Source organism: Mixophyes fleayi, chromosome 3 (assembly GCF_038048845.1).
Source record: "Mixophyes fleayi isolate aMixFle1 chromosome 3, aMixFle1.hap1, whole genome shotgun sequence".
Taxonomy (NCBI): Eukaryota; Metazoa; Chordata; class Amphibia; order Anura; family Limnodynastidae; genus Mixophyes; species Mixophyes fleayi.
In genome coordinates this window covers 328,389,226-328,456,647 of record NC_134404.1, presented here as the reverse complement: position 1 = coordinate 328,456,647, position 67,422 = coordinate 328,389,226, and the positions used below count along the sequence as shown (strand labels likewise).

The following is a 67,422-nucleotide window of genomic DNA, read 5'->3' as shown; positions in this document are numbered from 1 at the left end:
TGTAACAACTGAATGTAGGAAATCAATATGTAGTAGATTTAATGGCTCATACAACTTGTTTGTTCTAATATCCACTAATACGTTAACCAGAGTCTTGTAGAAGTGTAAGGCTAGGAACACACTAAAGAATTTTCCGAATGACATATTATCTCAAACGATTGTACCTACGACTGAAGGTCCGATCAGTCCGACGATTCATGTATACACACTGACACGATTTACCTTCAGATCTGTGCTCTTCATCTGGTCCTCCAATCATCAGAGAATGACAGCAAAACATTCATTCATTATTGTCATACTGATTAAAACCGCCTTATTATAGCTATCCACATGTCCTAACGAATTTCGTTAGCTTCTGTGACTCTAAAACAAAACATTCTGTCTCAGAATGAACAAAGGAATTATTCCTCCTACAGCACTCTCTACATTTATTCACTGGGACATTCATCTCTAGCATCGGCTGAAAAGAACACGACTGTAAACTCTATGGAGATCATGAGCATGAGTGCATACACACTACATGATCGGTCGGAAAATATTAAATAGTACAACCAACCAAATGAGCCGACAATCGACCATCGTGTCACTATACACACTAACCCGACTTCCCACCAGTCGCATGTCGGCTGATTTGTCCGATTATTGAACGAAAACGCACCGGTGTGTACCTAGCCCTAGGTATCAACTTTGAGTTGGTTGCTTGAGGGTGTAGTATCCAAGGAAATCCCACACATAAAAGCAATAATGAGTATGTAGACTGTGTAGGCACAGGCAGGGTAAGTGGGAGTCCACCCGACAATTGTCAAAGGGTCTAGAGAGTGTTATCCCATTATACACAGTCCCAATCAAGCCTATAAAGGGAGAGTTAAACTCCTGTGTGCCAGATGATTATAAGCTTCTTACCCAATGCACCTTGTGGTCTGTCGGGGAGCGGTGCTTAGTCCCTGCTTTTCAGCTCCAACATCATTAAAGATATGACAGCTCTCAGCGTCGACACAAGCTAATGTCGTGCAGATCCTCTGCTACTGGAGCCCCTGCTGAACCGTCGGAGCAGGGTTCACTTGAGATTGCAAGGAAGATGATGTTCTGGACACTGCAGACATGGGGAGATGCCGGGTATCATCATCATCATCATCACCATTTATTTATATAGCGCCACTAATTCCACAGCGGTGTATAAAGAACTCGCTCACATCAGTCCCTGCCCCATTGGGGCTTACAGTCTAAATTCCCTAACACACACACACAGACAGAGAGAGAGAGAGAGAGAGACTAGTGTCAATTTGTTAGCAGCCAATTAACCTATCAGTATGTTTTTGGAGTGTGGGAGGAAACCGGAGCACCCGGAGGAAACCCACGCAAACACATGAAGCACATACAAACTCCACGTTACGAGCCGCGGCGGTGTCCAGCCGCCACGACTCTCTTACCTGCGTCCCGGCCGTCGCTATGGCGACCGGGACATCACTTCCGCCCATGACCCGGCCGTTGCCGGGGCAACGGTTGGACGCTTCAGCGCTGCATCCCGGCAATGAGAAGCCGGGCGCATGCGCTCATCAAGGTTACTAGCCTGCGGGCTAATAAATTTAGGTGCAGGGGGCTGGGTACTATCAGAGCCAGGCTCTGATTGGCGGTGCTTGCTACTTAAGGCAATGAGGTCTGCTACCTCATTGCCGGTTATAGCTTCTGCCTCCCAGTCTGCTGACCTGCTTGTTCCTGCTCCTGTGTATTGAAATTCTGCTGATCTCTCATGTATGACCCTTGGCTTGGATTTGGACTTTGCTTGTGTATCCTGTGACCTTGATCTTTTGCCTGTTTACCGTTTCTCCTGTTTGCCTGTGACCCTTGACCCCAGCTTGTTAACTGGAATTGCAACCTGCTGCCGGTCCTTGACCTCTGCGTGGACCTCACTCTGCTTGCCTGGGTTCTCCCCAGCAGGTACACACTTCACGACCCTCTGTCAGTCTGCAGCCCCGTCTGTCCCCACCACCAGGGGCTCCAGTGAACACCTGATTGACAGAGTAGACTCCGGGTTGTGTTGTGCCAGCTGGAGGGGTTCCTAACACCACACAGATAAGGCCATGCTCCTCCACGCTCCCCCTCCCCTGCGTGCCAGCCTACAGGCTAATGTTGCCTTGCGCTGGCAGGTGAACAAGATTAAGTACCTTGGTGTCTATATCACCTCTTGTTATGACCGACTATATCGAGAAAATTATCCTTCCCTTCTAATTAAAATCAAAAATGACCTAGAAATATGGAGGAGCTATATCATATCGTGGCTGAGGATCATTGCTGTTAAGATGAACCTGATCCCTAAACTTCTCTACCTCTTCCAGACTTTCCCGATGAAGGTGCCGGATCTTGTGTTTCGGGACTTGCATTCCTCTTTCCTCAAATTTGTCTGGCGCGGTAAGCCCCCTAGAATCTCAGTAGCAGTACTTAAGCAGCCCAGGGCTTTGGGAGGAAGAGGCTTTCCGGATGTTAAACTCTATTACTTGGCGGCCCATCTGACCCGGGTTGTTACTTATGCCCCATACCGGACCGTAGCGTGGGTGGATTTGGAAACCCATTTTACGGAAGCCCCCTCCTTGGAATCCCTCTGGGGCCTCTCCAGACTAGACAGACCACCGGGGTCCTCCACACTCCAATCTCTCAAATTTTGTTTGTCCCGGCTCAAGCATAAACTCCCCTCTGGGGCAACCCACATTTCCCCCCTGGGGCTCAGTTACAGCAATTTAAAAACTGGATACGTGCGGAGATACGCGTGGTCTCGGACCTGGTGGTCAACGGAACTTGGGTTACTTTGTCAGATCTTCATCACAAGTTTGAACCTTTCCACCCGATTTTAAGTATTTCCAGGTCCGACACTATGTCCTTGCCTGCCCCTGACACTCTTCGGCCCCTCACTCTCTTTGAGCACGTGTTTGCATTCCCCACTTATCAAAGGGATGATTTTGAGGATTGATAATTGGCTAATAGAGATCACCTTTGACGTTCCAGGGCGGCATGAACGGGAATGGGAGAGAGATCTGGGACCCTCCCCCAGATGAGGAGGAGGTCAGAGAGGGGATTGCCAAGAGCTCAATATCCACACTTACTTAAAGAAACTGCACACAAACTGTACTATAGGAGGTACTATTCCCCAGATAGGTTGTCTAGAATGTTTCCCACCAGCTGTTGGCAGGAATGTGGCCAGAGAGGCACGATGCTACATATATGGTGGACCTGCCCCCATATAATCCCTTTTTGGAACATGGTCATTGCACTTATTAACTCTGTATCTGAACAACAGATTACTAAGGATCACTGGTCGCTCCTTCTCTCTCGCCCTATTCCTGATGAGAGCGCCCCTTCCAACAAGCTGACCTCTCACATACTGGCTGATGCCAAATCCCTAAAAGCTAAACATTGGAAAGACACTAATCCCCCCTCTATGCAGGCGCTACGGAACTACATCTGGCACATCACAAGCATGGAGAGTACTACATGCTACCTTCACAATAAATCTTACAACTTTGACAAGGTTTGGGCCCCGAGGTATCTACATGATAGCCATAGCTGTTTACCCTCTATGGCTTCCCCACCCTCTAACAGCACATAGATTCTTGGCCGCCTCCGGATCCTGCAGGCTGGGTGTCGTGCACCGTGGGTAAGAGACCCGTATGTGTGTACGTTTGTTTTTTAATTACATAGGTCATTAATCCTTGGACATGTTGCTTATATCTTCCATTAGTAATAGATATGGCGATATACGTGCCTTTCTCTCCCCCCTTCTACCCCTCCTCCACCCTTGATGTCTCCCCACCGCTAGTAAAATTAAAATAAGAGGAAACATCTTGTTGTCTTATAATCTCCTGTTTTATTTGCTGTTTGTATTTTTTCATGTTATTGCCTCTTGTAATAAATAAAGAGTTTAAAAACAAAACAAAAAAAACATTTTAGGAACGCTCAGTGGTTTAAAAGTTCAAGTACAATGGAATATATCCTGGTCATTTAAAAATATTATTGGAAATAAAATTTGCTAATTGGATCAGGAAGGGAAAGAAAACGAACAACTAACCTGAAATATCAGTAATTCGGTGGAGGAATCCAGGTTTCAAATTTTCAAGGGTCAGTAGAAATTACAATATTTAAACAGGTTCCAAATGTAAGGGGCACCACCACCAAAATTGGAACGGAACGGAACGGAACGGAACGGAACGGACGGACGGACGGACGGACGGACATGTTGTATCTTAAAAGAGAATTTTGAAGTTACTGAGATATTTCTGCACAGTTATATATCACAGCTGTGTTCTCGCACGCCTAGGATGTAAGAATGGTAACATTGGTTCCAGGTAGCGGATCAGGGAAAGAAATTGACCCAGGACTGTTGGTAAATATGAATACACATGCCAAACAGTTTGGTAAATGGACTTAATTTTAGATGTAAAACTGATTAACAACGTATGTTCCATGTGGACAGATATACATGTCAATATATAAGATCTGCAATGGAGTGTTCCATAAATAATTCCAAAACATTAGATTTATGTCTCCAATGTTATAAATGTTGCGTCCTGGTAAATCTGCTTCCAGATATAAAATTAGTCCACAATTACATAGGATCAGCCACCTTTGTTCCCGCCCCCTGTGACACACAGTCACGTGACTCAGTACTAGCAATTGTAAACACACCTATGGCTAATGGGGTCTCAGAATAGAACACAAGATTGGTATGATAACATTTATATATATATATATATATATATTACAAAATTACATCATAAGATGTACGATCACGTTTTGTGGCACCAAAAGAGAAAGTATTTATTTATGTAAAAAGTAACAAAACAGAACACTCAAAAACGACATAAAATATTTAAAGAAAAATACATAATGTGCACACATTTTTGAGTTTCAAAAATTTTAGACCTATTGACATGACTTAAAGATGTTCAGGCAAATTTAAATATATAATATGATCTGGAAACATTTATTTTCATTTTCTCTGCTGCCTTAGGCTGGGTACACGCCGGTGGTGCGTTAAATGGTCGGAGAGGGGTCAATGGAAGACATTCATCGCAAAGCAAATGCTCCCGACCGCTGGCGCAGATGCTAGTGGGAGTGGGGTCATTAGAACGAATGGGTTCTCTTCCCATAGCTGTTTACATGCTGATATCAGTGTTAAAAAAACGTTAGTGGGTAATGGGCATTATGTCTGAAAAAAACTATTTTAAAAATATCACTATATTCTCTGCAGCATTGTCAATGATAACACAGTGGTTAATGGAAGGGAAGAGAGAATAGAGCTGATTCTACCGTCTTATCAAACTGAATTTTTACGTGTCAGCTGCCATCTCCGGTTCACAAGTAGGTGGGTTAGAAACATCTTTATTATAAATTAAATCAAACCAGAAAAAAAATAACAATAATTTATTATAATAATGTTTACATGAATGTTTGAGAACCAGTTTGTCAGATAAATATTAAATTATAATTAGTCCTTCGTTGAAGAGAGGGCTATACATTCCCCCAAGCACTACTATATAACTGTATGCTGATGAAATGTCTCCCTCTTATTCAAATATATAATATATGTGTTCCTTAATCTTATAAACACATTATATTATGATTGATGTATTTGTTTCTGTGATTCGCCTTCTTATCAGATTATCACATCTCCTTTAATATTTTATGCAAAATAAAATAAAGGATTAAGATTCGGCAGGTTCTATAATGGTTTAAAGGCTGTTTTTGTGATCGTAATATAAAGATCATTTTAAATGATAATTTTTAAAACAGTTAAATGCTTTTTGATATTTCCATGTTTTATGTAGCAGATGACGGAATTGCAGAACCCCAATATTCCACTGACAATTTAATAACCACAGGCTACTTAAAATAATACTGCTGAAGCCACCATAGAGCCTATACATCTTTCATAAAGACAATGAACTAATGGTACAGTAATGAGAATATATGCGTTATCTCTAGTTGTACAATTAGCCCTTAGGAATAAGCAGAGTTTAGGTGAGTACTGCTGGCTCCATGATATGCTTGTTTAGCACAGTCAAATACTTTGTTCAAAATAAGACACTTTAGAAAAAGACAGGGACATTTATGAAAACTGGTGCAGATAAAAGCTGGTTTAACCAGAGTAACCAACTTGATATTTAATTCAATTCCACAGCATCTTAAAAAAAAAAAAAAAGGCAATTACAGAAAGTGGCTGTTATGGGATTACAATACCTTTTTCTTGTGCTCCAGACGTCAATAGGTGTATTAATTAAAGGTCAGAAGCAGAGCGTACTAAGCGGATACCACGTCGCTGGTGTTTTTATGTCAGGGTCATTCACAGTGAGATCTGTGCCTGCTATTCCTGGGGGGGATGTTGACTTATTTCAAGACTTCTCCAATGTATCTCAAAGCCAGTTATCAATATATAGCGCCTGTTTTCAAGCTATCCCTGTTTAGGTAAAGGTGCCGTAGACAAGAGGATCTGCTTTGCTCAGGCTGACAGCCCTGTGGACGGATCTATGTGACGTTGGACCATACAGTACATTTGGTTGAAACTGAAAAATCTAATTAAAGGGCTGAGTAAAATGAACAAGGTCCAATAATGATCACATATACAATGCTGGTCATCTGTGTCTGCAATCTTTTCGGGACCATACAGGTCGCAGTTCATGGCAAATTATGTCTAAAACAATCTTAATTGGCTGGAAGAATTGTATAGTTCATGGACACCTTACGAGTGACCCGCTAATCTCTCTTTGTATTGTTTAGTTATTTTTTTGTATGCAAAACTATCTCATTTTGGTTGTTTTAGATTGAAATTTTCTAGAATTTGGGCCCCCTTTAGTAGTTACAGTAAATGTTATCTAATCTCACACAGACATGCCAAGATTTATGGAACAATACCAACTTCTACACAAATTATAATTATTGAAATCTAATGTTTGTGGTTTAACCTACAAATAAAGAATCATCATACCCAAATTGTTCAACAAGCTCACACTTTACCGACATGGTGCAATACTGCTGTCATCCTTAGCAACCAATCAGATATCTGCTTTTATTGTCAGTTGTTAAATCGTACTGCTGATTGGTTGTAACTTGATAGCATATTAGTAAATGACCCCTACATATACCTGGTACTGGTTTTGTTCTGGGAAAGGTGATGGATGATTATTGGAGCCGGTCCCCAGGGGAGCAGCAGTTGTGTATTGAAATAAATATGTTGTTATAGGACCATCTTATTCAAATGAGGTTAGCGGCCTCTAAATGTTAAAATGTAAGTAGGAATAGAGTATTGACCGGCTCTCCCAGTAGATGCCGATTGCCCACTTCTTACACGATCAGCAGCGATGTCTGTCTTTAGCTCTCCGTAGTTGATTACAACAATCCCACCAATGTATAGAGAGCTTGAGAATGGTAGATGGACAGCTCATGTCTGGTATATCCACTGTTACAATGCAGAGGTGATGTTTTTCCAATCAAAAATGTTTTCATACTCTTACTGCTCAACAACTGAGCCAACAGTTCGTCCACTCTGAATAAGCCATGAACATTGCACTAATGGGACATGCAGGATTTGCATGGTTTGCTTTTTTGCTTTATATTGACAATAAACAATCAACCAAATGGTACAAGGGGACTGATACACTCCTATTATGTAGGTAAAAGTATCAAGAACTCTTCTGTAGAACAGGATAAACTTTTCTTATTCATAGGAAGACACAGTAATACTTGTGTTTAAAACCTCTTGGATTCACTGTAGTTTAAAGTGAATCTGGCACCCAAGCCAAGCGGAGGGAGCTTTATTGTGAGTAAAACCAATATTCAGCCTTTCAATACTAGTGGTGTCAGTAAAGCCAGAGGCTGAAAGTATCTCACGTCTATGTGATGTCAGTAATTATTTATTCATTATCGTTTATTTATGTAGCGCCAATCGTATTACGCAAGGGATAAGTAGTCATTCACATTAGTCCCTGCCCCACTGGAGTTTACAATCTAAATTCCCTACCACACACACAGATTAGGGTCCATTCTGTCGGAGGTCCAATTGTACTACTAGTATGTTTTTGGACTGTGTGGGAGGAAACTGAAACAATGACATGGAGAACGCACAAACCCCTCACAGATAGGGTCCTGGTCGTAACCGAATCCCTGATGCTGTGAGGCAGCAATGCTAACCATTGTGCCACCACGCTGTGCTAACTGCTAGTGAACGGCTATGCTGCATTCTCACATATATTGGTTCAGCCCACAAAATGACTGACAGGCCCTCTTTAACTTAGTCCAACATTCACTCTTCTGAAACCAGTAGAACATTCTCTAGCCCTGAACTCTCAGATCCAGCACCGGGCCACAAATCCCCAACTTCTCAGTCAAGCGGCCATTTTTGTTGCACATTTTTATATCCGCCACTAGCTGTAATCACTGCTGCCGGATGAGAGAGGTTCAAGTCGCACAGTATATATAGCAAATAGTCTGTGCGGGGTTGATGTTAAAAGGAAGATATTGTTTCTATCATTGCTGTAAAGACATATTTGAATATATTAATCATTGCTGACAGCCGCTGTAAAACATATAACTCATTTAATGTATTCTTTGTTCAGACAAGTCAATTTTCATCTTCAGGAGTCTGGTTCTCTAACAAGTTGTGCAGTCCCTCTTTTTTTTTTTTTTGCTTGGTTTAAAAATTGTGCCAGTAGCAGAACAGCCATCAGAGAACGACTGCGCTGAGTGGAGGACAGGCCAGACAAAAGGGCGGCCATTTTATACTAGATGTTGGTAAACAGATGACAGAGAAGTGCTCAAAATGGCCGCCCTGAATAGTATAAATTGAAAGATCTCTTCCTCCTGCTGGTTACATGGTTAATTTCTGTCATATTTCAATACAAAACGCTGCCTCCCTGTCGGAGGTACAGCCGTAACAACATTTTACCCAGCGATGCAAATTCTGGCTGGGAAAATGGCCGAAGCAGGAGGAAATACTTAGGGGGATGGGTTTCTGTGAAGACTAGTTATTATAAACTGCGTCGGGTAATATCCGGAGATCACCAGCAAGTAATGATGGTGCTCAGCGTGAATAGTATTATTGGGGAGTTTTCACAAAGCTGGCAAACGCGTTATTTAAAAAAAAAAAAAAAAAAAAAAGTGTAAAAATGCTACTCTCCTAATTGAAAGCATAAATAAAAACTTGATAATAAATAGTCACAAATCCTTAGAAAAAGAATCAGGTGAATGGGTAAAGTGCAAAAGGAAGCACCAGGGATTAGAGTTTTATCTCCGCTTGGGTTAAATCCGAATTTGGTATCCAACGTCATTCAGAGTGCTGAGATCAGCTGGTGTCTTGTCCATCCTTGCTGGCCTAAGAGGAAAAAACACAGCAGGAGATTACTCCGTGGTGCAGATTAGACAACCCTGTCTTTTCTCACAAAGTCCCTGGAACTCCTCAATTAAGATTTTTAGATGCCCTCCTACCAGTGACTGTACGAGAAGGTATTTTGTCTGTGAGTATGAGATTATCACAGACTAGCAGAAAAAAAACATCCTTTTTTTTTTCCCCTTTCTGGTTTCTGAATATTCCGGATAATCAAAAAAGATTCTGAACCGATTCAGTCTTTTCTAGTGCATTAATAAAATGCAATCTCATTGGGAGAATTCAATTACCTGCGAAGCGTCTTTGGAACGTCCGTGGTGCAGATTTGACAGAAATATCTGCTCAAAATGAGCGGATATTTCTACCGTAAATTACCTTCAATGTGCACAGGGCGAAGTCTGAGCGCCACGTCACCGGCGATTGAATTTTCCCCATGAATTTTGGCTGTGTAACCTACATACACATTTTAGGACCACATCCTTAGACTTAAACATAGCACTAGTAATTAAAAAAAACATTAGTGGTGTATTGAACCAACCTCACATTACACCACAAAATTGTTACACTGCCAACTTCATGAACTATCTTATGCCGACGTACTATAGTTTCGGCTTTTGCCGTTTTGTTTTATATAACCATGACAACTTTTTTTATATGTTTTTAAGTTGCATTTCACAAAGGTCAGAACATTTTTTTATTTTTTTTTAAATCTCCTGGTCATCTGTGTTTCTCTAGTTTAAAATTGAAGGGGGGTAGAACAACATCTAGCCAACCGGATCATCAGACTTTTCACAGCAGCACAGATTATTTCAGTGACCTGTCCGCTCCAGTAAATATGCAAGGACAGGGCTTCATGTGATTGTGCCAGCGCCAAAGTGTGGAAGGGAATAGGGTCAAGTGAAGAGCCATGGACTGAGAGTTATATAGTGGAAGGAGCAGGGTTCCCGACAGCACAACGTAGCATGTGAGGATCCTATCACACTGATGAGTTCATACATTAAACTTTTTTTTTTTTCAGGAAAACCTAATAAATAAAATATTCTGATTGATTTTGAGTAATTATATAGCTAAAAGTCTAATTTTCACTTTGCCTTGTTCGCATCAATTATATTTATTCAACAATGAGGTTTCCTGACAAAAATAATGCTGATAGTAATCATTTCATTCTGACTCTATCATGTGAATGACCCTGGTAAATTGTTAATGTCAGATAAATATCACACCTACCAGTTTACGCTCTCTTCACGTTACAAATTCCTGCAAGAGTGTGACGGCAAAGCGCGGGGCGCATATGTCAACATTAAGAGGCTGGCAGCTGAGGTGGACAGCTGGGCACGACGGCAATCTTCCCCCCCTGACCCTCTGTGAAAAGGTCAATGAGGCAGTGCCCACAAATAGACTCCTGTGTTATTACCAATGACTGCCCAGGCATGCTGCCAAATCCCCCACTCTAGATATTTCTGTACCCGGGTGAATGGGGGAAGACTGACACCGTGCCGTAAGTACTATAATTATCGGCACGCTCAATGGGACAGTGGTTATTCATGAATACATTACATGTGTCTGTACTATTAATTCATGGTTCAAATATAGCTCACTGTGTAATGCCACCGACCCCAAGAGCTTTGCTTACTGTAGAGTATATTTGGATACGTGATGCCTACTCTGTCTTTGGCTCTTGACTAATGCTTAACAACAGTAGTATTTACAGGAGAAAATAATTAGGCTGGTCTGAATGGAGCTGGGCGTACCTTGTCACATCACAGAGGGGGGAGTAGTGTTACATGAGGCAGCAGAATCTTTAATTATACGCTGACTCGTACATAAAGGTTACATTTAACCTAACACCCGTCTACGTCACTTATTAAGATTGCACCTGTTGTTTATATACCAGCGAGCTGCAATAAATTACGTGACGGTATCCTGACGCCAAGGTCAGAAGCGGATTTAACCCCTTTATGACCAGATTACATTCCAGTTTTCTGGTTGGTAGTTGGTTAAACTTAGAATATTTTCTGGGTTTTTTGGGAGGGTTGTTGGGACAGATAAGGACTTTTTTTTAAGTAACATTGTAAAATACATATTTTTGAAATGCATACAAAATTAGAAGAAACAAAAAAACTTTTCTAAGATATTTGCCCAGAGTTACTTTTACCCAATTTGTGTAGTCCTAAAAAGCCAACCCAAAAACGAACACTTTTAATTATATATTTTTCCATCTTAATTTTTTTTACATTTCATATAATTTTTTTTTATTGCAAGCATTGGTAGATTCCTCGACCTTACAGCAGCTGAGCTGTCAGTCTCTATTATTAGGTTACACCGTGTCTTTCAGTACTGACAGGCAGTGACCTCCCTGAGCTCCTGTTTGCTTTCACTATTGTGATGTCACAGGATTCCAAGTTCCGCTGCGGACATAAATGTACAGGTCCGCGGGCAGCAAGGGGTTAATGAAGAATGCTGAACTGAAAACATCCCTATTTAAAGTGTACTTATCACCTACACACGGTGGAGGCAGCCATTTTGTATAAATAGTGTATAAATTCTCTAGAGCGCAGAGCACTTTCGTGATCCAACCCACCAAATGTCTGCCTTCTCTGTGTATAGGTGGCGGTAGAGATTTTGTGGCACGGGAAAAAGGACAATTCTCTAATACAGGCGTGTTAACGTTTGGGCTGAATACAGGTTACACATACATGGTTGCGGCCCCATTGAACATGTTGAAAAACATTGGGGGCAGCAAAAACAGAGTGGTCACGGCTCACTTATATTACAGCTAAATGCTATATTCAATACTTATTACACTGCAAAAAATCATTTTTGGTAATTTTAGGTACAGTGTTGTTCACAATGGACGACAATGGAATGTGATGAGCTAAGCAAGGAAACTAGTGCTAATATACAACAGGCAAACTGTAAAAAGCAGTACAATATGCTAGAAAAACACAATATATTGAATTTATTTTTTTAATAGCGGCCTTCTGTGCTTTTTAGCCATGAATTTATATAACCAGAAAGTGTTGTTTATTTTTTTGCTGCTCTGAGAAAACTGCTCTCTGGATAATTGTATTCAATACAGAAACCACAGGGTTATGTCCTATCAAAAGCCAATAAAAATAACACAACTCTGCTTAATTGATGAAACCTGCTAAAAAAGAAAAAAAGAAGATATGTTGCCTATAGCAACCAATCAGATTCTAGCTATCATTTATCTAGTACATTCTAGAAAATTATAGCTAGAATTTGATTGGTTGCTATGGGCAACACCTCCAATTTCCCTTTTAAAAAGTTTGTGCAATACACCCCTTGGAACGAAAACATTAAGTACAAATGGGAGATCCAAAAAAATGATCAAACACTAGATAAACTGCCGCAGCTACTAGACCTTAGAAACGATATATCTGGTGCCAAGATGGCCATCAAACAGCTATTGGTTTTATTTTATGGGCTAAATCAACTTCATAAAAACTTACAGCACTTAATTAGCTACTTCTGGCTCTTAAGCACACATCAAGGCCAACAGACTGTCATATGGAGGAGCAGCTTCAAAGGCTTCAAATAGCCGAATGATCCAGCCAGATGAAATATATCACTGATCTGCAGCTTTGTGCGTTGATGGGATCTGACTCAGAGAAGAGCAATGTGGTGATCTGACCAGCGCCAGCTTGAGTAATGTGCCCGATGGGCGGCTAGCGTGTTGTTTTTACACATGGAACTGCTAGCGTGTTGTTTTTACACATGGAACTGCTAGCGTGTTGTTTTTACACATGGAACTGATCTTCTAATACTCACGATTTATCTCTCCGGCAGACACGTCTCTGGGGGCTGATACGGACCCTGGGAGGGGAGACAGACTTCCCTCTTCTTTCTTTCACAGGTGACTGAACACTTGAGGACTTCAGGATCTAGGAGCAGTACAGAGAGATGATTGGGGATAGATGTTCACCTGTAAGTGCTGGAATGGTGAATTTATCATATTGTGACTCCAATCATGTCACATACTGTATATATTATATATAGTGCATATTTACATTCTCCTTGGCCAGGTTCCTGTGACATGGCAGCCTTTCAGCCCAGGTTCCTGTGACATGGCAGCCTTTCAGCCCAGGTTCCTGTGACATGGCAGCCTTTCAGCCCAGGTTCCTGTGACATGGCAGCCTTTCATCCCGCCCACACTCCCCACTTATTTCTACCTACCATATTCTTAAGTCCGGCCTATAAGGCTATTGTCACTGGAGCTCTTTATGTTTGCACATAGCAGACAATGTAAACGCTGAGTTACTGTCACACGAGCACTGATAGGCTCCAATGCTGAGGGCAGTGTCAGTGCTTGTGTGACAGGAACATGCTGACATTAAGGAGGTTTCACAATACGATGAGATCACTGAGCAGCTCCCCGCAGCACCTGCCCAATTAACAGGGCCCAGGTTTCCTACATGGCTCAAAACTTTCAGGATGGGCACTGTGCACAGTATCCACAGCATCTGCATTGTCCCTTGCTGTAGGACAGCTGGGGGCGCTCAATATCTACACTGGGCGCTGCGGCTCTCTATTTGGCACAAGACCCTGGTGACCTACAGGACCGCTGCATATAAATCACGGATGGCATACGTAACTGATGGAAGACGTGCCATTACTGGTGCCCACCTCCCACCGCCCCCCTCGGGCCAATCCTACCATTAGGAATCTGACCAGTGCCAGCTTGAGCAACGTGCTTTAAGGGTGATTCCAAGCTCGAGAGATAGTTTGTCTAAATCTTACTCTATGGAAAACCCAAATACTACCATTTGTGCCTGAAACCAAATTGGGCTAAGGGTATCTTAATCAAAACGAGGAGGGCATTGGGGTAAACTATTGTTTGTAAATACAATACAATAATAAAACTGAAATATGCCTTCATACTGTAACACTGAAAACATTGTAACATAAACGACAACATAAATATTACAACAATACAAGACAATAGAATTTGGACGATTTGTCAGACTGGTTAGTTTAGTGCTAGACCTTGTAGGACACATTATGATCATAAGATTCAGCCGGAATGGGATACAAAATAGAAACAGACATCATTTTAAACTATTTTTAGATACACGTTATCTTTGGATCTATATCGATACATGAAACGTGAAAGTTATATTTTAGACATTATTTGATCATATTGTTTTCTCCCTTTTAAAAAAAAGTTAAATATAAGAAATAACTGTCTTAATGTAATCATTATTCAAACTTTTAACATTGATGACATTATAATAGGTTAAATAATTCTAATGACTCTAAGATAATTACATTAAAGTTCTCGATTATAAGCAGCTATGGCACTTAGAAACTAACATAAGAAAATCTGTTTCCATGGCAACAGATAAGGTTCGTTCTGATTTTTATATGCATCCAAAGCAGCAGAAATGTAGATTTACTAAAGATTCTAAAAAAGGGAAAGTGGAGCTGTTGTCAATAGCAACCAATCAGGTTCTAGCTGTCATGTTCTAGAATGTAGTAGAAAAATGAAAGCTAGAATCTGATTGGTTGCTATGGCCAACACCTCCACTTTTCCTTTTTAGAAAGTGTGATAAAGCCACCCCTAAGTTATAAAAGTGTAAAGACTTCTGGATTTCTGTTGCAGTTTAGTGTTTCCTATGCACTATAAATAAATGTATATAGTGTATAATCCATTGAAGATAACATTTCTATATGCCGTTTCCTACTACAATAAGGCTCTGCCTACCTTCATTCTCATGTCCCGGGCATGTTTCTCCAGCTCCTTCTTGATGTCGGCTCGAACCATCTTCCCCATGTTGATGACTAGATACCTCCACTCGATGGGCTGGAAAGTGTGGGGGTCGTGGGGGACGTACAATCCGATTTTGACTTTTTTCACCGTATGCGAATACTTTTTGTACGAGTCTTCAAAGTCAAAGATGAGCTCGCTTAGAGTCCGAAAGGTCATTGGTTTGTCCATGAGATCTGGTCTCCGACTCATGCCCAGGGTCCCGTAGCGCCCGTTACAGTGAATGCCCAGTACCACGTGGTGGAAGAAGTTCCCTGAGAACTGGGTTTTAAAGCTGATGGGGAACCGCTCCACGCTCACCTGTCCATTCGTCAGGTATCTTTAGTGCCGAGTTAAGAAAGTGTTTACTTGTTCTAGTGACTGAAGTGATTTTAATGGTGCAGATCAGATAATAGCAGACAGCGGTATCCTGACACACTCAGTATGATGCACGGTATAGAGGTATCCTGACACACTCAGTATGATGCACGGTATAGAGGTATCCTGACACACTCAGTATGATGCACGGTATAGAGGTATCCTGACACACTCAGTATGATGCACGGTATAGAGGTATCCTGACACACTCATTATAGTGCACGGTATAGAGGTATCCTGACACACTCATTATAGTGCACGGTATAGAGGTATCCTGACACACTTAGTATGATGAACGGTATAGAGGTATCTTAACACACTCAGTATAGTGCACGGTATAGAGGTATCCTGACACACTCAGTATGGTGCACGGTACAAAGGTATCCTGACACACTCAGTATGGTGCACATTATATAGGTATCCTGACACACTCAGTATGGTGCACATTATATAGGTATCCTGACACACTCAGTGTGGTGCACATTATAGAGGTATCCTGACACACTCAGTTGGTGCACGGTACAGAGGTATCCTGACACACTCAGTATGGTGCACGGTACAGAGGTATCCTGACACACTCAGTATGATGCACGGTATAGAGGTATCCTGACACACTCATTATGATGCACGGTATAGAGGTATCCTGACACACTCATTATAGTGCACGGTATAGAGGTATCCTGACACACTCATTATAGTGCACGGTATAGAGGTATCCTGACACACTCATTATAGTGCACGGTATAGAGGTATCCTGACACACTCATTATAGTGCACGGTATAGAGGTATCCTGACACACTTAGTATGATGAACGGTATAGAGGTATCTTGACACACTCAGTATAGTGCACGGTATAGAGGTATCCTGACACACTCAGTATGGTGCACGGTACAAAGGTATCCTGACACACTCAGTATGGTGCACATTATAGAGGTATCCTGACACACTCAGTGTGGTGCACATTATAGAGGTATCCTGACACACTCAGTTGGTGCACGGTACAGAGGTATCCTGACACACTCAGTATGGTGCACGGTACAGAGGTATCCTGACACACTCAGTATGGTATACGGTACAGAGGTATCCTGACACACTCAGTATGGTATACGGTACAGAGGTATCCTGACACACTCAGTATGGTATACGGTACAGAGGTATCCTGACACACTCAGTATGGTGCACAGTACAGAGGTATCCTGACACACTCAGTATGGTGCACGGTACAGAGGTATCCTGACACAATCAGTGTGGTGCACGGTACAGAGGTATCCTGACACACTCAGTATGGTGCACGGTACAGAGGTATCCTGACACACTCAGTATGGTGCACGGTACAGAGGTATCCTGACACACTCAGTATGGTGCACGGTACAGAGGTATCCTGACACACTCAGTATGGTGCACGGTACAGAGGTATCCTGACATACTCAGTATGATGCACGGTACAGAGGTATCCTGACACACTCAGTATAGTGCCACACTCAGTATGATGCACGGTATAGAGGTATCCTGACACACTCAGTGTGGTGCACGGTACAGAGGTATCCTGACACACTCAGTGTGGTGCACAGTACAGAGGTATCCTGACACACTCAGTGTGGTGCACGGTACAGAGGTATCCTGACACACTCAGTATGGTGCACAGTACAGAGGTATCCTGACACACTCAGTATGGTGCACAGTACAGAGGTATCCTGACACACTCAGTATGGTGCACAGTACAGAGGTATCCTGACACACTCAGTATAGTGCCACACTCAGTATGATGCACGGTACAGAGGTATCCTGACACACTCAGTATAGTGCCACACTCAGTATGATGCACGGTATAGAGGTATCCTGACACACTCAGTATGGTGCACGGTACAGAGGTATCCTGACACACTCAGTGTGGTGCACGGTACAGAGGTATCCTGACACACTCAGTATAGTGCCACACTCAGTATGATGCACGGTATAGAGGTATCCTGACATACTCAGTATGATGCACGGTATAGAGGTATCCTGACACACTCAGTATGGTGCACGGTACAGAGGTATCCTGACACACTCAGTGTGGTGCACGGTACAGAGGTATCCTGACACACTCAGTGTGGTGCACGGTACAGAGGTATCCTGACACACTCAGTGTGGTGCACGGTACAGAGGTATCCTGACACACTCAGTGTGGTGCACGGTACAGAGGTATCCTGACACACTCAGTGTGGTGCACGGTACAGAGGTATCCTGACACACTCAGTGTGGTGCACGGTACAGAGGTATCCTGACACACTCAGTGTGGTGCACGGTACAGAGGTATCCTGACACACTCAGTGTGGTGCACGGTACAGAGGTATCCTGACACAATCAGTATGGTGCACGGTACAGAGGTATCCTGACACAATCAGTGTGGTGCACGGTACAGAGGTATCCTGACACACTCAGTATGGTGCACGGTACAGAGGTATCCTGACACAATCAGTGTGGTGCACGGTACAGAGGTATCCTGACACAATCAGTATGGTGCACGGTACAGAGGTATCCTGACACAATCAGTGTGGTGCACAGTATAGAACCCCAGGAATATATCCTGAATCACTGCAATACACTACCAAAGCGAATTATTTTCCTGCCACTACCTCTAAAGATAAGAACATTAGTAACGGTACTGTATGCCCACAGGCTGAGCTTAACATTTGAAGAGAAGTAAGATGTCTCTTCCTGTTTCATACTCTACGACCTTCACCTTCTATTCTCATAAAATGTTCCACAGTAATGTAATGACACAGCTTAGTCCATAGCTTTTATATATTAGATCAACTTGTATTTTCTAGCAACAATTGTCATTAAGAAGAATGGTAGGGTATGGAAAATTATACTGCATATGTGCCTCTCTGCTGTAATACCTTACAGTAGAGGCAGCCTGTGACTCTCCATCTGATGTGGAACAACAAATCCCAGCATGCCCTATCATCCTATGCCACAGACTCCCTAGCTGTGCTATAGCATGTAAGCTATACTGAATACCATTTCCCAATAATGTATTTTTAGCATTTATATCAACTACTGTAGAACACGTCACCTTGTGTTACAAGATCTACTAAGAGAGAATAATTATCCAATGGAGTCATTTACAAATGTGGAAGTATATTTTATTACAAAGAATATGATTATATTATTTGATACATTACACAGACACTTTGAATGACATTTTGTGGTTGGAGCTGAAATGCAAACCAGGCTATTGACATTTAAACCTCACCCTCGTTTAACTCAAATGCTTCCCTTTATCTCCTAAATACCACTCATTTATGTATTATATTGTGTAAGTATTATATAACAGACAACTGTAAGGGGACACTGAGGTGTGGCTGTTATTTCCAAATGTTAAAACAATCATATGTTTAGTATTTTTACTTATATTGGTTTATCTGTACACAATAATAATCTTTCACAATAATCCCGATGCAGACGGATTCCTATCCATTTCTTTAGTTCATGCGCATCATTTCTCCACCCTTAATCATAGTGTAATAATAAATCCAAGAGCATATCTGCACCTAACCGTGGCCTAGTGGTTAGCACTTCTGCCTCACAGCACTGGGGTCATGTGTTCAATTTCTGACCATGGCCTTAGCTGTGTGGAGTTTGCATGTTCTCCCCGTGTTTGTGTGGGTTTCCTCTGGGTGCTCCGGTTTCCTCCCACAATCCAAAAACATACTAGTAGGTTAATTGGCTACTATCAAAAATTGATCTTAGTCTCTCTCGCTCTCTTCCTATCTGTGTGTGTATGTTAGGGAATTTAGACTGAGCTCCAATGGGGCAGGGACTGATGTGAAGGAGTTCTCTGTACAGCGCTGCGGAATCAGTGGCGCTATATAAATAAATGGTGATGATGATGAACGTGCTTTGCAAATGATACCCAATGTATTGGTAAAGGCTATAACTGTAATATTTTTTATTACCATTAGAGGGCACTAAAGCGTAAGGGAAAAATAGATCAACTCTATGGAGCTTAATGCAGCTTAACCAACCTACCAACCAAAATAGAAACCATTATCTGTTTGACTTTTATTGTTTGAGTTCAGCTAAAAGACAACCTTTAAAATTCCCAGAAGTTCACACCCAGGCTGAAACATTGCTTGCTGATAGCTGTTAGTCTTACTGAGCCTCTGAAGAAGTGATAGTGTGATATTGTATATAAAAAAGAATGGGGGGGGGGGGGTGTGATTCTCTTGTTGCCAACATTACTGCAATGTACTAATTCATCATCATCATCATCTATTTATACAGCACCACTAATTCTGTACTCTCTGTACAGCGCTGCAAAATTAGTGGCGCTATATAAATGGATGATGATGAATCATCATCGTCATCATAATGATCCTGATGTCCCTGCCCCATTGGAGCTTACAGTCTAAAGCCCCTAACATACACATACAGACAGAGAGACTAAGGGCAATTTTGTAGCAGCCAATTAACCTACCAGTATGTTTTTGGAGTGTGGGATGAAACCGGAGCACCCGGAGGAAACCCACGCAAACACGAGGAGAACATACAAACTCCACACAGATAAGACCATGGTCAGGAATCGAACTCATGATTCCAGTGCTGTGAGGCAGAAGTGCTAACCACTGAGCCGTCATGCTTAGTGGTGCTAATTGATTGAAGTCACTAACTTCTGACTTGGGGCGTGGGAGATAAGCTTTCACACAAATAGGACTGTACCCAGTTATGTTAATGCTTATTCTAAGACTAGTAAGGTAGTACATTTATCCCGTAAAATTATGTTCTTTGTTCACTACTAATAAATACTCATTTAGATAACACATTTTACAATCAAACACAGTAGTAAAACTGAACTGGGTATAAATAGTCGGAGGTGAGCTAGCGCCCTGCTTTCAGGCTTACAATCTGTTCTAGTTCAATTCTAAGTTAAACCCGTTTAATATATATAATATACTAAAATAATATACTCATGTTGCCTTGTGAGCTCACATTCTTTTCTGAGAAAATTACTTTCTAATGTGATCTAAAAAAACTATAAACTTTCAATCAAAATCAGATGATTATATATCACCCCAGAATGTTTTACTCTGCTCCACAGGGATAATGAAATGCAGAATATATATGTAATGAGGTAGAAGCAATGTGTTTAGATACAGGTGGGTTATAGCCAGAGTACACCAGGACTGGATGGTAGGGTGATCATCACCCAGAATGCAGTGCATATAAATCATCATCACCATTTATTTATATAGCGCCACTGATTCCGCAGCACTGTACAGAGAACTCACTCACATCAGTCCCTGCCCCATTGGAGCTCACAGTATAAATTCCCTAACATACATACACAGACAGACAGACTAGGGTCAATTTGATAGCAGCCAATTAATCTGCCAGTATGTTTTTGGAATGTGGGAAGAAATCGGAGCACCCGGAGGAGTCACACTCAACCATGGGGAGAACATACAAACGCCACACAGATAAGGCCATGGTCAGGAATTGAACTCATGACTCCAGTGCTGTAAGGCAGAAGTGCTAACCACTACACCACCATGCTGAGGCCCCGATTCTTCAAGGCCCATATCTGCTAATTGTGGGTGTATCATACGCAAAATCACTCTGCACGTGGCCAGAACCAGCCCATACGCAACTAAACACAGCAACATTCAATTCATCTTCGGACGCAAAAGGAAACTTATTACAGATTTCTGGGAGGGAAGGGGCTTTCGTCATGCCAAAAGCAGGCGGCAGCATCTGATTCAAGCTTTGGGCATCTCAAAGTCACTTGTTGTTCTGCCGTATCTCTTGCTCCAGCTACAGGTCTAGTCTAAGTCATGATCAGTGATGACAGTGTCATGTGAATACTATAACATGCGTTTTATTTGCAATCAGAAGCAACTGTATAAATGTATTTTATGTTCAGTAGGCATCGAGAACATCGTAATAAATGTGTTTCAAGGGGGAAGGGGATACAAGCCTTATCTGTGTGGAGTTTGTATGTTCTCTCCGTGTTTGCGTGGGTTTCCTCTGAGTGCTCCGGTTTCCTCTCACACTCCAAAAACATACTGGTAGGTTAATTGGCTGCTATTAAATTGCCCTTAGTCTCTCTCGGTCAGTATGTCTGTGTGTGTATGTTAAGGGATTTAGACTGTAAGCTCCAATGGGGCAGGGACTGATGTGAATGAGTTCTCTGTACAGCGCTGCGGAATTATTGGCGCTATATAAATAAATGGTGGTGATGATGATAAAACATGTTTATTTATCAGCTGTGTTGTCATTGTTGCCTATTGTGTTGTCATTATTGAGGTTTTGCACTGTAGGCATAACCTCAAGTGTCTGTACAAGAAAAGCTGAACGGATGGAGGACAGCAGTATTTTTATTTTTTTCAAAGAACCCCCTCATGCCAACTGCCAAATTCATGGGAGTCACATGATTGGGACCCCCGCAGGGATATACTATCACCAACACTGACCCTTTTACCAAGGTAACAGTCAGAACACTTTTGCAGGTAATCTCTCTGCTTTGTTAAGTCAGTTAATAAAGCTGATTGGACGAGCAGTGAGAACCATCCAATCATCTTCATCATCACCCTTGTACTGTGCCCGGTTACCTACTAGCAGCCAGTCTGGGAGAAGCAGCAGATCAGCCATCGCTGTGCCGGGGGGTGCACATATTCCTACTAATTCCCGCATGGGGGTTCAATGATAAATTAATTAATTGTATGACCCTGCTAAATGATCAATATTTCAAAACAGATGAAGATGCTTAGTAGAGGGCAGCAGATATCACACACCAACTCGCAGCTTGGAAATTCTGGCGTGTGGGAGGTGTGCCGTGAATGCACTCAGAGCTTTCTGTGCAAACAGCGACACCCACAATTTGACAGAGGCACCCAGCCGTGATGAGAAGTACTTGCCAACAATTATTGTGCCGTCTCCTTGTCCTGCCACAGTTCTCTGCGTGACAGACATTCAACAAGGATACAGGATCTCTACCCTGACACTGAAAACAAACTCTGAGACAAAAGACGCTTCACACCTGAACCTACAGGAGTACAAACACCTGACTCCCTTAAAGTGTACCTGTCACCTATACACAGTGGTCAGAGATCGATTACGGCGATCTGGAGCCCTGGACCGTACTTGTGCCACCGGCCCCCATACCACACGAGTCACAACTACCCGTTAAATGTAAATCATGTGACAAATCTCTCTACCAATGTCCATGCAGCGCCGGATAGCCATAGGCGAGGCCCCCTAGACACTAACCTTCCAATGCCCAGTGTGATAGGTAACTAAAATTATAAATTAGGGGAACGTTTAGTTTGTCTCCTCACTTCTTTTAAAAGGCCAGTAATACATTAGAATAGGATTTACTTATAATTATTATTTATATACAGCACAGGCACAATAAAACTGCATTGTGAGAATTGCATCCAGTATACAAAATAAGGGGAGTGGTACTGTGCAATTGGCAAGTTTATGGACAAAAATACAGGTATATGGTAACAAATCTTTGGGGGTAAATCTTTAAAACCCATCCATTGGCTCTCCAGGTGTTTGTGAAACTACAAGTCCCAGCATACCCTGCCAGCTAATGGCTAGCTATCATCTGGCAAAGCATGCTGGGACTTGTAGTTTAACAACACCTGGACAGCCCCCAAGTTGTCCAGGCCTGGACTGTGCTGTCACCTTCTGACCACATTAATGAACAAGCCGACCCACAGTCTGATCAATTTCCATTATTATCGGTTCATTTGGGCGCTGCCTGCGCTAAGATGTTGACCCAACCTCTACCAGTCTGATATTTCATCTCTCTAATGTACAAAGCAGCTTGATATTTTACCACATGTTTAGAGAAATATATTAATCATAGTTGCCTACTCTATCGGAACGGTGCTTATATACACAATGCGCTGTTACCCATAGCAACCAGATCCTGTCATTTTAATAACACAGTTTAAAATTTAAATCAAACATTTGATTGGTTCATCTGCATTGCAGCTTTCTTGCTTTTACACATACGGTGTTAAATACACCGTATAATCATCCTTGATAGAATCATGGTTTACTGTATATACTGAGAAGTACTGATTACATGTGAGGGCGAGTACAGTTTACACAATGTGCTTGTTCTCTCTGCAAGTGTTCCATAAACAGCATCGCCAGCAGCATATAATTTTCACTTCGGCTGAATACCCATCTGTACCACAAAAAGACACAGTCACCCCCTCCCACGTCTCCATGTCCTACGCTGCCACCAATGTTATCTTACGGGACTAGCAGGCAGCACAGACACAATGCACCAGGCAGATGGTAGAAGCACAGGCTTCTAGCGACACAATGTCACAGGGGTAGCACCGTATCTGCAGAAATGCTCAATTAGCTGCTATGTGATATTGGGGACGGCCGCACAGGAAACCAATTATGTCCCTTTTCATGTTTCAAATGTAATTCTGATTAAACTATGCTGGGTTTATGACTGCGATTCCCAACATGTTGTGGCTTTAACTACATGTATTTACCTCTTCGGAATGTTTCGTCTGTTATTTTCTTACACCATGGAAACATAATCTCTAAAGTGTTTCATTCATTAATTACAAATAAAAAACACTAATTGATTATGTAAAGTATTCAACCATTTTGTTAAGATAAACCTAAATAAACCTTGGTGCAATCAATTGTCTTCAGAGCTGACATAATGCATTGCTTAGAGTCCACATGTGTACAATTAAAGTGTTTTAATTAATTTCAATATGGACCAATCAAAGGAAGGGTATAAAAAGATTTGAAAGATTTTAATAACCCTTGGGGGTATATTTACTAAACTGTAGTTTGAAAAAGCAACCAATCAGAGTCTAGTTATCATTTATTTTAGTACATTCTACAAAATGACAGCTACAATCTTATTGGTTGCTATAGGCAACATCTCCATTTTTTTCACACCCGCAGTTTAGTGAATATACCACTTGGAGTCCATCATAAAGAATGGAGAGAATATGGCACTGGACTGTGAACAGATCCCCCTTTAAAATAGAATATAAGTCCAATAAAGGCACTCTCTAGGGAGGCCACCAAGAGCACTATGGCTAATCTAACACACTTAAGGGTGTATTTATCAGAACCTTCTACAAAGGAAAAGTGGAGGTGATGCCCATAGCAACCAATCAGATTTCAGCTATTATTTTATAGAATGTACTATATAAATGAGAGCTAGAATCTGATTGGTTGCTATGGGCAACACCTCCACTTTTCCTTTTCAGAAGGCTTGATAAATCCACCCCATAGTCGTCCAAGGGAGAGATGGGAGAATGGGATTCATGGGACTAAAATGTATAGCTGTAAAATGTGTTTCACTGGGTCGCAAGAGCCTATTTTATTTGCTTTTTATGTTCATGTGTAAACAATTCAGAAGCGGGTAGGACTAGAGCCAACTTATAGCCAGAATATCAGAATATAACAATAATATAAAATTTAAGGGATCCATTTAAAAACAGGGGTTTTTTTTATCTCTAGCTGGGGGATGTGAGGTAAACATTTGTTTTCAGGTTGAGTTGTCTCATCTGTCCAATAGGTATTGCAATTTTCTACTTAAAAAATGGGAGTCACAACGAAGATGGACTGTGACTTTCATTAGCCACCAGCTCCTATCTATGAAGCATACAGTATAAAAACAGCTATTAAAATGGTTTAGATAAAATAGAGCTGCTCAGTAAAATGTCAGTGTACCATCCAGTAAGTGACCTGATTAAAGCGACATCTCACTAATCCGCTCCTCTCACATATATAGTGAATACTTGTTTTCGTATCCTAGCAACAGATAAGCTGTGTACGCATGGGTACAGCCCGCGGTATCAGGGCAACATGGCACAGGGGAATGTACTGTTAATATTATAGTATTCCCAATTAATACTTAAATATTTTATTTTTATGCATATGGACCCCTGCCCTTGTAAAGTCTGCAATGGAATATAGGCGGAGTTGTTAAAAGGCAGAGGTCCGTGATGTGTAGGTCTCCAGAGTCCAGATGGATTACAGACCCACAACAGCTATACGTCTTGGCTTGCCTAAGCCTGTTATAAAGGCTGTTCATTTCTACCATATGGTTTAACTAATATGTCCCTTTAAGTGGACAAGGCTATATGATTTATACATAGCTTTTTCAATTTTTTTTACACTTATGGAAGCACCGGTCTTCCTGTATCAGTGTGACAGGAATCAGACATCACTACTACTCTGTGCTGTCAGGAGGACCCTGCTCCTTCCACTATATAACTCTCAGTCTGTGGCTTCCTGCTGCCTCCATGCCCCTCTTCACATCATGTTATTGCCCCTGTCACATATAGCCTTGTCCTCACTAACACATCACTCATCTCCCGATATACTCTGTGCTGCTGGGGGATGCTGCTCCTTTCACCATATAACTCTCAACCTGTGGCTTCCTGCTGCCTCCATGCCCCTCCTCACATCATGTTATTGCCCCTGTCACATACAGCCCTGTCCTCACTAAAACATCAGTCATCTCCTGATATACTCTGTGCTGCTGGAGGATCCTGCTCCTTCCATTATATAACTCTCAGTCTGTGGCTTCCTGCTGCCTCCATTCCCCTGCTCACATCATGTTATTGCCCCTGTCCTCACTAAGATAATCACCAGTGGACAGGTCACTGCCTCCCACATGATTATCACCCTGGTCTCCTGAGATACTTGGGACACACAGATGTGTAGGAGAAACAGACCGAGCACAAGAGATGCTCTGACCCCCGTCAGTTATACAGAACGACCACCATACTGAATGATTGTATTTCAGCACTTCCACCATGTACAAGATGAACTGTTATTTGAAGACTCAGTAGATATATACTCCAGCTGGGAATAGTTTGGGATACACAATACATGTCCTTGTGAGGAGGGCACGGGCTATTGACGTGATTGTCTTAGTCATGAGCGCTCTTAGGTGATAACATTCTGAACACTCTGCAAAATTACCTCCTGAAAGTGTAATTGAAGGTGAGCAAAACCGAAACATCAATAGCAGCTCGGACTCTAAAATAGAAACTGCACCCAATACATTAGGCTTAATTGCCTGTGTAATTTCTCCTGCCCCATTGTATTTTATGTGTGTAACTGAAATGTCACATTTAATAGCACAGTCACTGAAATGCCCTGCGGGGGGTGTACAAATCGTTCTCACAGTCGTTTCTCATGATTATTGTCGTACTTTCAAATAGAACAAAAAATCATAAATGGATGGGGAAAGCAAAGTAACACAAGCGGTGTAGAATAGAGGCTGAAAAAGAGAAGCTTCTGTAGATGTTGATAAGAGGTAGGTAACCAGTGACTGTTGTAGAACTACAAGTCCCAGCATTCTCTGCCTATGTCTGTTAGACAGGGCATGCCAAGACTTTTGCAATTCCACAACAGTTGGATGGTTTCCTAAAGTTGGTGTGGATTTGTGTAGGTTTACAATAGAACACACTGTAGACTTTTTAAAGGTTATTAAGTCTAGATTAAAGGAACACAAGCACCATGTGGCTAATGTAGTGCTCTTGTACGCCCGTCTGCGTAGCATAAACAACGTGATTCCGCTCTGCGCAGGCCCACAATAAGGCTACCTACGCCTATGCAGTGTTGCACACACGCACACTTGTGATGGGGGAGGGGCGTTCTAACTTAATCGCTAGCCGATGCGGACCAGAACGCAGATACACGTTTTACAGCCATTGGGCTGTTGCAGATACACGATGATCGTCAGCAAGCCCGTTTCCGATTGGCTGATTGTGATTTCACCTCTCAAACTGCCGGGGTTTTCTGCATTGATCATGTATAGATTATAGGATTCTGGGTGTGCGCATCTCCAGAAAACACTGTCATGAGTGAGCGAGGTGGGAGGTTATATCTGCTGTATTATATGAAACCTAATAACAAATGCGTATTTCCCGATGAAAACAAATGCTTATGGTCTGGTTCTGTGTATGTGGGTGGGAGTACGCCTGCCGCACACCTGAAGCATATGCTACAGATGGAGAGAGCCGGACGCAGCTTGATAATTTTTGTGCGCGCATTCTTTTTCAAAATTGCGCTCTACGCTCCCTCACGTTTCCAATGTAAATAGTAATTATTAAGTGATGAGATGAAAGTTTCTAAATTCCTAACTTCTATAAAGCGTGTTTAGCTCTGCCTACAGAACCCCAGTTTTTTTTTCTATGTAATAACCTCTTTATAAGACCCACCCGTTAGTCTCCCTCTCTATAACAGCTTGTGGTAGAAGTGAGTGGAGGTCCTGACATCATTGAAGGTCAAGAGGGACAGAAAATGACGGAGAAGACATAGTGGGGGGGTGATACATGTCTAGGACATGTATCACCCTATACCTGTGTTGGCTAACCTGTGACACTCCAGGTGTTGTGAAACTACAAGTCCCAGCATGCCTTTCCAGCAATAAGCTGCTATATATTGGCAAAGCATGCTGGGACTTGTAGTTTCACAAACACCTGGAGTGTCACAGGTTAGCCAACACTGGTCTATACAATAAAACAGGATTTAGTTACACTGCCTATAACTTCTAATACATCAGTGCTAAAGTGTGACTCAGACTGTACCTCCCCCCTCTGATATCTGCGAGCGCTCTTGGTGTGAGGTTAGACCAGCAAAACAAGCCAAAAGGAATTATCAACATAAAACAGTGCGGCTACCATCCGCCTAACGCACAGTGACACTGGCTCGTATACTGTGACGTCATCATATACTGAAATAACCGGGGTGGGAAAAGCAGAAGTCAGATATACACAGCACTTGGCTTGATGTCTATTAAGTCCTGTGATTCACTTATGATTCATACGAGTCAGACACAATTCAGTGTTGTTATACCCTCATGTCTGTATCACCACAAAGATCACACATGGTACAATGTGTGCATGAAACAACTCTGACTTCCTGAGAATAGCAAGTAATCATTCCAAAGTGTTATTTGGGTGTTTTTTTCCTTGCAATTATAGCAAAATTGGCAACATTTAAATATAGCACCATATTGCAAATTTGGAGTATATAATATTTTACATATGGTCAATGTGTAAAATATTAGACTCCGTTATGACAGGAGCACGAGAAAACATATTTCTAACTGTCACTGTTAGTTCCCAATTATCATATCATTATACTTGTTAAAAAAAAAAGAAGTACTAATTAGGTAGTATAAAAAAGTATGATATAATATATGGTAAAAGGGCAATCCCAAAATGGCGAAGGTGCAGCGCAAAATCCTCTCTGGTGGCGCTGAGCGCCTTCATTTGCCCCAAAGCCCTAGGTTGTCCTCGTCTTACAGAGAGGTGCGAAAAAAGGATCTCTCTGGAGTGAGATTAGTGAAAGGACTTAGAGGGATGCAGAGAGCGAATTTTAGGGACATTTCTTGCTGTAGGAAGGGGCACAAGGCTGCAAGAGAATGTGATTTTTTCCACAAACCTCCATACTGTACATAAATAGCGATTTGTGGGAAACCAAACCCTTTACTGTCTGCCAAACAATTTAGTTAACTGTCAAACCATTGTTAATATTCTTTATAACTCTGATGCTGATGGGAAGCAACTAAACAACCAGAGTTACCATGTGCACAAAGATCTTGGTACCCGGTGAATTGAAATATAGCAGAAATAAACCATAATAGTTCTTGGTGGCAGTCTAACCTTTACCGACACTGCTTTGAGGTTAGCACAGACAACGAACCATATTAGATGCTCCTAATACAACTCTTCACCCAGCGACTGGAGTATAGGGAGTTTAAACAATCCCCATAATTAGTGCCAACACAATGACACAATAGCATCTTGCAGAGTTAATAGGTGTACAGTACAGAGAATACACAATACACATCAAGCTGGATGTATGAACACTGTTTCGTACAGAGATGTGGTGATGCCACAATCTTCCTGCACCAATTTGCGGAAGCCTACTGCTCCTTTCACCAGCTGACTCATAGAATGTGGCTTACAGTTTGCTATTGACCTACTCAATCGCCCCCCTAGAATCTAATTCATCCTGGCAGCCGACCAACCTCCCCACGACTTGGGAACTGTATGGCTGTGTGGTCCCAATGCATTTCGCTCCGGTCCTGGAACTTCCTCAAGGAAATGTAGTGCAGAACACACGATAATGACCTTTAAATAGTCCATTACTCTGAAGTCCATGGGGAAAAATTGAATTCTGCCATCGGAACATCTTACGAAGAGAGAGATGTCCGGCCCGAAATCTCTGCTCAATTTTGCTCTCTCCTCATAGAATGCGGAGGAGAAATGAGTACAGATTCCTCTATCGTAGTAACTGTCCACAATACTGTGTGGAGAACTGAATTTCCCCAATGTGTTTACGCATGCACCACCGTAAGAGATTATGGCTTACAGCATCGTTTCTGTGCCGTTGCCTGTGCCCCAGTTTTCTTAATTGGCCCCCATGTTTTGAGAAACAAAACAAAGCCACAGTTTTATAACACTGTTATTTCTCTGCAGAGGAAGGAATTGCAGCTGTCCTTCACATTAATTATACATTTACATCAACGCATGCAGCAACTAAACGCTAATTAACATGCAGTACATGTCAAGCGATGTTTCTACATCGCCTACAAGACGTTAACAGTTTTATATTACACTCCATAACAGCATCAATCTCTGAACACGGACACCGTTACCAATTAAGGAATAGGAGAGAATTCCTATCCGGATCTGTGCTTCATCCCTGTATTCAGTCACACTGAGGCGTGGAGGGATCTTACATGAGTAAAGCAGGGGGAGCTTGATGTGTCCAGAATCATTTCATGCACCGTACACCTAGAGCGACAGTACGATAAGCTGCATTAAGAAGGACCGTCACGTACCCCTGCTGTCTAAATAAATTATACTGCAGAACTCGGGGTCTTACAGTAACTCATACACAGCATCTCCTAAGAGGTTATTACAAGCAATTAGGAATCTAAACCTCTACAATTGGTACTGTGAATAACCTTTATAATGGTATAATATATTTACAGATAGACAGTAAGAACTTATGCTTATCAGTAAGAACAAAATAGAGATCAGTAAATGTCATGACAAACTCTGACAGTAACAAATTCCAAATAACATCAACCACACAATTTTTAGGCTCTAAATAGACTGATAATCTCTCATGATTAGACCTTTCTCACTTAGATGATACTATATTCACTTATGATACATTTCAGAAATGCCGAAGTAATATCAGTAAAAACATTGGTCATCACCAATTTTTTTCGATAGAATTACAAATAAAAAGGATTTACGCTACTAAAAGGAAGCAACGTTCATGCACCCAACTTCCTGTTCTTTTAATGCCCGTCATTCCACAATACTGCTGACAACAGCTGACCCTGCAAAGGATCATGGGATGAGCTTTACTCATGCCAATGTCACCGGCTCGATGCGATGGTGAAAGGATACATGCCCAGGATGACCGCTTCTAGACACTTAATGGGTAAGGATTCCCTGGTCATCTCCCGCGCCGTCTCCATCAGTCTGGAAGAGAGATCCACAAGAAAGATAGATACTGAATACACACTTCCACTTTACCCTTAATCCTGGCAGAGATGTCTAGACAGATTACAGCAACACGTGTTGTCACAGGCTTCCAAGAACTATCTGCACATGGGAATTCCCACTATAAGGAACTCTTTGTATCTGTCTGTGACTCTGCCGTCATCTGTCTCCCTGGTTCACAGCACGCAGCCACCAGAACGATATCATATTGGAAATGACGTTTGATTTCCTTCATAGACTGATCATGAAGGAATCGAGCAATCATTGCTCTTTGCAAATATATAATCTTTAGATTTGGTGTGTGCTGGGGGCATCAGCTGCTAATCAATGATCTATTGAAAAATTGATAGAACATTGATATCTCATTAGCTCATTCTGGGTGAAAACTCAATATCCGTGGCACGGTTAGATATAGAACAGCACGAAACTGCGGCAACGCCAAATTCTTTACAGCAGGGGTCAGGGAACTTTTTTACCTTTTACCCCCAAATATATTTAGTTACGTCAACATTACCCCCTTGATTTGAAAGGAAGGAAATCATATATTATTAATTATTGGAATTCAAAATTTTATTGAATCTGTTCAAAATTTATTTGAAAGCTTCAACTTCAAAACTTCAGGTTTTGGAGAAATGATGTTGCTTCATTTTTGACACGAGAGCATCAATATTGGGGCATTTTGATGTCAGAGCAATTTGGATACAGTCTTCAGCGTCCAATCGATTTCTCTACTTTGGTTTTATGTTGGTTAGAGTGGAAAATCCTTGTTCGCAAAGGTAGGTTGTTGCAAAAGGCAGCAGCTTTTTGACTGCCTCCTCATGGGCAATTTTGATGCCTTTACAGCTGTTGACATCCAAAAAAATGACAGATCTGCTTTGTTTTCAAATGCAATACGTGCTTCATTATTGCATTGAAGCTCAAGAAGTGCCTCTGCCAACCCTTGAGGCTCTTCTGGTACAACAGCAATTTCACATTTAAAGGGGTCTACAATCCAACTGACAGCATGTGAATCGGCAGCATTACCCCCAGGAATTAAATTTTTACCCCACTTTGGGTAATTTACCCCTGTTCCCTAACCACTGCTTTACAGCAATAACTGCTAACTCACAATGCATGCTGGGAGTGCTCTGATATACATGGTATTTTGATGAAATAATAACAGTTCGTACCCACTTATCGGCCTGGTCTTTCTGATTTCAAAGAACTGTGTTCCAGTGTGGTTGTATCTGTATTTCTGACATTAAGGCAAAATAACCAGAATTCATTTATTAGCAGCAGAAACGTGTAAAGAATGTTTTTAAGAAATATTACCAGGAAAAAAAAAACCAGCACAAATTAATTAGATTGCAAAAGTATCTTTTTCCTATGAAACAATCTAGGCATCCTGTGGCTCACCAGCTGTTGTGCAACTACAAATCCCAGCATGCTTTGCCAAGTGCAGGCTGGCATGCCACTCTAGATCTGGGAGATCCAAGTCAGCTAGTGAGGCACTAGGACGCTGTTTATATCAATGCTTTGAATTAAGTTTCTTTAAAAAAAAAAAAAAAAGTTGGCAAGAGGAAATACAATCTCATCCCTATAGAGCAGACTGATAGGGCATGCTGGGACTTGCAGTTCTACAAATGTTGGTGCGACAGAGGTTGCCTGCCCCTGCTATACAGCTTTCTTACATCAGGGCTTTTCTCATTAATTAAAAACCACAGGAAAAGTGTCACAGACATGTTCGATAAATAAATATTAATAAAACACATAAAAAAATATAAATGTGGAGACAAAGCATAAGTATACATAAAGAAAAAACTGCATGTACAGTATATGTGCACAGCAAACACATTCCAAAGTAATGCATTTATAGAGAAAACACATGACACACACCGATATAATGAGCTGATTCATATGTGTGACAGACTCTTCCAGCATATGGGAACAGGATTACACAATAGAGACACAGAACAAGGAATCTGTTCTAGGCACAAACACAGAGAGCTGTGAGCCAAGAGATTGCAGATGTATAACAGCACAACTGCACGATAAAGTAATAAGGAGGGGGATGTCTTTATAACTGCATAGAATCACAAAAAAGGAAAAAAAAAAACTACACATTCTATACAATCTTGTGATATAATGGTTTTCACTATAAGTTTTGTCATATAATGCCAATAAACATAGGATTTCATTGTAGTGATAACAAGTCTATACACATGAGTCATTAAGGAGAGCAAAGCAAAAAAAAAAAAGAGTAAGTTTGCTTCTGGACAAACCATGTTACAATGCAAGGGGTGCAAATTAGTTTATTATTTTGCACATAAGTTAAATACTGGCTGCTTATTCTAGCACACAAATACTTGATAACTTTATTTTTACACTGAAATTTAAAGTTGATATAGGACATGCCCTACCCCAACTATAAATCGGTCCCCACATTTTAAATTTACCTCCCCCTCCAATGCAACATGGTTTTGCCCAGGTGCAAAGTTACTCATTTTTTATGCTTTGCTCTCCTTAATGACTCAGGCCCGTTGACATTACATTGAACATTACCGTTTTTAATAACTATATTAACATAACATAGATGTACAGCAGTAACACACAGCAACCAACCAGCAATTAGCTTTGACTGTTCTTGTGCAAGATGGACGAATGAAAGCTAATGTCTTATTGGAGGGTTACGGCATAGCTACCAACTTGTCCATCTAGGGGTAGTTACAGGTTTTAAAGATATGTCCCTGTTTTTCTGCATTGACCAAATGCAATAAAATAAATATTTCTCTGCATGCTATTGTTACCATCTGTTTTTAGGGTCTTACGGGTTAATATTTGTTGTAGAAGAGTAATTAAAATGTGAAATATTATCAAATTCTGTAAACATGACATGATGGTATTAGTGCAGCGTTCCTCAGTTTCAGCCCTCAATAACCCCCGATGTGATTCTAGGATTACATGAACAGGTGATTTCATTGTATGATTGGGTTAGTTATTATCCAACCTGCTCCCAGAAAGGGGAATTCTCAAATATGATCTGTTGGGAGTAGTTCAGGGCTTCACAATCGCGTCACATTGGCGATGGCTTTGGGGGTGCAAATTATTTTTTCTTATGGGTAGTGCCTCAAAACCCAAAGGCTAAATATAATATTAATGTCACTTTAATGGAAACTACTGAGGAGGAAAGGGATCTAGGAGTCATTATTTCAGGTGGCGTAAAGGCAGGTAAGCAATGTAACAAAGCAATGAGAAAGGCAAGTCAGATGCTTGGTGTAGCAGAAAGGAAGAGGTAATAATGTCACCATATAGGTCATTAGTCCGGCCTCATCTAGAATACTGTGTCCAGTTCTGGAGGCCATATCTCCAGAAGGATATAAATACATCACAGACTGTACAGAGAAGGGCAACTAAAATGGTGCATGGCCTACAGCACAAAACTTACCCGGAAAGATCTAAATATGTATAATTTGGAGCAGAGAAGAGAAAGGGGGAACAGGATAAGAACTTTCAAATATATCAAGGGTTATAACAAGGTACAGGAGGGAAACATTCTACAAAGGAAGAGAAGTATTAGAACACGAGGACATGTACTGACACTGGGGGGGAAGAGAAGTATTAGAACGAACAGGAGGACATGTACTGACACTGGGGGGAAGAGAAGTATTAGAACACGAGGACATGTACTGACACTGGGGGGAAGAGAAGTATTAGAACACGAGGACATGTACTGACACTGGGGGGAAGAGAAGTATTAGAACACGAGGACATGTACTGACACTGGGGGGAAGAGAAGTATTAGAACACGAGGACATGTACTGACACTGGGGGGAAGAGAAGTATTAGAACACGAGGACATGTACTGACACTGGGGGGAAGAGAAGTATTAGAACACGAGGACATGTACTGACACTGGGGGGAAGAGAAGTATTAGAACACAAGGACATGTACTGACACTGGGGGGAAGAGAAGTATTAGAACACAAGGACATGTACTGACACTGGGGGGAAGAGAAGTATTAGAACACAAGGACATGCACTGACACTGGGGGGAAAAGAAGTATTAGAACACGAGGACATGTACGGACACTGGGGGGAAGAGAAGTATTAGAACACAAGGACATGTACTGACACTGGGGGGAAGAGAAGTATTAGAACACGAGGACATGTACTGACACTGGGGGGGAAGAGAAGTATTAGAACACGAGGACATGTACTGACACTGGAGGGAAGAGAAGTATTAGAACACGAGGACATGCACTGACACTGGAGGGAAGAGAAGTATTAGAACACGAGGACATGCACTGACACTGGAGGGAAGAGAAGTATTAGAACAGGAGGACATGTACTGACACTGGGAGGAAGAGAAGTATTATAACACGAGGACATGTACTGACACTGGGGGGAAGAGAAGTATTAGAACACGAGGACATGCACTGACACTGGGGGGAAGAGAAGTATTAGAACACGAGGACATGCACTGACACTGGGGGGGGAAGAGAAGTATTAGAACACGAGGACATGCACTGACACTGGGGGGGGAAGAGAAGTATTAGAACACGAGGACATGCACTGACACTGGGGGGAAGAGAAGTATTAGAACACGAGGACATGTACTGACACTGGGGGGGAAGAGAAGTATTAGAACACGAGGACATGTACTGACACTGGGGGGGAAGAGAAGTATTAGAACACGAGGACATGTACTGACACTGGGGGGAAGAGAAGTATTAGAACACAAGGACATGTACTGACACTGGAGGGAAGAGAAGTATTAGAACACGAGGACATGTACTGACACTGGGGGGAAGAGAAGTATTAGAACACGAGGACATGTACTGACACTGGGGGGAAGTAGGTTCAGGGGAAATTTGAGGAAAAATTACTTCACAGAAAGGGTAGTGGATAAGTGGAATAGCCTCCCATCAGAGGTGGTAGAGGCTATTACAGTAGAGCAATTTAAACATGCTTGGGATGGATACAAGGATATCCTTACAAAGAATAAGGGACCAAATAGGGTTTTTATATGCCATCAAATTCTATGTTTGTATGGGTATGATATGGCAACAATAAAGATCTCATCATTCAGAATGCTTCTATTCCACTGAGCAGAATATTGATCATTATTTTTAAAATAGTTGAAAATAAACTTTATTTAATTATATGAGATATGGTATATATTTACCTTTAAGGAGCATCTGTCACTACACACAATGGAAACAGCCATATTGTGGGATAAACCAATATCCAAGAGGATGTAGTCTATCCCTTCTCTAGGAACCAGCGCCTCAGGAATATTGGTTAATCTCACAAAACACCTGGGGGTAAATGTATCAAGCTGAGAGTTTTCCGGCGGGTTTGAAAAGTGGAGATGTTGCCTATACTAACCAATCAGATTCTAGCTGTCATTTTGTAGAATGTACTAAATAAATGATAGCTAGAATCTGATTGGTTTTTCAAACCCACCAGAAAACTCTCAGCTTGATACATTTTACCCCCTGGGGTGGAGGGGACAGGAAGAAACTACACGATTCTACGGAATGCTGCTGAAAGTTTCACTTAGGAGGATTTCAATCAAACGATTTACCCAGAAAGGTAACGGGTGTTACTAACATTAAGTTCTCTCACTCTAAGTGCCATGAAATATGTTCTGGATGGAATCAGTAAGAAGGAAGCAGCTGGCTCCCAGCAAGCGGAGGAGTGTGAAACAGCTGGGAGCAGGCCTTTCTGCACCAATGCTTCACTTCTGAACTATCCCCGAAAACTAAGTGACGTGCCAACTCATGATAGAAAGCATTGCCTTCTTGGCACGGAAGCAGAACTGACCCGGAGATAAATGAGGATGTACACCGCAATATGCCAACTCAGAGAGGGGTGGCTCGGTCTCTAGCAGGTGTGAACGTTTATATAGGATAAAAAGAAACAGCTGTTTTATATCAGAAACTTACTTCCCTCTACAATTAAATACATTATATGTTTAAGGTTACTGGTCTTTTTATTTAAAGGACCATTAAACATATTTTTTGCAACTTTTGCAAACTAACAAAGTTGCATTTAATTTTGCCTGCAGAACTTTTCTTACAACTCCTAAGATCATCCGGAACATTTCAGGCAGTATCCAGATCAACTTCGTTATTTCACTAAGTGATTACTTTTCTTCCCATCTCAGTGAATTTTCAGAAAAATTAAACGTCACTCCTCCCAAAGTTAATTTTGTTTGTAGGGAAGGGCAAGGGTTTGTCATGGGAGGCACATATCCAATCATGGGTGGAATAATGGCTACATTTAGACGGACCCCTTGTTGGGGTAGATATGGTGGAGGCTGGGGTGAACTGGACATTGGGGCAGCTTAGTAATTGGTCAGTTTTAAGGTGTGTATGATTTGGGTCTGACCACCCTATTGTAATGAATCTTTCTCTCCTGCTTGTGTGTGTACTAAGTTCATTAGCCATCAAAGGAATGATTAGCCAATCAGAACATCACATTTTTCACAGCAGTACAGAATATTTCAGGACATGAGTCTGCTTGATCTTGCAGGAAGCATATACAATGTTATATTTACCCTGCCTTTAAGTGAATCACTAATTTCTCTCTCAGTTGACTATTAAATGAGAGAGAGGAGATAAATATCTCATGACTGGCCTAGCAGAAATGCTAAAAAAATGTAAAATTGCCGAGTTAATTACTCACGCAAATGTAATCTGTAACAAACTAAATTACCTTTTCTCAATTTAGTTCAATTTAAGAAAATATAATTTTTAACACAAGTATCCTTATTTATATTTTCTAAACAATAAAATTATATTAAACAACTTTCTCGAACCTAAAACCTACCTAATTTTTTTTTTAAAAAAAATAGTTTGAACCTGTAACAAGAGATCTGTGACTAGTAAACGTCCCCACTATCATCAGGGGTGTCCTATCGATCAGAAGCTGAGTATCACCACAGAAAGGATACTGCAAGGTCTTCATATATCTCTGCACGGCTTGCAGCCAGTCTGGGATGGACATTGAAGCCTTGTAGTTTGGCACAGACGGCACCGGAGGCTGGGAAGAAAACAACACACACAGCGGAAGATGAAATTACTGTGACACTTTGTTGAACACTACAACATGTGGTTTTGCAATAACACAGTCGTTTTCAACTAACAAGACGATGTCTCCGTAAGGAAAAGATTGCTGTCTTATGACATTTTGCAGGATTTCCTCTTTAAGCTTAATAGATCATTTCCACAGCAATCCACGATACCGGATGTCTAATCAGAGATACTTGTCTATTACTTCTGCTACTCATTATTCATTGTAATTCAATACTTCGGCTATAAAAAGTATTCGCCCCCTTGGGCATTTTTATCACACTTTATTTTCTTAAAACGTGGAATCAAAATGGATTTATTGGGGGAATTCTTACCACTGATCAAGACAAAAATACTCTGTAATGTCAAACTTCAGGACATTGATTTTTTTGTTGTATTTAAGCCACTCCCATGTGACTTTTCCTGCATGATTTGGTTCTCTTGCAGACTACAACAGGTCTCCTTTAAGACACTGAAGAAGAAAAGTGTTCTTTATACATTAAACCCCTGCTTCCATGACACACAGTAGGGACAGTGCTCTTGGGAGGATGCTCAGGGTTAGGCTTGTGCCAAAAATAGTGCCTAATATTGAGGTTAAAAAGCCTTGGTTGGTGCTGTTTAATGATGCTTTATCTCACTTCGCTTTCAATGATCTTTGATCTTCATGATGAAGTTCTTGGCTGCCCTAAGCAACCCCGGAACCTCCCAAGCAGGTGTATTTAATCTGAAATCAACTGAAACACTTTAATTGTACTTAGACGAACTCCAATCAAATAATTATGTGGTCTCTTAAGGCGTCAGGGTTAATTTAGGGGCAGCACACATGGATGCAATCAATTGTTGCCTCATTTTAATTTTTAAGAAAAAGTTTTAAAATTATTATTTTATTTACATTACAGAGTATTTTGCATTGGTCGTTGTTTGATTCCATGATGTAAGAAAAGAAAAATGTGAAAAATGACAAGAGATAAATACTTTTTTAGGCCGCTAAGGTGCATGTGTTAAAAGTATAAATATTTTCTGACTTTTAGAATTAACAATGATCATAAATATAAATACAGTTACATAAAGTAAATGTTGAAAATCAGGATTGGACTTTAGTCTGACTTGAATGGGATTCTAAAAAAAAAACCTCCTAGGAGCTATTTTTTTTAAGAAAATGCACAGAACAGACATGGAAAATGGGGACATTTTTACTTTCCAGACCACTAAACACAGCATAAGGAAAATCACTCATACAGCATTTTGTAAAAGAGAAATGTCTGTCTGGGCGCAGCCTAAAGTTTATTTACAAACTTACAAATCGTCACTACAACTGTAGCAGCCAATCAGCTTTTAGCTTGTATCGGTCTAGTGCAAGACAGACAGTGAAAGAAAATGTCTGATTGGTTGCCGTAGTTGTAGTGCAGTTTGCTGAGCACCATGTCAGTGAATAAGTAATTGTCCTCAAGAGCTATGTAATCTAATTACTGTATACAGGTACATGGACATTGTTTGGTATCATCTCTTACTCTATACGCTGACTGCAGTGCTCAGTTTTTGCTCTTATAGATGGATGAACAGATTCAGCCTGGGTCGGATATTACAAGAAAATCACTTGGCACATCCTAAGCAATTACTCTGAGCGGATAATTGTTAGTTAAAGTGTGTTTCCTTCCCTTTATAGAAGTGTAACTGGAAAAGGATGAGGTAGAATAGGAACGGATGTAACTGGTTTAGGATATGGTGAATTCATTACGTACGTTTCATATTGATCCACTAAGTACTTGATTTATTGAATATGAACAACGACAGCGATTCACCAACACAAATCTGCAAATCTGAACCAAGGACGATTTCCTCGGCTCCTTTGATGTAGTATAGATTAATAGATACATGGACAGGGCCATATATCTTCTTAATGGCATCTTCGTTATCTGTTCTGAATTTACAATGTTTTACCAGTTGTACAGCAGCACCTCTCATCGTATCTCATTATCTGTCGCTATTCTTTCTTTCAGTTAATATTTACTGAAATTGAGCAATTAGAGTCCAAAATACAGGTTTAGTGCATAGAGTAACCCACTCCGGAGCACAGTGACCCTGGAAACGGCAGCATTGTCTGTTATTGGATGTTCTCGTTAGTGTTCCATGTGCTCTTACTTCTGGAAGTCTCTGCACACCATATAAAAGGCTAAATAAACTATTAATGCTCATAAGTGCAAACCACTAGCTTGGCCATTTACATGCCAAATTGGGTAGGTCTCCCGGACTCCCGGGAGAGCAGGCAATTCTTTCGCAACCTGACCGTCGGGAGACTAAATGACGCCACTGTATTAAAAAAACATAACGAGGCAGGGCATGCTGGGAATTTCAGTTCAAGAACAGCTAAAGAGCCACTGATCGGTAAACAGAGGCTGACTGGAATCATCATCAATTTATATAGCGCCACCAATTCCGCAGCGTTGTACAGAGAATATTTATCATTCACATCAGTCCCTGTTCCACTGAAGCTTACATTCTAAATTCCCTAACACATACACAGGCACTATGGCTACTTTTTTTCAGAAGCCGATTAACCTACCAGTATGTTTTTGGAGTTAGGGAGGAAACCGGAGCACCCGGAGGAAACCCACGCAAACATGGGGAGAACATACAAACTCCACACAGATAAGGCCATGGTCGGGAATCAAACTCATGACCCCAGTGCTGTGAGGCAGAAGTGCTAACCACTGAGCCACCCAATGCTGGAATGTGGGGCATTCTATATAAGATGTATATAAGTATACATGCCAGATGTCAAACAGAAACATATTATTTTTATGCATTAGTAGTTCACAGTGCTTGTATTTTTATAACGTTCTTTGTTACACAACATTTACTAAACGGTGGGTTTAAAAGTGGAGATGTTGCCTAGGGCAACCAATCAGATTCTAGTTATCATTTATTTAGTACATTCTACAAAATGACAGCAATAATCTGATTGGTTGCTATAGGCAACATCTCCAGTTTTTAGTAAATATACCCTCTGGTCTTTTCTCTTATTACTCTCTGTTAATATGTCATATTGGGACAAAAGCAGCAATTATACTTATTTTGAATCCACACGCAGTGTGACTGGGGGGGTGGTAACAATTTATTGGGGAGAAGATATTTATTATAAGCAGACATGGATGAAAATATTCGGTTTGTGTATTTATTCTACAAGCTGGGTAATGTAAGTAATAGAAAAGGCAATAAATAACAGCAGGGTGTAAGTACACAGAGAAGATATCTACACAGAGATATCACTATACTACTATATGTGACACATGGGTGAGAGGTTGAAAATAGTAATTTCAGTCACTTCTCTCCCATTGTGTCAAACTCAGCTGAAATAACCTTCCTGAGAGCCAGGGATGTGTAGAAATATCACGGGTAACATTTCTGCTTTTCATGCAGATTTCTTGTTGTTCTGCTGCATAAAACACAATGAGACGCTGCTAGGAAAAATAAGTTGATAAAAAAGCAAAAACTAATAAGTCCATGGAATGATTCACATGAATTCAGCATGAACGCCCAGGAACGCTGCGGATTTATTTTATAGAGAATGGAAAATGCACTTAGAAACCCGATCAAACCTGCCTGATAAACTCATCATGGTTTTATGAGCATTAACAACATTTTCTGCAGGGCTGGAATTACATCACTGCAGCCTGTGGACACACAGCATTCCCCTCACTGCACCCTGTAGCCCCACAGCATTCCCCTCACTGCAGCCTGTAGCCACACAGCATTCCCCTCACTGCAGCCTGTAGCCACACAGCATTCCCATCACTGCAGCCTGTAGCCGCACAGCATTCCCATCACTGCAGCCTGTAGCCGCACAGCATTCCCCTCACTGCAGCCTGTAGCCGCACAGCATTCCCCTCACTGCAGCCTGTAGCCCCACAGCATTCCCCTCACCGCAGCCTGTAGCCCCACAGCATTCCCCTCACCGCAGCCTGTAGCCCCACAGCATTCCCCTCACCGCAGCCTGTAGCCACACAGCATTCCCCTCACCGCAGCCTGTAGCCACACAGCATTCCCCTCACCGCAGCCTGTAGCCGCACAGCATTCCCATCACCGCAGCCTGTAGCCCCACAGCATTCCCCTCACCGCAGCCTGTAGCCCCACAGCATTCCCCTCACCGCAGCCTGTAGCCCCACAGCATTCCCCTCACCGCAGCCTGTAGCCACACAGCATTCCCCTCACCGCAGCCTGTAGCCACACAGCATTCCCCTCACCGCAGCCTGTAGCCCCACAGCATTCCCCTCACCGCAGCCTGTAGCCACACAGCATTCCCCTCACCGCAGCCTGTAGCCACACAGCATTCCCCTCACCGCAGCCTGTAGCCACACAGCATTCCCCTCACCGCAGCCTGTGGACACACAGCATTCCCCTCACCGCAGCCTGTAGCCACACAGCATTCCCCTCACCGCAGCCTGTGGCCCCACAGCATTCCCCTCACTGCAGCCTGTGGCCCCACAGCATTCCCCTCACTGCAGCCTGTAGTCCCACAGCATTCCCCTCACTGCAACCTGTAGCCACACAGCATTCCCCTCACTGCAACCTGTAGCCACACAGCATTCCCCTCACTGCAGCCTGTAGCCACACAGCATTCCCCTCACTGCAGCCTGTAGCCCCACAGCATTCCCCTCACTGCAGCCTGTAGCCCCACAGCATTCCCCTCACTGCAGCCTGTAGCCCCACAGCATTCCCCTCACTGCAGCCTGTAGCCCCACAGCATTCCCCTCACTGCAGCCTGTAGCCACACAGCATTCCCCTCACTGCAGCCTGTAGCCACACAGCATTCCCCTCACTGCAGCCTGTAGCCGCACAGCATTCCCCTCACTGCAGCCTGTAGCCCCACAGCATTCCCCTCACTGCAGCCTGTAGCCCCACAGCATTCCCCTCACTGCAGCCTGTAGCCCCACAGCATTCCCCTCACCGCAGCCTGTAGCCACACAGCATTCCCCTCACCGCAGCCTGTGGACACACAGCATTCCCCTCACTGCAGCCTGTAGCCACACAGCATTCCCCTCACTGCAGCCTGTGGCCCCACAGCATTCCCCTCACTGCAGCCTGTAGCCCCACAGCATTCCCCTCACTGCAGCCTGTAGCCACACAGCATTCCCCTCACTGCAGCCTGTAGCCACACAGCATTCCCCTCACTGCAACCTGTGGCCACACAGCATTCCCCTCACTGCAGCCTGTAGCCACACAGCATTCCCCTCACTGCAGCCTGTGGACACACAGCATTCTCCTCACTGCAGCCTGTAGACACACAGCATTCCCCTCACTGCAGCCTGTAGCCACACAGCATTCCCCTCACTGCAGCCTGTAGCCAAACAGTATTCCCCTCACTGCAGCCTGTAGACGCTCAACGTTTGGTGCCCTAAGCTCCACCCCACTCTCTAGTCACAAATCTCAAATAAAGCCATAGTAATAGTTTTTAGCTATATATAAGGCAATGCCATTGTAGAGGAGGTAGTACTTCCTGTTTCCTGGAGGGATAAGAGTGGAGGACTAGGTTTAGTTTGACAGTAAAAGTCTCTAGCCAGTTGGTTGGTGGACAGCACTATATGTACATGTTGCCAACCAAAAGATGGTTCACAAGTAAACCAAAATGGTGGTGTTGTCAACAAGATCAGACAGTAGGGGGGTTTCACAAGCCACTCCACCACAGGGTGGTCCTACACAGTATGTCTTCCTCTTGGGAGTAAAGACCAGTCTAATATATGGGTCTCAGACTTTGACACAGCTCTGCCCTATACACCTGGTAAATATTAGGTACCCTTTAAACCCCAATGTATCATGTGTGCGTTTGTGGATCATCTAATGAAGAATAAGTACAGAGTAGTAAAACAGTCCCACAAGACTCTGTTCTGTAATGTTTTCTAACTTTTGTGACCTAGAGGGAAAAACGTTTGGCTAAAATGGGACTTTCTAGTAGCAACATCAATTGTTTTTCCATCTAACGATGAATCATAGCTGGTTTTCTGGGTGTTTGCTGTACAGCTGCCTACAGAGAACAGGACAGCAGAACCAATCAACACATGGACAGGAACTTGACATACACAAAATAAATGGGTTAAAATGTTTTGGGAAAAGGAAGTTACAGTAATCTATTTCTGCTGCGCAGGAAATCTAGCTAGTTTAATGTTTCCGCAATATTCAAACTGAATGTGGAGTAAAATAGTAAAACAGCAGCACAAACACTTGCACCTAAGTGTGAAAGAAAGGTACAGAAGTGATAGCTTCTTCATACATGTTAGAGTGTAACTAGGAATTCATTATCACTTTACTTCTGCTGTTAACTCACATATTGTAGTATTTTAAGCAATGGTAATTTTGGCTTTGGCATTCTCACTTAATGCGAGCAGCTTATAGAGAAGGCTGAAACATTTCACTCCTTATAAATGAAAGCTTTCCTTCCGCAGAACCGTGGCGTTGGTTCCGTCGCTTGGACCCCCATCATTTCTGGACCAAATGATCTTCTGTCTCCAGATGCATCTCAGTGAGAATATGAATGTTGTTTCTACAACACTCATTATCAGAGCTGTACGGAGATCCAGCCAGCCCAGAGCCACCTCAGGCCAATAAACTAATGCTCAGTGGCCGTGGGTAGTATTGTGGGCGTCCTTAAAAGTATGGTGGGTGTAGTCAACATATAGGTTAAGTATAAAACATTGCTAAAGGGGTGCATTGTGAAATTTCCACCTTGCTATAGGACAACGTTTAGCCTCTCTAGCCTAAAAGCTCATTGCACGTTCTGCTCTCAGGATCCATATACAAATGTAATGTGTAAGCAAAACGTAAAGCCCCTGTATACGCCTGGCCAACCTGTTGTTCTCCAGGTGTTGTGAAACTACAAGCCCCAGCATGCTTTGCCAGCAGATCAGAAGCTGATAGCTGCAAGGTATGCTGGGACATGTAGTTTCACAACACCTGGAGAGCCGTAGGTTGGTCAGGCCTGCAATAGGCTATTCCTGCTTTATAGAAAATGAACCTAGCAGGTAGCAGGTTTGGTATTTATGCATTACTACACATAGGTGTAAGCACATACTTGCCAACTCTCCCAGAATGTCCGGGAGACTCCCGAAATTGCGGGTCAGTCTCCCGGACTCCCATGACAGCAGGCAATTCTCCCGCATAAGGCAATCACCTGGCCAAAATAATGCGATTTGCTGTGAGCAGTCAATAGCGTCATTTTGGCCCCGCCCCTCATGTCGAAAATGATGTTTTGATGCACGGGCAAGACCAAAATGACGCAATTGACCGCTCCCCGCCCCCTCACACCTTCTAGTCACGCCCCCTGTCTGGGATCTCCCGGACTTCAGTGCCTAAATGTAGGCAAGTATGTGCAAGCATTTCTCAATAAAATATATTTTAGACCATTGCATCGCACATGGGAGACACATCTGATGAGAATGGTAAAAAGTGAGCAGGGTTTATAAATGGCATCCTTGTCCGAAGAACTAGCTGTTAGAATTTGTAGACACGTGTGAATCATTGATTTCCTGACCATAAACTACACTGGCTGCTGTGATATAGACACCAGATGCTGCTACTCCCTGGGACCGCATCTGCAAGTTCAGCAGGGAAGGAACACGCCAACTATGTGTAGAGCCAAGTCTTTAGTCAGCCACAAGAATCCTACACATGGACGTACTCCAGATAGGTCACATGCTGCATTGTGGGCAGGATATGAAGTCAGTTTCCAGGACAATGCTGGCCAGAGAGACCTCTCTTACACATCTTCCTGTGCTCAGGGAGATCATCCAATCCAGCTCACATCCAGTCTTTGTTTAAAGTCAAAGAAAAAAAGTATGATATAGGTTTAGTTGTTGGACAATCAACAATCTGTACTAGTGAATGTACCTATTATTAACAATATTAATCTTCTATGCAATTCAGTAGAACAAGGTATTGTTTTTTTTGAACAAGACAGAAGAGGACATGCTTAAAAGAAATGTGCAAAACAGCAATTCCCCTCTAAATTTTGCATTCACTATGCACATCGGAGACAAGGAAAAATAATGTCTGTCTCTGAAACTATTGCAATTAAATTGCGATGTGGCGCGGGCAGTGTCAAGATAGCAGGTTTTTCTCAAACCAAATACACATCTAAAATGGATGTAATCACACTATTGTAGCCTTATACCCGCTAGCACAACCTGGCAGCTGGAGTGTGCCATCTGGAACGGCTGTACATTAAATTGTGCTCTGGAACCATGCCTGGAATTTGCACATTATTATCAACTTTAATCCCTAACTGGTGGGACATTCAAATTATAATCAAACTTAAAGCAAGCACATTTATGAGCTGCGGCTTCCGTTATGAAAATACAGGAAAACATGAAACTAAAGCTCTAAGGAGAGAGAGAGGCTGGGACGTCCTCTGAATTGTGTTTGTTCAAAATGGCTGCTTCCTTCTTCCTGCTCATGATGCATGCAGACAAGACTTCTTGTTCCTTTACTATCTCGTGATTTAACGCTGCCTACCACGGAGATGCGGGATCTAACAGGGTGAAGGTGTTCACCAGGGACCCCCGCAAGGAGGTTTGGTCTTGGCTAATTCGGCCCCGTAGGTTGTGGTTCACCAGACGGGCACCAGGCGAGTCAGCGAGAGGATGTTGGACCATATAGATGATCAGGATAGCTGATGACTCTGGTTTTCCGTGTAGGTGAGTAGACTATAGGAATAAGATGCCTGGATTGCCAGGTAAGGCAGAGAAGCTGAAGAGATAGTTTTCCAAGTTAGCACATACTTACCAACTCTCCCTGAATGTCAGGGAGACTCCCTGAAATAGTGGTGATCTCCCTCACTCCCTGAAGAGTCTGGCATTCTCCCTGATGCTGAGCCAGTACAAGACGTGGTTGGCTTCGCCATCTGTGGCATGATGACACAGTTCAGAAATTGTGTCCTATGTCCATGTATTGATGCCTATGGAGGTGGCCATTTTCATGGAGACCAAGATTTAATCAAAGACTGACAGGTAAGACAACATGACTTCAGTAATGGAGACAGAAATGTAAAAGACACTTCAGTCTATAGAGATTCATTAGCTTCCTTTCTTTAACGCATAGTTGCCTACTCTCCCGGAATGTCCGGGAGACTCCCGCATTTCTGGGAGACCTCCCGGGCTCCCAGGAGAGCAGGGAAATTAATAGATAAGTGATGAGGGCGGGGCTTAATGATGCAAATATTGCATCATCTTAGCCCCGCCCCCTGCTGTAACTGGCTAAAATTGTGACAATCGTTTATGGGGTGGGGCCAAAATGATGTGATTCGTCAAGCCCCGCCCACTTGCACCCACCTCGCCCGGGATCTCCCTGAAGCCAACAAGGAAAAGTTGGCAAGTATGAATTAGCAGGTGACTGCAAAAACAGGAGGCCTGAATTCCCAGGTAAAGCTGAGAATCTGAAGACTCTGGTTTTCCAAGTTAGCAGAGAACATGCAAATGTAGGAATCCTGGATTACTGCAGGGAGCCAATTTATCCACAACTGAACAGGACAAGAAGATCTGACAATTCAATCGAGACATAGGTGAATTTAAAATACCCGAGAGAGGTGAGTGGGAGGAAATAAAATCAGTCTGTGGTTGGAAGCAAGAGGAGATAAAAGACGGATTTGTGCATGTGCAAATCCAAGATGTCACTCAACAGTGGCCGGACGCGCACTTTCATTGTTCATAAATCGGCACTGTTGGCAGGTATGCATCTATACTTGCAATCATTTGACCAAAAATTCAGACACTTTGTGGATAAGCAAGTAACTCAGAACAGAGGTTCTAAGACATCTCTATTCAGCAAAAAATAATTAAGAGTGAAAGCCCCACTACCCTCAACCAGTTGAAATGTGGGGTCCAGTGTCTAATGTTACGCACCAATTTAATTCTTATTTAACAATAAATGAGCAGAAAAAAATGAGCACCAAAGTTTATCACCCATTTTATTATCAATCCGTAATCTGAGTGAACATATTCGTTAGGTCTTGTGTAAGTGGGAGCCAATAAGGTGCCCACAGTGCGTTGGCGGAGTGTGCTTTCAACGGCACTGTGGGCGCTCAGAAAATTATGGCTCAACGAACCATTTTGGAGAATGATCACTCAGCGGGCACTTAATGCGAATACGGTGCAGCCTTAGGATTCAAGGCACGCTAACTTATTAGATCATAATAGCACATGTCCCCAATTGTAAAGCGCTATATGGCAAATATGTTGGCGTTATATAAATAAATGATGATGATGATGATCTGCTTACGAGGCCTTAAAGTCATATATTAAAAAACAGGAATAAGTGCAAACACCCAAGCAGCAAAATAAATGCACTGTGAGCACCGGAATCTTCACAGCCAACATGTTTTAATGCAATTTTATGGTTCCACTGGAATGTAAGAAACAGCTGCTCCCGGCTTCTGCTCCTGAGTCACAGTGCAATGATACACAGAACACCGCAGTCTTAATCTGATCTAAGTTAAATTAAACATATGTTATTGATTTTAGCCATAAAATACAAACACCTGTCTCACTCTTTATTTAGAAGCGCAGAAACTAAGCAGACTGGATGTGTGCCTGAAGTTTATGTATCCTGCAACGCAAACATACCAGGAAGACGGCAAAGGGACATATGTAAAAACTGGAGAACAGGTAACTGTGCAAAAAAGATGGTGTCACCCACAACAACCAATCAGATTCCCACTGGTGCCCTATAGCAGAGCTTAGAAAATGAAAGCATAAGTTTGCAATAACAGGGGTAACAATGCGTTTCTTTGCACGGACACCTATCATAAATATCCCCCCACGTGCAACCTCCTATATCAATGCATGTGTGTGGGACCTGTTTTCATGCGCGATGTAAAGGTGTAAATGAGAAGAGAAGGATTGTGGAAAAGGGGGAGAGCCGACTGAGAAGCCAGCTGCCAATAAAATATGGACTAAGGAGACACATTAAAAAAATACAACAATAAAAATCCTCATTTTGACTTATAAACATCCTGATCAATCAGGAGTCTTATGGTAAATGATACAAAGGAGTACATAGTATATGAGAGGAAGCAGTCAGGTGACAGCAGGTCAGGTGACAGCAGAAAGTAGGAGATGCAAAAGTCCAAATGATTGCTTCTCCATTAGACTAATAAGGCAATGAAGTGATGCTGGAGGTCATTCACAAAGTGCCGAGGATTTCAGTTTGCACAAATGCTCCTCATTTATATCTAGTGCATTCCTATGGGAATCCTTATATTGTGGTTATACATCTACTTTTGTGGCATTATGGATGCATCTGAAAGGCACATAGTAGGAAGAGGGAAGGTCACGTCAGCTTACGGCCACTTTAGGAGCAATTCCTTCATTCATTTTACGAATACATTTGTTTTCTTAAAATACTGTCTGCTCGATTCTGATTTATGTCTAAAATCATAATACTAAAGTAATTTGATAACAAAATACCATGTTGTGGACACAGCTTTGATCATGTACACAGAAACACATACCTCACCAAGTCATTACACACCGTAGCTACATATACACCCAACATGCTATCGACTGACGACTCAGTCCAGCTCAGACCATCCCGATTCATTGCACAGCTAAGACCTGGCTATTCTCCAAACCCCTCGGCCACCTCACCCTGCCTTACTCCCTATTCTCAAACCCCTCGGCCACCTCACCCTGCCTTACTCCCCATTCCCAAACCCCTCGGCCACCTCCCCCTGCCTTACTCCCTATTCTCAAACCCCTCGGCCACCTCACCCTGCCTTACTCCCCATTCCCAACCCCTCAGCCACCTCACCCTGCCTTACTCCCCATTCTCAAACCCCTCGGCCCCCTCCCCCACTCCCTATTCCCACTCCCCCTGCCTTACTCCCTATTCCCAAACCCCTCGGCCATCTCAACCTGCCTTACTCCCTATTCCCAACCCCTCAGCCTGCCTTACTCCCTATTCCCAAACCCCTCGGCCACCTCACCCTGCCTTACTCCCTATTCCCAACCCCTCGGCCACCTCACCCTGCCTTACTCCCTATTCCCAACCCCTCAGCCACCTCACCCTGCCCTACTCCCTATTCCCAAACCCCTTGGCCCCCTCCCCCTGCCTTACTCCCTATTCCCAAACCCCTCGGCCCCCTCCCCCTGCCTTACTCCCTATTCCAAAACCCCTCGGCCACCTCACCCTGCCTTACTCCCTATTCCCAAACCCCTCGGCCACCTCACCCTGCCTTACTCCCCATTCCCAAACCCCTCGGCCACCTCACCCTACCTTACTCCCTATTCCCAAACCCCTCGGCCACCTCACCCTACCTTACTCCCTATTCCCAAACCCCTCGGCCACCTCACCCTGCCTTACTCCCTATTCCCAAACCCCTCGGCCACCTCACCCTACCTTACTCCCTATTCCCAAACCTCTCGGGCCACCTCACCCTACCTTACTCCCTATTCCCAAACCCCTCGGCCACCTCACCCTGCCCTACTCCCTATTCCCAAACCCCTCGACCCCCTCGCCCTGCCTTATGCTGGGCTGTCATATTAACTCAGACTTGTCACATGCCTTAGTGATATCACAGGTTCCTAGTGAACAGACGGGCTGTATTCTCATGAATATTGTTGGTTTAGCCTACAAAACGACCACTTTCTCTGTGTGTAGATAATGGGTACACGTTAACAAAACAAATATAATGGTAGCTTCGCAATCCGGACCATTTTGTTTTAGTATGACAGGAATGGAGGGCTAGCTCTGTGATTCGTCTTTATACTTCTAGCCCTGATGTCTAAATCTCAGAGATACATTTATTGTGGCCTGCACTATCCATTGGGTGAGAAATCTTAAATATCTGTAGTAACATCCTAATGGCGATAGACTGGGGCGGATTCTGTGCCAGACTGGCACTACCAACAACACCTTTTATACATGTCTCCAACGTGTCACAAAAGTTAAAGAAGAACTCCTGTTCAAACTAATATTATATTAATCCCCCTCCCTCCAAGTGACTAAACCGCATCGGTCCTATGTTCCGCAACGCCGTCGTTCCAGTCTGACACATCTGCTGGCACCATCAGTCCATTCTCAAGGGCTCAACACCGTAGAAATGTTTAAATTAATACAGAGCTTAGTGTTGTGTGTAGATAATGCTGATTGGATGGCTCGCTCCACGCCACGGGAGCCATACAGTCGGCTTAAATAAAACAATAAACTAAGCACTGTATTCATTTACACTCAAGCCCCGCAGATTAAACCGCTATTAAGGCCAACAGGATACAAGTTACTTTGGTTCTGGAATATGGGACCCACAGGGTTCTGTTACTTGCGGAGGGGCATTTAACCTTTACATTAATCATTTTATCTGGTATTGTTCTTTAAATGTCCCCCGTACAGTGAATCCTGACTTCATAAAATGTAATATGAGATAGCTGCATTATTTGCAAAAACCTATTCACATTGTCAACTAAGCCGTCTATGTCAGGAACATTCTTCACAGATCATTTACTTAAAAGGTTGTCTTCCTATACCAGAGGATGCTGATTTGCAAGTTTACTTATTAATAGTCCCTGTTTGCTGGGTCCTTAAAGGATAAATAAAGGTTTTAACTTTGGAACAAGCAGATATGTTGGCAGGGAGTCCTCTTAATATTTATGGTGCCTGACAAGGACACAGACAACTAAATTATCACTCAACTCCCAGCGACTGCGTTTTCTAACATCAAACACCATTTATAGTAAGAAGACAGTGCTTTGATTTAACCAGCTTAATGTCACTGGAATATATATCCCATTTCCAAACAGGAAGAGATGTATGTATTACTAATTTCTTTCTGAAGTATTACACTCCAGTCGGTATATTTACTAAACTGTGGGTTTGAAAAAGTGGAGATGTTGCCCACAGCAACCAATCAAAGCTCGCACTTTCCAGAATGTACTAGATAAATAAATGATAGCTAGAATGTGATTGGTTTTCCTTTTTTAGAAGGTTTGATAAATTTACCCCCCAGGAGCCAGTCAAGAGACATTTGCAGGCAGTAATATATTCAGCCACAGACAACTGGGTACATACTGAGCTATAAAGGATCAGCAAAACTGTAGATAAAATGAGATACAACTGCATCACATAATCCTGACTTTTCTCTGCACTATTTATTTTTAAAGCATAACTTTGCACATACTTGCCAACTCTCCCTGAATGTCAGGAAGACTCCCTGAAATAGTGGTGATCTCCCTCACTCCCTGAAGAGTCTGGCTTTCTCCCTGATGCTGAGCCAGTACAAGACATGGTTGGCTTCGCCATCTGTGGCATGATGACACACAGTTCAGAAATTGTGTCCTATGTCCATGTATTGATGCCTATGGAGGTGGCCATTTTCATGGAGACCAAGATTTAATCAAAGACTGACAGGTAAGACAACATGACCAGTAATGGAGACAGAAATGTAAAAGACACTTCAGTCTATAGAGATTCATTAGCTGCTTTTCTTTAACGCATAGTTGTCTACTCTCCCGCATTTCTAGTAGACCTCCGGGGCTCCTGGGACAGCAGGGCAACCTCCTTGTTTCGCCCCGGCAATAGATAAGTGGTGGGGGCGGGGCGTAATGACGCAAATATTGCGACATCTTAGCCCCACTCCCTGCTGTAATTGGCCCACCTCCCCCAGGATCTCCCTGAAGCCAACGAAGAAAAGTTGGCAAGTATGACTTTGCAGTGGCCAATCAGTGCCATTAAAAATACAATTGTGTAACAACATTTTTTCAGTTAGCAAATGTAAGCATGTCTGCAGGCCTTTATAACTGCACTGCCATCTAGTATATACATTTTACTAACTTGGTGATGCTCCCCAAGCTGAAAACCATTGCAGTGTGACGCCGTGGGACGAGGGTGTGAGGGGAAAGAGCAAATCAATTGGTCTACCCACTCCCACACCCCTGCTACGCCTCCATTTTAAATTAGTGAATGAATTAGATTTGCCTGTACAGATCTGAATGTATTACAGATCTGGCAGAGCCCTTAGAAAAAATGGCTGCACCGAGCAGCCCCTGCCGCTCCTGAAAAGAAACCCCCCATCCAAAAGTAATTCTTTGCTGTAGTGCTGGTGTGGGCCAGTGGGTTGTTCTTGTTTTTGGTATAACCATTGCCCTAGACCAGACACTACAGCAAATAAGTTAACTTATTTCGGGATATAAAACGAGCAGTGATACATACCCCTTTAAATGAAGGCTGTGACATGAGGTAATTGCGAAGTGAAAAATAATTTGAAAAATGCAGACAGGACAGAAATCTATAAACACAGTATCAGACACTGAACTATCACCTGGTTTATACATTTGATTAACTTGGTGACTCCCCTTGCAGAATGGCTGGGAGCAACTCCGTGCTGCCATTTTTCCTGGGGCTCTGGGATCAAATGACACATCTCAGTATTATCATACAGCTAGGTATTTTGTTTCATCACAGGACATTATCTGAAAATGTAGGGGGAACTTTTCCTCAAACACAAGACATTAAACAGCCATTCTTGTTATACACACATATACTTCTATAATCACCACTCCTTTCTATTTTTCCCCAGTTTTGCTTTTACTTGTGTCATGGATGAAGCCATCGTGTTGTTTATTATTTTCAGTTTTTGCTGGTCAATAAATAACACTGGAATTTTGCACAGTTGCCAACTTTTTAGAACAATTTCCAGGTACACATTGCTGCTGGAGAGCGTCTAAACACGACTGGTTATTTTGTTTTTCAAACACTCCTTTGCTATAGAATTAAACAATAGAATTTCTCTAGATTCACCTGCGCTACCTCCACATGCAGAAATATACACCTTAGATTTACATCCCAAAAAAAACCCCAATATCACTGACTAGTGTCAACAAAAGTGTACACTGCGCTTGTGGTCAAATAAACAATGGATTTGTTAATAAACATATTCAATACACAAATAAGAGTAAAACTTGTTATATGTACATTTTATTATTTTCGTCTTATGATAGACTTATGAATTCCTCTTTTTCCGTTGTCACATGTGAAAAAACAAACAGAAAAAAAATCATATTGCAAAACTGTGCTCATGAATTTTCCAATCTGCTACTTATTAAATCTCTGACATTAATCTCATTTCCCTTTAAACTTTTCACAAATGTAATGCGATTCAAATGTGTCTAAAAAAGAATTCCACTTATTTAATTGCACAGACATAATAATCTCCTTTCTTCCTCTATTTTAGAGGTAGAATTCTATAAGAAAAGGAGGTGTTGTCCATAGCAGCCAATTAGATTCTAGGGGGTATATTTACTAAACTGCGGGTTTGAAAAAGTGGAGATGTTGCCTATAGCAACCAATCATATTCTAGTTATCATTTATTTAGTACATTCTAAAAAATGACAGCTAGAATCTGATTGGTTGCTGTAGGCAACATCTCCACTTTTTCAAACCCGCAGTTTAGTAAATCTAGCCCAAGCTGTTATTTTTCTAGTACAGATTAGAAAATTAAACCAAAAATCTGATTTTTCACATATAGATCTCTCATAATATTTTTTCAGCTCCGTATAACTGTGTTTAACATCTCATTTATTTATTGTTATTGCACAAGTCAGCCCACTAATTTAAGTGTTGAGTGTATACTTCATTGTGCTCAGGGGCAGGCTGGGCTGGGGGCAGGGGGGCATCCATAGTGGGCTACCTTGGGCTGGGTCACTGGCCCACATGCATTTTTTTTTATTTATAATAGGTTGATTTGCCCCCCGGGCTAAAGTTTGCCAGCCCTCCCCTGATTGTGCTATATTTGTTTCAAAAACCAAAGCATTAGTACCTTAAGGACCTAACACACCCAGCAGGAACAATGACTATAGAGGCAAACACACAACAACCCTAACAACACACATGTATTGTATCTAAAATAATAGTGTGAGATCTTTTTTACTTGGCACTATATCAGCATAGCTAAGTGTGTGTAACCATGTACACCTGAAATAAGACACAGACACGGATATTTGGAAAATTAAAGGTCGCTGTTTATTTAAATGTTAAACCTTCACGGCAGCGGCGAGAGCGTAGCAGTCAGCTAACAACTAATCTTCAACCAATAAACCGTGGAGGACAAACGCTCAACCTCTAACCAAGAATCTCATCTTTACCAATTGGCCGGTGCTAATCTGGCGTCAGCATCACTGCTCCCTTCTAGACTCGACATCGCCGTGCAACGCGCACCAAGGGACCCTCTTGTTCTGCAAAAGGGGCAGTGACGAGCTGACAATAGGGATGGCACCTTCGACTCGTCGCCGACTGCACAGCGCTCCTACCCACTGCGCATTCTCTGCATAAATGAAGAAATGTTAAAACAACTTACTAAACCTATGTAGGGCTGGCGGTATCAGCGACCATCAGGAATAGAAAGACCCAGCAGTCCTTGCTCACTGCATTTATACAGAGTAAACAAAACCTCCCAGGGACATCTTATTAATGTAAACACCAGAAAACTTAACCCCTGATGGTAAGCGCCTATTCAGAGATCCAACACATAAATTTTAAAGCCCTCAGCTTACTGCTTCACTTCTTATACCTTAGCAAACCAGACCTGTAGGTGTCATTGTGATAGGATTTAAGTGACATCTCCATTAGTCGGAACATTGTAAACAAAAGTTCCTATTATTTTTTTTTAACAGAAAACCATCATCGTACTGTGACCATCTAGGTGACCATATTAAGGGCTCATTCTGCCTGATTGCCAGGTCTAATGTCCAATTGGACTACACATATATATGTGATCCAGTTAGTACAGTCAGAAAAGCATAGCTTCCATCATGTCGGTCCCCAGCTGCGGGGCAGGTGGGCGTGGCCGTGTTGCAAAAGGAGGCGTGCCCACATAGCAAATGAGACGTGGTCGCGCCCTCAGAGGGCTGCCTACCGCTATAAAGCACTAGGTTGCCCATTCAATACCTCCCTTCCCCAACATTCCCACCCACCCGGAAAGGATAGTGGGACAGAGCCCTAGAATCGTTACTGTCCCGCTGAAATCGGGACAATCCTGCAGATCGCAGCGAATGACATCATCACGGCCATGCCCACTTTGCAAGTAAAAACTAACGCAATCCGGTAGGATGGCCTACGCTCCCGGGAGTCCAGGGAAGCTCCCAGAAATTCGGGAGAGTAGACCAGAATGCCTGAACACATTTACCAATCTGCTTGCTAACGATTCATTTGATTTCAAAGGGATTCCTATGAAGCATGATTACCCAATATCGCTCCCATATCGCAGCGTGCGTGGCCACTATTATTTTAAGAACCCCTGGACTATATTTTTATAAAATTCACAGGTCTAAGAAACAAGAAGGTGTCTGAGCAGCATTTCTAAGAGCTTCTCATAAATCCATCGTTGATACTGTCCAGACACCTTGCAGTCAAGTTAAAAAAAAGAAAGCTTATGGGAAAAAAAAGGTTGTTTAGTTCACCCAGAACAAGCTGCAGAATAAAATCAAACGTGATCTGCACCTTTCAGCATTGTTAATAGACACTCCTGAAAGAAGAATTCAATATGCATCTTGGGACACATTGTGATGCATGTGGGTTCAACTGGCATTTCCAAATATACCAGAGGGTGAAGGCGAGAAGATCTGATTGGCATTTACAAATGTCAAACATGGTTTACTTGCAGTATGTATTTGACAGCTTGTCAGGAACTGGTAGAGAAGTGGAAATAATATTGACAATAGCTTGTTTTTTTAATTATAAACTAAGAATACACAGTAAACACAAATGCATAAATAAAAACAGATAGCTGTGCACTTTGTTTAGCAATGTTAATGCAATGGTATTTCCATGAACATAATACTTCCACCCCCCCCCCGCTGCAATCTGATATTCAGCACCACTGCCTTTATTTAAATACTGCAGTGTCAATATCTATATATGTTTAAATAGCTATTATCTTTTTCCTAGGTATTATACAAAAGTAGGCAATTAGTAGAACTCGGTGATAAGCAACCTGATGCACTTCAGGGGCCGCCTGGTGTGGCCCCTCTAACCTTAATGTGGGCCGCACATTAATCTCAGTAATAAGTTGAAATACATTTTAATCAAAGAATGAGACACCCATCTGTAATAACATATCAGCCTGCAGTTTAAACAAGAGTTATTAGCTATAACAATCAGATCTGACAATAAAGCTGTAAGGAGCTAGGAGCCACAGGTGAAGGCTCTGAGGGCCCGTCCGTTGCCCATCACTGGTATAACTAAATTATCTGTAACATTTTCTCAATGTCTATTTTAAGAAGATGCTATTGTGATAAAAGGAATACAATGAATGAAATCAACCTCACATCCTCTATTTCTTGCCTTCACTTGCAACACAATTTTATACCACTGAAACGGGAAATCCATATAGGAACGGGATTTAATGTATTCCTCTTAGCTTGGCATACAAGTGTAAAAAGTGGCATTAATTCTACCTCACCTTGGGAAGAAGAGCTGAATTTCGTATCTTATCCACCATGTCTTTGCCTTCGGGATGGATTTTTGCGACGTGCCCCCACATCCTTTCCCATGTCTGACCGTCAATGGGAAATCCACTCTTATTGACGTAGAAGAGAGCCCCCACCTCTTTGTCCTCTTCCTCCGAGTAGCCACCCGAGCTATTCCCCGAAGCGCTGGCCGGAGCTAGCGTGAGAGAAGAGTCCATCGGGCGGTCATGGAGACTCCGAGATCGTACGGGCTTGTTAGTCTTTGTCCCAACATTGTGATGGTTAGCGTGGCAGTGCTTGGTATGGGCACGGTGGAAACTGGAACTAGAGCCAGTCATACTGATACGATAACCAGGTCACAGAGGGCCCAATAAGTTCAATGCATCCAAGGGTGTATAACGTCCATATCAAACTCCTGCACCACAGCCATGAAACAGGAAGAAGGTACCGAGACACCAGCCACATCCAGGAGACCTAACAACAAAACAAAGACAACATGAATAGCTATAATCTATATTTTTTTTATTATATTTACTTTATACTACAAGCACCCAGACCTCATTATATCAACTCCGAGCTCTGTAAGTTTTGCAGAAGGAAACACCACTACAGTCATTTCAAATGTCTGAATAATTACAGTCAAAAAGGTGATCTCATAAACTTGATACCAATGGACAATACACAAGGGGCCGGAGTCATTAAGGAGAGCAAAGCAAAAAAAGGAGTACGGTACATTTGATCATGGACAAACCATGTTACAATGCAAGTGGTGCAAATTAGTTTATTAAATTGCACATAAGATAAATACTGGCTGCTTTTCATGTAGCACACAAATACTTGATAGCTTTATTTGTACACTGAAATTTAAAGTTGATCTAGGACATGCCATACCCCAACTATAAATCTGTCCCAACATTATAAATTTACCTCCCCCTCCATTGCAACAGTGGTTTTGCCCAGGTGCAAAAGTGCAAAGTTACTCCTTTTTTATGCTTTGCTATCCTTAATGACTCAGACCAAAAAGAAGAAATATACCGTAATATACATTCAATGACCAGAAGTTAAATGATAATAATTTTTTTCAAAACATTATAAAGCAACATGAAACCGATAGCCATATCGTCATTACGATTACAAAAAAAATTGGTCTTTAACATATGATTTCATCAATACCAAGAAAAGAAAAGTAAAAATTAGTCAATGTTGTCAAGTCAGTGAAAAAAATAAATAAATAAAATAGACGTAAACAGCTCTACCGCCATAAAGATGACATTCACAAATTATTACAACATCAAGATGAACTACAATCATTGAAAATTCCATAACACGTACGAATAGAATCAATATTTCTGCCTCATCAAATAATTTGTTAAAAATACTGTTGATGTACATGGATAGACACCTATTTATAGGTATCCACAGACGATATTGTGTTAACTGCTAATGCAAAACTTTCCAATGGCAGCTATTAATGTGGATGCAAAAAATGACACGTCAATAAGGGATAATGTCTAGAATATCACTCCGTATTAAATCACTGATATAAATATATAAGCGTTATACATCTGGACTACAGTTAGAAAACAATAATGTATGCCCACAAGAAAGACCTTACAAGGCAATGACTTGTGCTAAATAAAACGGAAATACAGCCTTCTAAAATAAGATGTTTCTTAAACCAGAAGACAGCTGCTAGCCCCGGGACTCCTATGGCAACTTGCAACACATTCCAGTAGCTGGTGGTGAAGGCTACAGATGACAACAACAAAACCAAGTAATACACTCTGGGGTATATTTACTAAACTGCGGATTCTAGCTGTCATTATTTAGTGCATTCTATAAAATGATAACTAGAATCTGATTGGTTGCTATAGGCAACATCTCCACTTTTTCAAACCCGTAGTTTAGTAAATATACCTCCCTGAAAGCAAACATGATTTTCTCTGTGCACTGTTCACACACTAATAAAGTTTTTCTTCAATTCTAAAAAAATAGATGTCTGCAAACTAATAAGCGTAACCAATTAAACACAGAATTCTAAAACGGATTCCAAACGATCTCACACAATCAAATATTTGTAACAAAATGAAACTACTACCTACAGCAGGCACACACAATGAGCTGGTTGGCCCATATAAAAATGGCACAAGAAAATAACAAACACTAGCTTTGACTGGATTATTGTGATTAAGCAGCGTTTTAATTTCCAGTCATAAGTCAGCGATCTCCAAATGACTGCTAATGCTATACCATTTAATGTCTTCTCCAGGGTCCTGCCACATCCCCCTCTGTTACCACTTACAACTCTCATTCAATGTATAGGCAAGCGATGCTCTGTGTAGCTATACAATGGAAACCCTTGTTCTTAAAATACAGATAACATTTTTCAACACCTCCCATACATCTCATCTGTTACGCGTTTTAACCAATCAGATACATGGGAAATGGATGGAACACATAATTTATGGTTTCCCCCTCACTATGTAGTTGGTTGAACATTTTTAATGAAGCAGAACACAGAGAAACGCTGTTCAGGAGACCCTCCTTGTAGAATAATTCAGCATGTGCTGCCCAGCACTTGGAATAGAGGGGTGTTTGTGTATGTTTTGTTCCTGGGCTGTGGAGGACCAATATTTGGGGAATGAAGAACTTTAATAAAGTGTTCTTTTCATTATGTATAGAACAGTACTCAGTAACTTCTATGGAGCTTATAATCTATATAAATAAAAGATATATATATATATATATATATTCTTATTATCTTTTTTTTTTTTTTACACGTTACTGGTCATGTGTCAGTGAATTGACAACAGTGCATAACACATCTCCTGACAGCAGCATCCTGGTGGAGGGGTACAATGGTGCCTACAGGCTATTAGAAGATCGGAAGTCCCTACCACACCAAGGGCAACCAGGGAAGAACTCTAATTGAGCTACTAGGCTTGGGGCCACTTTACTGCCTGCACAAAAGACATTGCAGGCAGGGCAGGTAGGCAGCAATGCCAACCTCCCCCATTGCACCAGGGAGACTGGTATAGACTTTTGCAACACTAGGCTGGGGACTACAACATTTTATCCCGTACCCTGTACCCATCCCTACACAACAGGGTGTTGCAAAAATTATATTACCCAGTCAAACACCACATCAAGTGGCACCAGGAAAAAATAGGGATTTTGGGACCCCATCAACAAGCTGTGGGGTAGTTATTTTTTGTCTTACGTTTTATAAACACTTCAGCTGAGAATTTTGAGAGCAGTAAAAGTGAATTATACGATGCATCAAAAACATGAGATCATTTTATGTATTTCATGAATTTGTCTGCAAAAAAAATGAAAACATCATAGTGAAAGAGTCCTTAGAGATAGGAGTATATATTTACCAAAAAGACATATATATATATAATTTAAAAACCAGTAGAATGTCTTTTAGAGACAGACATGACCATTACTTTCCTGGACTATGAGTAATCCATTAAGGAAGCTTAAGTATCACTCATACAGAAGTAAAATACAATATGCAATTGCTGAGACTGATATATTACCAAGAAAAGAAGCAAAAGACCTTTCACACAATTGAATATTTTGTTTACTGTAAAATATTTCTACAACATCCAATGTGATTGGGTGCTGTTTTACATCATGGGTGTTATAAATTGAATTGCACAACAGGCAAACAAATAATCTGATTCTAAGTTATTTTTCTTTTGCCAGTCTATTTTAATGATGCAGTGAGCGTGTTGGTTGTAGATATCACACAAGATCTACTTCACTAATATCGTCAGCTCCTCTCTCTACATGAGAAACACTACAAGACAGTGAGTTATGGGAGAGAATATGTGATGAACGTAAGAAGAGAAAAGAAAATGTTCCACTAAACCCCACAATTTACATTTTCATACATGAAACATGAAAGTGAAACTCACTATTCAGCATTACCCTGGTATTTCACAGCACTTCTGTAAAAAGTAAAGATTACAGACAACTGAAGACTCCGCACACTTCTTTAGAATAGCGTCAAATGGTATCTGATACACTTCAAAAACTGAATACCTGTCAAACAAGTTTGTAAGTTTGTCACTCATACTTTGCCTGCTTGGTTAAAGGCGTACCTCCCCCTAACACTGCAATCTGATGCAGAGGAGTAAAGGAGAGCATAGTGGGCATATTTAGTTAACTATAAACATTCCACTTGCTTCATGCACAATATAATATCAGTAATACCCAACCCTTGAAATACATACAGCAATGTAATCTGAAACCAAGCTAATGCAACATAGGAACATTCACGTTACTGCTAACAAATTGGCATAATCATTTTTCCAAATATCTACAAAGTCTGCCGATACACAAACCCCAATATGCTCAAGCATGATGTGCTAATGCACAGGCCAATCACCCAGATGGCTGTCACAGACATGCCAATGTACTGTACAATACCACTATGGTGTGATGCCAGTAGACATAAGTTTGAGCCAGGCGTGGCTGTTTCTTGTGATCACACAGACAAACATATGGACCACAGAGATTTGCCACATACGCTGTGTCTCTGGAGACAGTGGTAAATGTGATCCACATGTCTCACAGGGCAGACAATGGGGCAACCCATTGGAGCAGCACTTAGAAACCTGATATGTTACACATATATTGGTAATGCAACTCTTGTGCTATTCAGGGAATTCATTAGGGCTGGATACTGTATCACAGCTGCAATGGATTAACAGGGGATGCTGACTGAATGAAAATACTACAATAAGCAGCAATGTGGCACAATACTATCCTTCCATTACTGTATACACAGAAAGGTATCTAATGACATACACACAACAGGAGACTGAGTTAACTGTCTATTATAATCTGCATTCTATTCTATAAAAGTAACATTTCTGGGGAAGGGGGGGGGGTGTCCTGCCTCACAAATAGCATAGCTACTGCAGAAAGTCTTGGGAGTCTGACCTGTCAATCATCCTGCTGCACAAAAACACATGCGGAGTGTTTTACATAATATATGTTGTTATCATTACAATTGCATGTTTTGAGTACAACAATTTTATGTGTGGATTTCGGCATTTGTAAAGATCTGGGGAGGATGGGGGGGGGGGGGGGGGTTATATTTACTATGCAAATATTACAGTGCAAGGACTGAATGACCATTTATAGTAGATTGATGATAAAGGTGTGGCAGATACTGGTGGTCGATATCACAGCTAACTAGATTTAAGAGAATAACATGCCAGCTTGCCATTCACGCTGTAGACCCCAGCTAGAGAATACTATCACATTGCACATATACTATATTATTCTGCATGCAGACCCCAGCTATGAGAATACTTTCACATTGCACATATAGTGTATTATTCTGCATGCAGACCCCAGCTATGAGAATACTATCACATTGCACATATACTGTATTATTCTGCATGCAGACCCCAGCTATGGCCAGCTATGAGAATACTATCACATTGCACATATATTATTCTGCATGCAGAGCACAGCATTAGGACATAACAGACAGAACCCGGGTATGTGTCTATATAATTACAGTACAAGGGGATTTGCAGCCGCAGCAGAATAGGAGCCGGACTGCGGCATCTCCCACCCCCCTAATAGACTGCTGCATGCCTCTGCTCCCTGCTCCTGAGCCCGGTCCCCGGGATAGAGAGGGGTGGGTCATGCACCGTTGGTTACCTGCAGTCAGTGAGTGCGGCTCCGGCTCCCCGGCTACACTGAGTGATACTCACCCAGCAGCTTCTTACATTGTGACACTGTCTCCCGGCAGCCGGGGGAACGTTCTACTGCTCGCCCATTGGCCGGAGCAACAAAGAGGGGAGGGGCCAGTGCGGACGTGATTGGCAGCCGAGCTCTGTGGCAGGGCGGGGCTGCGAGCTGTGAAGAAGGGGCGGGGTTTGCTGGTCAGTGTCAGAAGACCCTGGGGAGGGGTGTATCTAACCCTGGGCTCATCATAGATCTGTCATGTGGTGAATTATAGTAATTCTTACATTGCTGCAGCTCTGCATAGAGTGTGCATGGTGGCAGCGTTATACATGTATGCTGGTAACTAATTCTAGTCAGCAGGATTTCCATGTTTGTCCTATGGCAGTTTTGGCTAACCTGTGACACGCCAGGTGTTGTGAAACTACAAGTCCCAGCATGCTTTGCCAATATATCATCATCATCATTTATTTATATAGCGCCACTGATTCCGCAACGCTGTACAGAGAACTCATTCACATCAGTCCCTGCCCCATTGGAGCTTACAATCTAAATTCCTTAACATACACACAGACAGACAGACACAGACTAGGGTCAATTTTGATAGCAGCCAATTAACCTACTAGTATGTTTTTGGAGTGTGGGAGGAAACTGGAGCACCCGGAGGAAACCTACACAAACACAGGGAGAACATACAAACTCAACACAGATAAGGCCATGGTCGGGAATTGAACACATGACCCTAGCGTGTATATAGCAGTTTGTTGCTGAAAGGGTATGCTGGGACTTGTAGTTTCACAACACCTGGAGTGTCACAGGTTAGCCAATACTGTCCGATGGCATCATGCAATTTAGGACAGTTATGAAAGTTGCTGTGACCAATGGTGGCAGCACTTAGAAAATAAAATACATAGGTTTACAAAACAAAAAGACAGTCGTCAGCGCTTATCCTTAACACTGCATATCTGTGTGCATCTAGCAATATGAAAACATGAGGTATTAGTTCATATTTTGATCAAAACATTTAAGCCTGCATCCCAACGTCAAGGGCACCTCATTGTATGTAGGTCCTACACTGACCTATGTGCTTTAAAACACCATTGCAATGCAGTTAAAATCAGATGCACTCACCTCCCAGGTATAGGGTTTTACATCTAGCAAGGGCTGGCTTGTGAGCCACACCCAAATGGTTTAAAATAACTTTTTGCCTGGGCACAAATTTTTATAAATGGCCCCAATATATGTTTTTTTTGTAGAGACAATTTCATTCACACGTGCATGGAACAAAATGTTATTTGCCCTGTTGAATTAATTTTATGCCTTATCGACAATACATAATAAAGGTTCAGCAATCCTGTGCTTTTACTCATACACTTACATAGCAGGCAGTGTAAACGCTGAGCTCACGGCACAGGAACGCTGATACGCTAAATAGTACAAGATATGCGGGCACTCAGTAGCCTTACTTAATAAAGAGAGGTAGAAGCCACTAATGCACATTGCACTGTTTGGGTTATCGGTGCCAGTACTTTAGTGCACCAGCCACGTGTATACTCATAAGATCAGCATGGATGATTCTGGAGCAGATGGACACATGTCACCGCCCCCCTCTTCCAAATTTTGGTATGGGGCCCGGTGATCACATGTTACACCTCTGGGACAAACAGGTGCACGGTGAGTGTGTAAGTGTCATAGTGATGGTAAATTAGTGAACCCTGATCTGCACAGAGCAGCAGCGCAGGGGTGCCAGGCATACCTGCCACTGGAACATGCGCCAATTAATGGGTGTTTTGAAGGGAGCGGGCTCCATTTTTTTTTCAGAAGTTGTGGGACCTGATTCATTAACAAACGCAATACGACTGTAATGTGAGGCTTTTTTAAAAAAAACGCATGTACATCGGGTATACGTACATCCTTATTCAACAAGGAGCTGATCTGAAGATAAATCTGTTGATAAATACGGGTCTAGGTGCGCTCTGCTAACAGACAATACACTGCAGGATACGTCCAATATATATGTGAAATACACAATTAATTTTATAATTAATGTTACCTGTTAATAATAGTCATTTAAAAAATAAAAAAAGGTGTTCTTTTCATTTCTTTTCTCCATAAAATACATTTATTAGGATATTATTAATGTCTGCTGTATATAAAGTGCATTTTTACAGGTGCTCATGATTGAAAACACAGGTCCTAGCGGCATACACAGCCGTCATCACTAGTAATCGTCACTGACACCCGACCTGTAGCTGTTGCAATAACACCACAGAAAACACGTACCTTAGAGATGCCAAAGCTTGAATCAGACGCTGCTGTGTGCGCTCGAGCTTGGCACGTCCTAACTGTACATTGACTACGTGCATACGTCCAGTCCCTTCCCCGTTCTGCCCATGAAATCGTAGGCTGTAGTAAGGGTCCTTTACGCTTGAAGATAAACTAGATGTTGCTGCGCTCACTGGCGTATAGTCTGGTTCTGGGCCTGCGCAGTGCGATCTTACGCACAATCTCAGGATGTCTGGTAATGCAAGGCGCACATTTAAAAAGTGAGACAGGCTGCAGTATTCTAAGCTCACAACGTTACATATGATATAGCAACACATAGAATAAACATGTGTAGCAGTGTTTAATTTTGAGGCTCCAAAATATCAATTATTTACAAACTGAATAAACTGAAAACCTTGCACTTTCACAAATAAAATGATGTTATATATTATAACAGCTGCCCTGTGAAGTACAGCGTTACTGCCCCCTATTGGAAGAGCACATGCACAACACATGTAGGACGATAAAGTGCTTTTCACCCATCTTGGTTATGTTGTTCTTAAATACAAGTTCTTATATTGGATGCTCTGTCGGTAAGTCCAATTGGACTTTCCCTAAAGGGATTTCACACCTCACATACAAAGACTCCCTATGGATTTAGGAGTATAATAAAAAGTATTTTGTTTTTTTGTTTTTATTTTAGTCAAATGATTTAATGATTTGAAACCTGTGTATGAGCTTTTTTTTCTTTTGCTTATATTGTGGAACTGCATGATCCTGTGAGCCCTGGCTACCTGGGCATGCTGGTACTTGTAGTTCCCCAATTGTAAGCATGCCCAAGCAGTCAATGTCTACAAAGGCCTACTGGGACTTGTATCAAAATACACATGTAGGACCGGTTATTACGAGTGGCATGCAACCCCAGTTGCATCCCACTCGTAATACCCTACCGAGCTTCAAGCAGTTCCTGCAGCTAGCTAACTACTTGCGCCACCTAATTACTGCCGCACATTTTTAGCCCTCTTTGACGAGTGTTGTGTCTGTACCTTACTGCGTCTAGGATTTACTTACAGGGTCACACCTTCACAATTCCACGTTCCGCCCTTTCTCTCGTAGTAAGCCGCAAGCTGTCGCAAGTGTTAATTGAGTCCAAGACGCAGGCGGATATGGTGCTTGCTGCACATGCGTGGTAGTGGTTTTTTGGTCAATGCGCCTAAAACGGACTTTGCGTCCGACTCTATGTGAGGCCTTAAGTGTTTTTCTCCCAAAGTGTTTAGAAAATACAGATCAACAAGACATCATGCTAACTGCTAACAATTGTTCATATGTTCTATCCCCAGATATGTGCAAGATTGGACATCAACATCATCATCATTTATTTATATAGCGTCACTAATTCCGCAGTGCTGTACAGAGAACTCACTCACATCACTCACTCACATCCTGCCCCATTGGGGCTTACAGTCTAAATTCCCTAACATACATACACACAAATACACAGACTAGGGTCAATTTGTTAGCAGCCAATTAACCTACCAGTATGTTTTTGGAGTGTGAGAGGAAACCGGAGCACCCGAAGGAAACCCGCGCAAACACGGGGAGAACATACAAACTCCTCACAGATAATGCCATAGTCGGGAATTGAACTCATGACCCCAGTGCTGTAAGGCAGAAGTACTAACCACTACGCCACCGTGCTCCTTTGGATTGCAGTATGATACACAAATTTATCTATCCTCTCCTGATCTCTCACCATCTGTGTCTCGTGTTACTGACTGTCTTTCTGCCATTTCATCTTGGATGTCTTCTCGCCAACTCAAACTCAATCTTTCAAAAACAGAATTAATAATATTCCCACCCAACAATAGAAGTTTCCTGCCTGACATGTCTATTTCTGTTGACAACATGA

At 42.1% G+C, this 67,422-nt stretch overlaps 1 protein-coding gene across 1 annotated transcript; it reads right to left on the bottom strand.

Moving 5' to 3' along the window:
• Positions 1-7,885: 7,885 nt before the first annotated feature.
• Positions 7,886-63,329, bottom strand: VASH2 (vasohibin 2). Its single transcript, XM_075204233.1, has 8 exons — positions 63,225-63,329; positions 57,533-58,013; positions 37,980-38,068; positions 32,213-32,269; positions 30,948-31,022; positions 15,096-15,477; positions 13,163-13,275; positions 7,886-9,358 (listed from the first exon to the last, which is right to left on the bottom strand). The coding sequence occupies exons 2-8, from the start codon at positions 57,875-57,877 to the stop codon at positions 9,286-9,288; spliced, it is 1,134 nt and encodes a 377-aa protein (XP_075060334.1). The 5' UTR covers positions 57,878-58,013; positions 63,225-63,329; the 3' UTR covers positions 7,886-9,285.
• Positions 63,330-67,422: the final 4,093 nt, after the last annotated feature.

What these genes read in the sequence shown, in the direction of transcription:
- VASH2 (XM_075204233.1), bottom strand. Translation starts at nt 57,877, where the DNA reads ATGACTGGCTCTAGTTCCAGTTTCCACCGTGCCCATACCAAGCACTGC. An exon ending in GAAGCGGTCATCCTGGGCAT is followed by an intron (nt 15,478 to 30,947) that starts GTATCCTTTCAC and finishes TCGGCACTAAAG; the next exon opens with ATACCTGACGAATGGACAGG. An exon ending in GTCTGCCGGAGAGATAAATC is followed by an intron (nt 9,359 to 13,162) that starts GTGAGTATTAGA and finishes TTTTCCTCTTAG; the next exon opens with GCCAGCAAGGATGGACAAGA.